This window comes from Erinaceus europaeus, chromosome 2 (assembly GCF_950295315.1).
Source record: "Erinaceus europaeus chromosome 2, mEriEur2.1, whole genome shotgun sequence".
In the NCBI taxonomy this organism is placed as follows: domain Eukaryota; kingdom Metazoa; phylum Chordata; class Mammalia; order Eulipotyphla; family Erinaceidae; genus Erinaceus; species Erinaceus europaeus.
In genome coordinates, this window is record NC_080163.1 from 86,774,601 (window position 1) to 86,846,689 (window position 72,089).

General features: G+C 40.7%; 1 protein-coding gene across 1 annotated transcript; it reads left to right on the top strand.

Annotated features, from left to right (window-relative positions):
• The first annotated feature begins 10,223 nt into the window (after positions 1-10,223).
• Positions 10,224-41,433, top strand: MTNR1A (melatonin receptor 1A). Its single transcript, XM_007517681.2, has 2 exons — positions 10,224-10,463; positions 39,847-41,433. The coding sequence occupies exons 1-2, from the start codon at positions 10,241-10,243 to the stop codon at positions 40,713-40,715; spliced, it is 1,092 nt and encodes a 363-aa protein (XP_007517743.1). The 5' UTR covers positions 10,224-10,240; the 3' UTR covers positions 40,716-41,433.
• Positions 41,434-72,089: the final 30,656 nt, after the last annotated feature.

Consider the following 72,089-nt stretch of genomic DNA (forward strand, 5'->3'; position numbering starts at 1 on the left):
TGATAGACTGTAGTCCACTGAGGATTCACTTCTTACTGTCCTTTGTCTTATAGGTTCCATCTATGTTGGACAGTCAGACTGTTAGCAAATTTTCAGCCATGGTCTTTGACTAAGGCAATGCATTTGTGTGGACAAAGATTGTGAGCTGTCAAGCAACACATTTAATAAAAATCAGACTGCTATGTCTAGGGCTTTCTCTCCACTCTGAAATTATAGTTTTGTGTGTGAAGTAACAGAAAATAAATCAAAATCAAACTCTCTGGTAGCAGAGAGATAGCATCCTGGGTAGGGCACACACCTTGCAAAGTAGGAAGCTCATATTTGAACTCTAGCACCATCTGGGGGCTATCATAGCGAAGCACTAGTCTTGTGGTCTCTGTCTTTCTATCTGAATGAAAAAAGCATTCAGTTTTCATTTTTTCAAACTTTCCCTTTACAGGTGCCTGGGGGCATTGAACCTGAGTCCTCACACATAGTAAAGTGTATGCTCTACTGGGTGAGCCCCTCTCGACCCCTTTATATGTAACTTTTATTTTTATTTTTTTATTTTTTTGCCTCCAGCGTTATTTCTGGGGCTCAGTGCCTGTACCATGAATCTACTGCTCCTGGAGGCCATTTTTTTCCCCCTTTTGTTGCCCTTGTTGTATAGCCTTATTGTGGTTATTATTGTTGATGTCGTTCGTTATTGGCTAGGACAGAGAGAAATGGAGAAAGGAGGGGAAGACAGAGAGGGGGAGAGAAAGACACCTGCGGACCTGCTTACTGGCCCATGAGGGGAGCCGGGGGCTCAACCGGGATCCTCACACGGATCCGTGCGCTTTGTGCCACGTGCGCTTAACCCGCTGCGCTACTGCCGGACCCCCATCCATAACTTTTTAAGGCATCTGCATATGCTATTTACTGGCATTCTTTCCTAAAGACACCTGAGTACATATACTTTTTTTTCATAATAAAATCTCCCACGTAAGCAGGAGTACTTCCCAGGTTACTAATACACTGACTTGCTGAAATTTCTCAGAAATGCACAATAAATATTTGATATTTTTAATTGCTTGTGGAATTTTGGGTACATTACAAGCCGGAAGAGGTCCTCCTGGAGATGCTTGATTCCTATTTAGATCAAATGGGCTGAAGTTCTTAACTTGGGTTTAAGGTCTTAATTCTGCCAGAGAGGAAGTCAGGGCTTATATTTAGTGTTACACTTGGAGGAAGAACCAAGCAAATCAAATTCTTGACAAAGCTCAAGTCCTTTAAGCACTGAGGAAATACTTAACGGTGCTTACCTATGGAGATTTTGTTTGTGTTTATTTGTTGGCACTCCACTTTATTTGAGTAGAGCAGGAACTACTCAAATTGATATTTTTAGTTCTAGCATCTTTTCCCTAAATGAAAAATAACAGGTGTTTCCATGTAGTCAGAGCTTGTGTTCACTAATGTTTGAGGGTGTAGCAGGTGCATTTATAAAGAAATTAATGAGGCATTTTCTCACCTTAACTTGCAAGGCAGATTTCTCTCTGCCACACTGCACAGAGGACGCTCCCTGTCCTTCTGCAACAACCTTATCTTTATCTGACGCATCTGAGAACAACATTCCTCTCTTTTTGAAATGGCAACATGTTCATCTTGTTTGCTTTGTCCAATTCCTTATGTGTTTTACACTTGGAATGTTCCCTCAACTTTTTCAGTTTTTGCAGCTCTTTACTTCATCCTTGCTACTAGAAATATTATAATATGCACACTGGAACTTGACTAGGGATTTACTATATCTTCCTCCTCCTTCTCTTCCTCCTCCTTCTTCTTATTCTCTTTCCCCTTCCTCTTCTTTTAAATAGACACAGGCAGAGAGGCAGAGAGAGAGAGACAGAGAGAAGGAGAAGGAGTCAGCACTGAAACTTGCTTCAATGCTGTGGAGGCTGGGGGCTAAACTTGAACCTTTTGCCATGGGTCTTGCACATGCAAATCAGTACACTATCCAAGTAAGCTATTTCATCAGTCCTACAATGTAATTTTTTTTTTCTTTATTCTTGACTTGCCTCCCAAAGACTCCCAAGGGACATAGAGCATGGAATTGGATAATCCTGGCTTTTATTCCCTGGAGTAAGCAGCTAGGGTTTCTCTTATCGAGAGAGAGAAGACTCTAATCAAATCAACCTCTCACTGACCAATTTCAATTCCAGGAGGATTGTTCATATACAGGAGCCTAACTTTCCCTTTAATTAAATTGATATTCAGCAGAATTATAAGGTCACTTATTTGATAACCCTTACCCAAGTGCCAATAATAGAGACATTATTAAACTGTTGGCCATGTGTTTTATGCACATGAACAAGAAAACTTGAACTATTCCTAAGACTCGTTCACCTATTCATTTTCTCTCTTAAGTAATATTTTGCTTGAGTAGTACAACATCGAACCCTGTGAATGGCATTAAATAATACTAAAAGATTACTTACTTCATGGTAAATTTAGCTCCTCAAGTTAGGATACATATATTTAATGAAAATATATGCACACTAAAGAAAGTTTGAATTACTGAATGGAGTTGTTTTACATCTTCCAGAGTACCTAATTTAATGTTCTTTTTTACAGCAGGCAAGCAAATAAAATCCACATTAACTAACCTAATTACATAATATAAAAATTCTTTCAGTTAAAAATATAGTTCCTCCTTCCTGCCATTGACTGAAGAAATAAATACAAGAAAAATGTCTCGTGACTTGAGGTTGACAAATGCATTAAAAATCCATTAGTCTGACAAATAGCACTTTTTCCCTGATAAATTATAAGTTTCCAAATATGATGAAAGACATAATTTCATATAAATTGTGTTATCTTAATGCCACCAGACAAAATGAATTCATTTCTCATTTTAGTCAACAAGTCATTGTGGGAGTCTATAGTATGCCAGTGGCTGTGCTTGGTTCTGGGGGTGTAATCAGGAATGAACCACAACTGAGCCTTTATATATGCTGTACTGGGATATGAACAGGAAAGCAGAGAGAAGCTGGCAGCATCAAAGGACAGGAGAGAGGGAGGACCAGTGACCTCTAGGAGCATACAGGAGGACTGTCATCATGACTTGGAGGGATGACCTAAGAGTAATTCTGCACAAGGTCATGGTAAGGAGAGCTTCACATAGAAGGAAGATATGGGAAAGCTGAGAAGGTGGTAATTTGATGGTTAAGGAATTAGGAAAAATATTCCTATGGGGTGGGGTGGGGGCGCTGGCAGACTGGGTAGAGTGGGTAGAGTTGGCCATTACCATGTTCTAGGACCCAGGTTCACACCTCCTGTCCCCATCAGCCGGGATGGGGTGGGGGAGGAGGTGAAACTTCATGAGTGATGAAGCAGTGCTGCAGTTATCTCTCTTTATCACTCTTTCCCTCTCAATTTCCCTCTCTCTCTACCCAAAACAAACAAAACAGAAAGAAAGCAAAGTGATCACCAGGAGCAGTAGGGTCATCCTACTGGTATCAAAACCCTGTGGTAATCCTGGTGGCAAGAGAGAGAGAGGGAGGGGAAGAGAGAAGAAAAAAAGAAAAAAGAAAAAAGGGAGTCAGGCCGGCGTAAGGATCCCGGTTCGAGCTGCCGGCTCCCCATCTGCAGGGGAGTCGCTTCACAAGGGTGAAGCAGGTCTGCAGGTGTCTTTCTCTCCCCCTCTCTGTCTTCCCCTCCTCTCTCCACTTCTCTCTGTCCTATCCAACAACAATAACATCAATAACCACAACAATGTTAAACAACAACGGCAACAAAAAAGGGAAAATAAATAAATATTAAAAGAGAAAATCTTTAAAAACAAACAAACAAAAAAACCTCCTGGGGTTTTTTTGAGAATGGATTGGACACCCTGGGCAATAGAAAGGCAGTTTAGAAGCAACAAGGCTGGAAAGGCCAGAGATGGGCTTTTATTACCTTTCCCTGTTATTTAATGTAGTTCATGAAGTTTCACCTCATATTAATAAAATAAATATAAAATATACCTAACAGAAGAAAATTAGGAATATTAGGAACGGTACAGTCTTCATGAAAAATTTTCCCAAGAGTAATGAACACCCTTGACCATTGAATGTACACATGCATTTGTTTACTGACTTTTAATAAAGGGACAATTGTACTTTGATTTATGACTGGGGGGAAAAAAACTTGGCTTTTGAATATATTGAAATGGAATAAGTGGAGACCAAAGAATTAGTTAGGAAGCTATGAAAGAAATTACTATAAAAGATAATAGAGGACTGAGTATAGTGAGGAACCCACCAAAGTGGAGGGAAAGAAATGAACTAAAATAGAAAGGATTTTGCCCCTTGGTACAAGAAGCAAAGAAGAATGCAAGGGCTAACCTATACACTTAGCATATTCTCACAAAGGAATTGTGAGAATATGAAACACTCAGAAACACTAGCTCTGAGCCCCAATGATAACCATGGTGGCAAAAAGAAAGACAGGAAGAGAGAAAGAGAGACAGAGAGAGAGAGAAAGAAAGAAAAAGATGAAAGAGATAAAGAAAGAGAAGAGTTTATATTTATAGCAAGCAAACCATAATAATGATGATGATGATAATGATAATAATAATAATGAGGAGGAGGAGGAAGCCAGAGCACTATTCCAGTCCATGCCACATCAGGGATTGAACTGGGAGCCTCAGGCATAGAAGTCCTGGCATCTCTCTGCCTGCTGAGCTATTTACATCACACACATACCTCTCCCTTCTCTCTTTCTCTCCCCCCCCCCCCTCTCTCTCTCCCTGAAAACTTGATCCAGCTGGAAAAGATGAGGCAGAAAGTTAGGTTAGAGAGCATGAGTATGACATAAGTCATCATTTCTTGCCCTGAAGATAAGTTTTCAAAGGAACCATGAATCAAGGAATAAAGCCACCCAGTAACAGTTTAGGATGACCTTGGTCCTACAGCCAATGGAGCTGGCTTCTGTCAACGATTTGAATAAACCTGGAAACAGACCCCATTCTTAGAACTTTCAAAAACAGAATACATTCTACCTGATCACTAATTTTGTGTGAGGGTTGCTGGAGGCTCTGCTCAATGGCTCTCCACCTGGCTTATAAAAAGCTGTGAGAAAATATATGAGCATTATTTTAAGCCGCTAAGTTAGTTTAATTAAGATAATTTGTTATGACAGCAATAGAAAGCAAATATAATTTCTTATGAAAAGTCAGATGTTAGATTATTCATTCCCCAGGAATGTTGCTTTTCTCCTACCATTTATTATCTTTGGCTTTGGGAATTTGTCTACAATGAATGGCTGTTTACTCTGCTTGGTTATTTCTCTTTCTCATGGTCTTCTGTATTAATGGCACCATATTTAAAACGATGTCTAGAGTCATGTGGTGGTGAATTACCAGAATGTCTAGGTTCAGCCCAGTGTACAGGTGGCATACAAGACCTTAACACATTTCTCCTTACTTTTTCTTTTACCAATACACTTTATACTGGTTTGGCTATTTGTCCAGTCTCTAAAATGAATGAGTGGCGCACAGGAGAGTTTCTTTCTATCCTGTAAATTTCCTTTGATCTTCAGATCTGATAACAGTTTAATGTTACTTTTTTAATCCATAAATCTCAAGTTACCAAAATTAATTCTTTTTCATTATAAAGAATCATTGTTTTAAAAATATTTATTTATTCCTGATATGTAAGAGTTCATAGCTATTCCACTCTAACTGCAAGTAAAAATGTATACAGACTGAAAAGGCAAGTAACTCTCGAGATCTACAAGATGGAGAGATGGGGGAAGGGTGAATAGATAGTGAGGCAGACACCCATGGGAAATCGGAATGGTAATCGATAAATTACTTGTGATATAGGGGATCCTGACTCAATTAAAAGCCCTTATATTGGTCATAGGGGGAATGACCCATAGAAGAGGACAGGGGAGAGTAGTTTTGTTTTTTTTAATTTATCTATTGGATAGAGATAGGAAAGGCAGAAGATAGGGAGAGAGAGAGAGCGAGAGAGAGAGAGAGAGAGAGAGACAGACAGTCCTGCCACACCACTTCACCACTTCGCTTCTGAAGCTTTGCCCCTGCAGGTGGGGACTGGAGTTTAAACCTGGGTCTTGCACACTGTAGTGTGTGAACTTGATCAGGTGGGCCACCCAGCCCCTTGGGAGAGAAGATTCTGATCTTATTAGAAGTTGTTTTTCAGTCAGTATTATACATTCCTTCATTGGTCTGGCCAATCAATGTCCAACAAGGTTATAGCCTCAGGGCTAGTCTGAGCCAGTTTGTTGCAATGTACAGTTTGGAAGCAATCTAATTTAAGGTGCCCGAGAACTTATTATTATAGAAAACTTCCAGCCTCCTGGTGGTATTCAGAAGCTATTTTATGAACATTAAGATGCATAGAGGAGTATGATAATTCATGCATATGCTACAGTGTTTTCCTCTATACCCTGAATTACCCAACCTCTCTAAGAGAAAAGCCCTGGGAGCCAAGCAGGAGCACAGTGGGTTAAGCACAAGTGCCATAAAGCGCAAGGACTGTGTAAGGATCCCGGTTCGAGACCCCATCTCCCCACCTGCAGGGGAGTTGCTTCACAGGTGGTGAAGCAGGTCTGCAGGTGTCTGTCTTTCTCTCCCCCTTCTGTCTTCCCCTTCTCTCTCCATTTCTCTCTGTCCTATCTAACAACGATGACATCAATAACTACAACAATAAAACAACAAGGGCAACAAAAGGGAATAAATAAATATTTAAACAAAGAAAGAGAAAAGCCCTTACTTCTCTGTGATTCATAGATACTTCCTTTTGGCATGAACCATTTTGTAATACACCAGAGGAGAGAAAATATTTAACCAAAACTTGTCCTCCTGAGGTTTTATCAGAGTCTAACTTACATGGGGTAATAAAGATGTCTACTAGAGTTGGCTCTAAACTTTCACATGTGAGAGGAAAATATTCAACTTCAATCCCCACTGGTTAGATGCAAGCTTGATATGCTTTTTCCTTCTCCCCACCCCCTATCCTACATATTTCCACTTCCAATCTGACACTTCCGCCTCAGGAGATAGAAAGGACAGGATTTTCTAATGAATAGAGATTAGATTGATTGCACTGCATCCCCGCTCATCAGTAAAGATTGAACTGCATCCCATGAGTCCCTGGTCGTCTGTCTCCTGCCCGCAAAGCTAGCCCTGCAAAATTCTATTCATTCAATTTACTCAACGCATCTTTTAAAACCCAAACTCCTTCCTTGAAGCCTCATTCTTTATGGACTCTTCTTTTTCACTTCTTCTTTAAAAAAAAAAAAAAAAAACCAAAAAACAACCTTTATTTATAAAATGGAAATACTGACAAGATCATAGCATAAGAGGGGTACATTTTCACACAGTGTCCACCACCAGAGCTCCGTATCCCATTCCCTCCCTTGAAAGCTTTCCTATTTATCCCTTTGGGAGCATACACCCAAGATCATAATGAGGTGCAGAAGTGGAAGGTCTCGCTTCTGTAATTGCTTCTCCACTGAACATGGACATTGGCAGGTCGATCCATACTCCCAGCCTGTTTCTTTCCCTAGTGGGGCAGGGCTCTGGAGAGGTGGGGTTTCAGGACACCTTGGTGGGGTCGTTTACCCAGGGAAGTCAGGTTAGCATCATGGTAGCATCTGGACCTGGTGGCTAAAAAAGCATTAAGATATAAGGCAGAACAAACTGTTAAATAATCAGGAACCTGAAGGCAAGAATATAGCAGCTGAGATTCGGGGTCTCCATTTTGGAAAAAACGAATAGGCTGATTTTAGGTATATCTCCCCAGACCTTTGGTCCATCTGCATGTTAACTGTTGGGCTCAGGCAAAAATTACTCAAGTCATGCCCCTTGGAATATACCTAAAATACACCTTTTTCACTTCTGTGTCTAACATATACAACCACAGCATCTGTGGCCATTTGAAGGGGAAGGAGACATTTGTTTGAGCATAGTGCCAAGTATGCAAAAAATTTCCTGAATAAGTAAATTAGTGAATGAAAGGGAATTAATGTTAATCTAGGATTTTACCCTTAGGGCATAGCTGTAAGAAAGATACAAAAGGGACAGTGGAAGTTGTAATAACATGGGCTACAGAAGGATTTATTCATTTCCTTGACACAGAGGTCATGCCAGTTACTGAACATTCCAGACTGCAGTTACCTTGGCACATGGAAACTCTTTTTGGAATGACTCCCAAAGTCCTGTGGTTGATACTTACCATATTATTGCAGATTTCCTGAATTCTTCCAATGTTCAAATGAAGTTCATTTCATATTTTCTCTCTCTCTCCTCCTATATATAGCTTTATCTCCAGGGCACCATGCTTGTGTAATTTCACTATTCCCAGTAGGCTACTATTATTATTATTATTAAAGTTTTAGATAGCAGGTGAAAGCAAGAGGTAGAGAGAGAGATAGGGAAGGAGAGAGAGAGAGAAAAAGAGAGACACTGCAACATTACTCCACCACTGGTAAAACTTCCCTAATGCAGACGTTCTCCTGTGGTGGCTGGGGGCTGGAATCCTGGTCTTCATGCTTGCAAAGTAGGTGCTCTACCAAGTGAGCCATCTTTCAGACTCCTGAGGCTATTTTTCAAGTTGAAGCTGAGTTTGTTCCAAACATGGGCATAGAGGTCTACAGGGTGAACTGGGGGCTGTGTGTGTGTGGGGCGGGGGACAGGGGTAGATCTGTCAGATCCTGAGCTGACTACAGAACCAAGGTCATAGATATTTTGAAACAATTCAGTCCTTGTCCGATTGAGCAAATAGAAGTGAACACACACACACACACACCACAACAAAAACTTGGAATGTAAAGGACAGCAGTTGCAAAATCTCAAAATAAAATGAATTTTGAGGGGGCAAGATGATCACAGTTATGGGTGGGCTTTGAACTTTACAGGGAGGAGAGATGGGAGCGACTGGGGCAATGGCTTCTGTTTTACACACAGTGTAATGCTTGGAAAGGGTCTTTTTTGTTTGTTTTGTTTTGATTTTTTTCCTGTTTACCTCTTAGCGTATATGAAGTGATGAGTCTGATATCTTTTTATGTCTTATTTATTTATTACTGTATAGAGACAGAGAGGAATTGAGAGGAGAGGGGGAGATAGAGAGACAGAGAGACACCTACAGTCCTGCTTCACCACTTATGAAACTTTCCCCCTGCAGGTGTGGACTGGGGGCACGAACCCAGATCCTTGCCCACTATAGTGTATGTGCTTAACCAGGTGCGCTACCACCTGGCCGCCGAGTTTATCATCTTTTGATCCCCATCAAATGGAAACTGGGGAAACTGAGGCACTTGGTGATTAACTTCCTTGCTTCAATCTGAGATAGGGCTCCCTGCCCACCCACCTGGTCTTGCTGGTGCGCTTTCCCTCTATGTAGAAAAGCTTCCAAGGGTGGTAGATAGCATAATGGTTATGCAAAGAGACCGTCATGCCTGAGGCTTCAATGTCTCAGGTTTAATCACTTGCACCACCATAAACCAGAGCTAATCAGTGCTCTGGTTAAAAAAATAAAGGGGGGAGGGGAAGGGAGAAGGGGAAGAAAGAAAAGGGGAAGGGGAAACAGGAGGAAGGGGGAGGAGGAGGAGGAAGGCTAAGGAGAAGGATGAGGAGGAGAGGAGGAAGAAGAAAAGGGAGGAAGGGGAGGAGAAGTGAGTAGAGAGGGAGGGAGGAAAGGGAGAGGGGAGGGGAGGGGAGAAGAAAAGTTAGAAGATAGGAGGAGAGGGAGAGGGAGAAGGGGGAGGAGGAGGAGGAGAAGGAGAAGAAGAGGAAGAAGAGAAAGAAGAAAAAGGAGGAGAAGATGGAGAAGAACAAGGAGAAGAACAAGAAGGAGAAGAAGACAGAGAAGAAGAAGATGATGATGATGATATCCTCGGAGAGGGAGGAGGAGGGGGAGGGGAGAAGGAGAAGAAGAAGGAGGAAGAGGAGGAGAAGAAGAAAAGAAAGGAAGAAGAGAGAGCTTCACCTGAGCTTACTGGTCACTTCGGGTTCAGGTGGCCAGGCCCCGACTGTCCGCACGGAGGCGCTGTGGGCTCGCGCTGAAGTGTCCGGCAACGAACCCGCGTCTCCAAGTTGCAGCTGCAGGCGCACAGTCCGGCCGCTGGGAGGCGGTCGGGGCGGCAGGGCGGCAGGGCGGCAGCGAAGGTGCAGCGGGGAAGGAGAGCAGGCGCCCGCGGGGGCATGAGGCGCCATAAAGAGCCTCGCGGCGGGACCGCGCTGCTGTGGGTCGGCGGGCGGGAAGGCGCCTGCGCTGCCATGTCCGGGCGGCCGTGGGGCGCCCCGGGCGCGACCTTGCGGGTCAATGGCAGCGCGCTCAATGCCTCGCAGCCCGCGGCCGGAGGGGAGGGCGCGCGGCCAAGACCCCCGTGGCTGACCTGCACGCTCGCCTTCATCCTCATCTTCACCATCGTGGTGGACATCCTCGGAAACATGCTGGTCATCTTGTCCGTGTATCGCAACAAGAAGCTGAGGAACGCAGGTAGGGGCTCCCGGAGCAGCCCCCAACTTCCACCCGACGGCAGGTTGCTCTCCTAAGAAAGCAAGTGGCTTTTCCTAAGAAAAATTCTATTCTTTTTCCAAAACGAACAGACAAACAAACAAACAAACAAACAAAAACTGGGACTTTTGATTTTTTTTTTTTCCTAAGAGGCTGAAGCCCATCAGTTATTTATGTTTTCTTTAGCCTTACCACTCAAAAAAAAAAAAAAAAAACAGACAAAACCACTAAGATGTCTTCATGCCTAAAAGGTAGAAAACTGACAGAATCAGGTTGTTTTTAGGGGCTGTCCTCACCGTGTAGTTTTGAATTTCTTAAATTAACTAGATTGACAGACCCTGGATACGTGTAGGAAGTTCTTTAAGCAGCTCTTTCAAATCAGACCATTGACTTGGATCAGTTGCTTGGTTTTATAGGTAACCTGTTTCTCCCAACTTTGTAAAAATGTGAGGAAATATATCAGCTGCCTACTCGAAAGCACAATTATTTTAGTTTTGTTGCCTAGAGTAGGTTTCAGGAGGGTGGATGTGTCTGTTAGGGCACACACATTACCACGTGTAGGGACCCTAGATAGAGCTCAAGCCCCTGGCCTCCACCTGTGACGGGGGTCTCAGATGCAGTGAAGCAGTGCTAAAAGTGTCTCTTTTCTCCCACTTCCTCTCAATTTCTGTTTCTATTTAAGAAAAGAGTAGGTTTCAGTTTTTAGCATCCAATCTAAAAAGGAGCCATAGGCTTCTGAACATGATGTAGAAAGTGACTATGATTCCTCCAAGTTAAAGGAGCTTACACACACAAAAAGAAATTGTAGTAAGAAGTATACTTGCATATGTTGTACTGCCAAAGGGAATTTTAGTGCTTGAGTAAAACTTGTTAAAATTGAGTTATCCAAGGAGAGTCTGCAGTGAAAATTGTTGCGTAAGACACTAGACAGGGGAGTGGGGCGGTAGCGCAGTGGGTTAAACACAGGTGGCGCAAAGCACAAGGACCGGTGTAATGACCACGGTTCGAGCCCCCAGCTCCCTACCTGGGGGGGGGGGGTCGTTTCACAAGTTGTGAAGCAGGTCTCCAGGTGTCGTTCTCTCTCTCTGTCTTCCCCTCCTCTCTCCATTTCTCTCTGTTCTATCCAACAACAATGTCATCAGTAACAACTATAATAATAACTACTACAATAAAAACCAAGGGCAACAAAAAGGAATAAACAAATATCTAAAAAAAAAAAAAGACACTAGGCAGATCTCTAAATAATGATTAGATACCTACTTCTTTATTTAGAGTTAAAAAGTTTGAAGTGAGGGACAAAAGAATGTTAGCTAAAAGCAGTGCTCTAATGATGTTATTGATAAGTGCTGTTATTTTCCTGTCTCTTTTTTTGGGAAATCCCCCCCCTTGTTTTGTTTTCATATTACTTGGTACAATGCATAGCTTAAAAATTAGTTAATAATTACCTGATAATACGAACTGAGTTTGAATTAATGCATTGAATAACCTTATTTGTAGATGAATGACTTAAATGAGAAGAGCTATGCCTTCACCCAGAGGTTCTTTCCCAGGGGAGTTGAGCGGTAGTGCAGCGGGTTAAGCGCATGTGGTGCCAAGCGCAAGGGCCTGCATAGAATCCTGGTTCAAGCCCCGGGCTCCCCTCCTGCAGGGGAGTCGCTTTACAGATGGTGAAGCAGGTCTACAGGTGTCTATCTTTCTCTCCCCCTTTCTGTCTTCCCCTCCTCTCTCCATTTTTCTCCTATCCAACAATGATGACATCAATAACAGCAATAACTACAACAATTAAACAAGGACAACAAATAGGAGTAAATACATAAATAAATAAATATTTTAAAAAGAGGTTCTTTCCCATCGGGTGATAAATGTAGCTTTCTATGGACCAAAGAGTCATGTTAACTTGATCTTCCAACCTGCCCTGTAGTGGGGGTGCCATTGTTATAAACTTTACAGCAGTTGTGAGGCAAGACTTTACCCACCAAGCTTCCTAACCCCCTAGAGTTTATTATCCCTTGTTGACATCAATAAGTGTAGCCTTTGGAAGTTTGTTATAAAAGACAACTTGTGAAAAGCATGCCTTCCACATTTCTTTGAATTTTGCTCATTTCCCAACTCACTGTTTGACAGGAAAATCTATAAAATATGACCACAGCTGACTGAGAAATCTGGTGATCATTTGAACTTGTGTGTTTTGATAACTGAGACTTTTATTCAGATGTGCCACTGTTCCCATTCAAACTAGTTGAGCCTTTCTAGAAATGGATGGTAATTTGAAATGATAAAGAAAGTCAATTTAAATATGTTTTAGTACACTTAATAAAGGTTCTTATGAGTGTGTGATCCTTCCATTTCAGCTAAATGTATTTTGGTTGGTTGTTTTCTTTCTTTCTTTCTTTTTTTTTTTTTTTTTTTTTTGCCTCCAGGGTTATCACTGGGGCTCCTTGGTGCCTACACTATGAATCCAGTACTCCTGGAGGCTATTTTTTCCATTTTTGTTGCCCTTGTAGTTTATCATTGCTGTTGTTATTATTATTGTTACTGCTGTCAGATAGGACAGAGAGAAATCAAGAGAGGAGGGGAAGACAGAGAGGAGGAGAGACAGATTGGCACCTGTAGACCTGCTTCACTGCTTTTGAAGTGACCCCCCTGTGGGTGGGGAGACAGGAACACAGGTCCTTGTCCTTTGCGCCGTGTGTGCTTAACCTGCTGCGCCACTGCCCAGCACCCATTTTGGTAGTTTCTAATAATGAAAAGATGGAAAGAAGAGGGTGGGAGAAATGAGATAACGAAATAGAATGCTAACGCATCTTAACCTTTGAACTAGTTTTATTTTTTATTTGGGGATGTCTGTTTTTTATTGGGGGGAGTTATGATGCCACCCTGTGCCCCTCAAAGGATAATAAAATTAAGCGATAATGATTTGCAGTACAGATATTGACACAATTTCTCATCAACTAAATGAGTCTGTGGTTATGAATAAGTGATAATCTCTCTGGATTGTCTTCACATCAGTAAAATGGAGATATGAAACAAGATATATAACGTTTGCTACAATTCTAAAGCCCTTTGATTTCATTTTTAAAATTTTTTAAATTATCTTTATTTCTTAGAAGCAGCCAGAACAATAAAGAAATACTAATAACAATAAAAGAAGCAGCCAGAAATCAAGAGGAATGGGGGATCAGAGAGAGAGAGAGATAGATACCTACAGCCCTGCTTCATCACTCAGGAAGCTTTCCCCCTGCAGATGAGGACTGGGAGCTTGAACCCGGGTCCTTGCACATTGTGACATGCGCTCAACTAGGTGCACCGCCACTCTGTCTTAAGCGCTTTGATTTCTATGACTATTAAAGTCCTTATGAGATTCAAAATTATAATGCTGAGAAACTGACTAGCAATGAAGATTGTGGATGCAATGAGATATGTAGAGGTAGAGATGGTCAGTATTGTAGTCCTAGGGAAATGTAGTCCCTGTGAAAGTGTGCTTTGCCTGCCCTAATTTACCTGGCTCACTTAGCACAAACTGTTAGAGAAAAAAAGTTTCTTTTTTAAAAAATTATTTTTATTATTAGGTAGAGACAGAAATTGAGAGGGGAGGGAGAGATAAGAGAGAAAAAGAGACAAGAGAGACACTCGCAGCCCTACTTCAACTTGTGAAGCTTCTCCCTTGCAGGTGGGGGCCAGGGACTTGAACCTGCTTCTTTGTGCATTGTAATGTGTGCACTTAACCAGGTACACCACCACTTGGCCCCGAAAAAATGTTCCATTTATTTATTTATTTTCCCTTTTGTTGCCCTTATTTTTATTGTTGTTGTAGTTATTATTGTTGTGATTGATGTCATTGTTGTTGATAGGACAGAAAGAAATGGAGAGGAGGGGAAGACAGAGAGGGGGGAGAAAGCTAGACACCTGCAGACCTGCTTCACCGCTTATAAAGTGACTCCCCTGCAGGTGGGGAGCCCAAACCGAGATTCTTAAGCCGGCCCTTGCTCTTCGCGCTAAGTGCACTTAACCCACTATGCTACCGCCTGACTCCTGAAAAAATGTTTCTTAATATTATTTGCTTTATTTCTCAAGGAATTTTCAGTTTTTAATTTTATTATCTTTATTCATTTATTAGATAGAGACAGAAATTGAGAGGAGGGGTAAGAGAGGCACCTACAGCACTGCTTCACCATGAATGAAGCTTCCCTGCAGCAGGTGGGGGCTTGAATTTGAGTCTTGTGCATTGTAAAATGTGTGCTCCACCAGGCGTGCCACCACCCAGCTCCTCTCAAGGAACATTTTTAAGTTTAATTTCTCATTTAGCATCCTCTTCTTGGATAAGGATGAAATAACTAACCATAAGGAAGCCTTTGGGTAGGACTCTTTCAGACTGAGATCAATATCTGGACAATCAGGTCCCTCTGTGAGTTTGTTCTCATGAATTTAGCAGGATGAGCTGGGGATGCTTGTAATGGTAGAGGTGATTGTGAGTGAGCAGCCATCCAAGATGAGCCAATATTTCATTCCTCTGGTTGGGTCAGAGTGAGAGACAAGTTTTTTTTTTTTGTTCTGTAGTGATCTCATCAAAATGTAACTACTCAAGAGGAATAATCTAAATAGATAGCAGTATGGCTGTTCAGCTTGGAACATGGACATGGTAAAGTGTGTGCTCTACTGGTGAGCTATTGCCTGCCCCCTCCCAGTGATGCTTTGGTATCTCTCTCCCTCTTTCTCTCACTCTCTAGTTCTCTTGCTCTAAGTGTATAGAATAAGTACATTGTGCTGTCAAGGCTTTTTCATGGTATCATGCACAAGGTCTTTGACTTATTTCCAGATACAATATTTTAAAAAATCATTTAATATTTTATACTATTCATGTCAAACCAGAATTGCATTCTTATTTTTTATTGAATTTATTAGTGTGCCTGAAATAATTCTCAATTTTTTATTATTTTTATTTATTGGATAGAGATGGCCAGAATTCAAGAGGGAGGGGTGATACAGAGGGAGAGAGACAGAGAGAGACCTGCAGCCCTGCTTCACCACTCGTAAAGTTTTCCCCCTGCAGGTGGGGACCAGGGGCTCGAACCCTGGTCCTTGTGATTGTAATACATGCGCTCAACCAGGTGAGCTACCACCCAGCCCAATTCTCAAGTTTAATAGGAGGGAGTTGTTAGTTTGAGCTGATTTTGTGGAGAAAATGGGAGAAAAATGTTTGACATTCTTGTTGAGAATGTCAAATGTGTTGTACTTATGTGTAGAGAGCAATTTAGAATGCTCTCTCATATTTAAAAAATATTTTTATTATAATGAGAAGGAGATGTGGAGAAAGAGATAGATGTATAGATAGATGGATAGATAGACAGACAGACTGACAGGCACCAGGCTACTGCTCAGCTCTGGCTTATGGTAATGCTGGGGATTGAACCCAGTTGTTCAAGCATGAACAACTTTTGCATAACTACTATGCTACCTTCTGAATCCCTCACATTATGCTTTATTTGTCCTTATATAACAAACTTCTCAGCTAGATTACAAAACTGAACCCCACATTCTTTTTCCAGCACACAAATGAATTGTGGTACAATGGAAGAAGCACAGGGGCAGATGTCAGAGAATCGAGTCTGAGTCTTGGATCTGCAAGATCTTTATTGGTAGTATGTTTTGAATGCATAACTCAAGCTCTCTAAGCCTCAGCTTCCCAAATGTGCACTTATCTCTCAGGGATGCTAGGAGGAGAATGTGAGCGTCTGTCCGTCCTCCTATCCATGCACGCAGGCATCCATTCACTTTCTTCTTCTAGCGTTTGCCCTTCTTCCGTAGCCAGTTAATGGCTTTGAAAGTGACTGGGATCCATGTGGATTCAGTTGGCTAGGAAGGATCGTCAGTTTCCCCAATGAATGGGTACTCACGGGATGCACCACGGGAAGGTCGATCCAATGCATCCCATCCATTCACTTATTTTGTTGAAATTACAAAAATACAATCCAGATAATGATATTATGTTATTATTTATGCATTGTATATGCATTAATTTAACTTTTTGTGAAAGATTTATCTATTGAGTGAGAGGGAGTTGTCAGAATTCTTCCCTGACACATTTGGTGCTTAAAATCAAATACAGCCTCACACATGCAACTTCTGTGGCTAGCCATAAAACCATCTTCCCAGTAACATGTTTTCAATTTTAAATGCTCAGTGCATTTTAAATTTATATTTACTTATTTATTTTGATTCATGTATTTTTTAAAACAAGGAGAATTGTATGAATTTATGAATTGTAGGAAGTGATCAGAACCTGAAGATTTTAGATTTAATTTTCTCCTGCAGAATTAATGCAAATTACACAAATTATCTGATGTTTCCACTTTTTTCCCTCTTGTACTCAGCATTATCATTCCAAAGGGCTAAGATTTTAATTTCAATATCTAATCTCAGAGATACTTGATTATTTCAGTATTCAAGATGTTCCCTAATTTTAAGTGAATCAACTCAGAAAAGTACAATAACTTTTTAGACAAGTGTACTGCTATTTAAAAAATTCAAACCTAATTTTGGTGTGTAGTCTTGGCATATAATTTTAAGCTAACAAAGCCAATAACTAAAATAATCTCTAATTTGATATATTTTCTGCTAGTACCTTTGGTATTTTCCTCTTAAATCTATGATGGAATCACTACTTCAAGGCAATTTTATTTATTCATTTTTTTAAATTTATTTATTATTTAAGAAAGGAGAAATTAACAAAACCATAGGGTAGGAGGGGTACAACTCCACACAATTCCCACCACCCAATCTCCATGTCCCATCCCCTCCCCTGATAGCTTTCCCATTCTCTATCCCTCTGGGAGCATGGACCCAGGGTTGTTGTGGGTTGCAGAAGGTGGAAGGTATGGCTTTTATAATTGCTTCCCCGCTGAACACAGGCGTTGACTGGTCGGTCCATACTCCCAGTCTGCCTCTCTCTTTCCCTAGTAGGGTGGGTCTCTGGGGAAGCGGAGCTCCAGGACACATTGGTGGGGTCTTCAGTCCAGGGAAGCCTGGCCGGCATCCTGATGGCATCTGGAACCTGGTGGCTGCAAAGAGAGTTAACATACAAAGCCAAACAAATTGTTGAGCAATATTTATTCATTTATTTTGCCTCCAGGGTTATTGCTGGGACTCTGTGCCTGTACTGCGAATCCACTGCTCCTGGCAGCCATCTTTTTTCCCTTGTTGCTGTTGTTGTTGGATAGGACAGAGAGAAACCCGAGAGAGGAGGGGAAGATGGAAAGATAGACACCTGCAGACTGGCTTCATCGCTTGTGAAGCGATCCCCCTGCAGGTGGGGGAGCCAGGGACTTGAACTGGGATTTCTGCATCTGTCCTTGTGCTTCTCACCATGTGTGCTTAACTCAGTGCACTATGGCCCAGCACCAAGGCTATTTCCACCCCTCCCCCAGTTCAGACAGTTTACTGATCCTTCTGCCTGCTTTATACTGAGCCCTTTTTTTTTTTTTTTAAGTTTTTGTTTCCCTCTCTGTGAAGTACATTACTATGGAACCCAAATTTATGAGAGCAGTCTTCAGAATCTCCTAGAAGCTGTAGGACAATGGTTTTAGATTCCTAAGTACAGGACTGAATTAGATTCCTTAGTACAGCCTCTGTAACTGAATTTGGATTTGATCTTTGGTTCCTTCAGCTATTCCTGTCATAAGAAAGCAACATTTTTTGTCACAAATTAATCATGGATAAAATAGAGTGTTTTTTTTTTTTTTTTGCTAGCTTTCAGAATTATTTTTCTCTTGGCAATTTTGAAAGTTAACCAAGGGTAAAATAGCTGCAGATTAAACTGCCTGCCTTTAGTTTTTCTGAACGTTTGATGCTTGTTTTTTTTTTTAAATACCTACTTTGAATAATATCTGCCTTGGAAAGCATTTTACATATCCATGGAGTCTCTAGCATTTTTTTTCCTGCTTATTAAAAAAAACTATAAAACTTGGAGGGTGTAGAATAAGATCCATATAAAAGGACTTGAATTTCCTTCTCATACCTATGTACTTTGACATCACTTATCTGAAAGGAAATCTAAAAAAAAATTAAAAGGAATAAATAAATAACTTATTCTCAAGATTTTCTAGATTCCCAAAGAAGTAAACATACCTCGTTTATAAAGATGTGTTTGATCAGACCTCACTAAAAACCTAAGTCTATTTCCTCCCTAATGCACGGCCAGAGTCTGTAAATGTAATAATGGCTTGAATACAACAAATGACATTCAGGGCTTTAACAAGTGGGGGAAATTTTAAGCTTTCGAACAAAGAAGGGACTATAAAGACTGGAAAAGGGCAAGAGACTGGCTCCTTTAATGATGGCCATTTTGGCCAATACCAGTCTACCTAATCACCTGGAGTCCTAGTGAGGGAATCCTTGGATTTCCCCTTAGATATTATGGGCTTTCCATCAGGAATATTATCATGAGCTTTTTGGGGGGCCATTCCAGGACCTTACCCTCACTCTAAATCAGCAATCATAAGGATTTCTCTACTCTCCAAAGGGAAGCTAGGTCATCCAACTCTACCACTCAAGGAAGACTAGTCCTGTAATGAGTGCAGCCTAAAATGTTCCCTGCTTTGACCAGGGACTGCAAGCTCAGGCCTAACTGGGACTCAGAGGTTATATAGGCTCCTGTGCTGAATATGAATATCTATTGGTCCCAGGTCAGATTCAGGTGGTAAACAGTTAATTGTATATATATTTCAAGTTTGGGAGGTACTCTCTGCCCTAACCCAGCTTTCAATTTCTATTCTCTACTCTGACAAGATCTTCCCAGATAATATTTCTAGTTCACCTCCATGTTAGCTGTCAAGCTCAAGCAAAGATTACTAAAGTCCTGGGCTCCTAGGAACATACCTAAAATAGACATCCTAGCTTCTTTCCTCCTTAGGATCCCTATTCTTGTACTATGTGTGCTTAACCCACTGTGCTACCACCCGCACACCCAGGATTGCTATTTTCATTCACTCTGTTCCTACTCTTTGGTTCCTGTTTATTAAACATTTTGCCCTGCTTTATATCTTACTGCCTTTCAGCCACCATGTTGCAGATGCTACTATGATTTGATCTTGAACTCTGTAGGCAGATGACCTTGCCAAAGTGTTCCAGAACCTCACCTCCTCTACCTTATTAGAGGAAAATAGACAGTCTGGCAGTACAGATAAGCCCACCAACATCCATTTCTAGTGGAGAATTAATTATAGAAGCCAGAACTCCTTCCTTCTCCTTCCTCCACCCCCCAATAATTTTGGGCCATACTCCCAGCAGGGAGAAATGTTAGCTGAAAATGATCATAGGGCTCTGAACTCCAATCCACCAGGATCCAGAATGTTTGTCACTAGATTAAATGCACATAGTACCAAGCACAAGGAGCCATGCAATGCTCTGGGTTTGACACTCCCAATCTGTGTGTGTGTGTGTGGGGGGGGGGGGGTGGTAACTTCACAAATGCTGAAGCAGGTCTGCAGGTATCTTTCTTTCTCTCTCCCTCTCTAAGTCCCTCTCCTCTCTCAAATTCTCTTGGCCCTATTCAATAAAATGGGAAAAAAATGTCCTCCAAGAGCAGTGGATTCACAGTGTTGGCATCAAGCCCTAGCAATAACTCTGAAGGCAAAGAAAAGGAAAGGAAAGGAAAGAAGTGAAGACAGAGTCATAGAAGGAAATAAAAATGGGCAAAACCAAAGCAAATAGTAAGCCCATATCTCTGACCTTGGGGGAACCGTAGCAGTTTCCACTGGAAAGAAGCACAGAACTCTGGCATCGGGGAATGGTGTGGAATTATATTCCTACTATTTTATAATTTTGTAATTTACAGTTAAGTCACTAAATACAAAAAGAAGAAACAATAAATGTTTGAGCATGTTCAGAACTCTGCACAGTATATCAGCTTCACTCACTCCCCTTCATAAAGGTGGTTTTCTTACCTCTCCAATGGGTTCACTTAATCATGTTGACCTGAAACCAGAGGACTATGTAAATCAGTAAAGCTCAGTGAAATTTAATCATGCTAAAGATGAACAATAGATTTCTGGATTTTTTCTGGTTGAGGTCTTCTGGGACTTATTCTTTTATAGAGCTATATGTTTTTTGGTGATCACATTAAAGGATTTAGTCTCAGAAAAAGGGACAGGTAATTTGAGTGCTTTCCTTGGTGAGCCACCACCTGGCCCCTGAAACATTATTTTGTAGAACATGGCTCTGTGGTCTGCTCCTTCTGAAGAGAGTAGTCTCTTGAACTAGATTTCTTAGAGTAAAATTCTGATTCTAATGGATGTGACTGAACAAGTTGCTTAACTTGTTTAGCTTCCTCACTTACTAACTTAAGACAGCTGAACACGTCAGCATTCAACAAATGTTAAAAGGGTTAGATGGAATGCTATATTGAAATCTCATTGTGACTAAACATGGCATCCTGGGAAGCAGAATAAATCTGTGTAATGGGTCTAGGTATGAAGGGCAAATCTATAATTTTATTTTTCAGGTAGAATACAGTATTTAACACTTTCAGGTTTTTAAATACTCTCTTATGACATCAAAACAGACTCAACATTTTGGATTTTTTTAGATGCTTACTAAGGGCTTAGAGATCACTCACCTGGTAGAGCAGATGCCTTAGTACTCATGAGGTCCTGGTTTCAAATCCTTGTCCTATATGGGAGCATCATGGATGGCACTGGGAGAGTTTCATGGATGATACAACAGTGCTGTGTCTTTCCTTTCTCTGCCTTTCACATTTCTCCTTTCAAAAAATCAAAAATAATAAAAAAATTGTTTGGGCAGATAGCTCTTGTTATGAAGATGTGGTACTCTGAATTCATTCCTCAGTGGTGCACAACAAAATTTTAAAATAAAATTTTCCCTCATTTTATCTTATTTTATTGCTTCTGTCATGCATTTTAAAGTTTATCCTCATCTTCTCTTTTGAAATCTGGCAACTACACTGATATTACTAAGTACCATTAATTTACTTAAGCCATATTTTTCACTTACTCAGTCTTAAGATTTAGAGAGAAGTATGTAAGGAAATAAAGATTACTATCCCAAATAAAGTTCATCTAGATTTGTGCTGGCCTATTAATGAGACCGAAGTGTTGTTCTTAAAAATATCATCCTGAAAGTGACTAAAGAGTCATCAGTAAAGTATTCCAGTCTCTTGCCCTTATTCAGCTTTTGTAGTCCTTACTTTGATAATGACCGTGGGTCCATACTCCTAGAGGGTTAAATAATAGGAAAGCTATCAGGGGAGGAGATGGGATATGGAGTTTTGGTAGTGGGAATTGTGTGGAATTGTATCTTATCCTATGATCTTATCAGTGTTTCCATGTTACAAATAGAAATTTAAAAATATATATCATCCTGTGGTCTGGGAGGTGACACAGTGGATAAAGCATTGAACTCTCAAGCAGGAGGTTCCAAGTTCAATCCTTGGCAGCACATGTACCAGAGTGATGTCTAGTTCTTTCTCTCTCTTATACTATGTTTCTCATTAATAAATAAAATATTTTAATAACATATCATCCTACAAATGTCACCGTAATTCTAAAAGATAAGCAACAGTATAGACAGTAATATTTTGTGTGCAAAGATGAAAGAATGAATTAATCTGACTGTAGAATAAGTAGTTACCTATTACAAATGTCTCCTTAGTCCACTCTCCTGACCTAGAAAAGGAGCAGATTTCTTTTTAAAAAAAAAACATTTATTTTTTATTTTTTTCTTTTGTTGCCCTTATTCTTTTTGTTGTTGTTGTTATTGTTGTTGTTATTGAAGTCAATGTCATCGCTGTTAGATAGGACAGAGAGAAATGGAGAGAAGAGGGGAAGATAGAGAGGGGAGAGAAAGACAGACACCTGCAGACCTGCTTCACCACCTGTGAAGCAATTCCGGGCCTGAACGGGAATCCTTATGCCGGTCCTTGAGCATTGCACCACGTGCACTTAACCTGCAGTACTACCGCTGGACTCCCAGGAGCAGGTTTCTAAGCAGAACTTCACATCTTTAAAAGCTGATTGAGGGCTGGGGTTGGCTCACTGGTAGAGCAAACAAATTACCAAGTGTGAGAATTTGGGTCCAAGCTCAGGAAGGAATCTTCAAAAGTAGTGCAGCAGTGTTGTGCCTCATTATGCCTCATTCTGTCTCCCTCTCCCTTTGTCTCTCACCCTTTATTTAGAGGAAAGAAAAGAAACAAGTGGCCACCCAAAGTAGTGAGGCAATGCACATACTGAGCTCCAGTTATAATCCTGGCTAGCAAAAACCAAAAATACTGAAAACTGGACTAGAGAAAGATTGTAAATGCCATATGACATTTATTGGTCCATGATGTTGGTATAATAACCATTCATTTTATACTGTATATGATGTCTTGGTCTTTGGCTTTTTAAAGATTTATTTATTTTTTATTTTACTAATTTAATTTTCAAAGTATTTTTTAAAAAATTAAATTTACTAATTTACTTTTTAATGAGAGAAAGAGAAACCAGAGCACCACACTATTCTAACATATAGATAGGCTGGGGATTAAACCTGGGTCTTTATGCCATCTCATTTATTGTATAAACCTGTAGTAATAGAGCACTTAGACACTTTATCAATCAACTGTCTTTACAGTATCAGGGAGTCACCTGTCAAGTGAGAATGGGGCAGGGAGCTGGGCATAGTGTGATGGATAAAAAGCTCAGAAGGCAGGTAGAGTCAAGAAGATGATGTGTGAAGAAGTTGTTGATTGACTCATGTATTACATAACTGGTATGTTGCATTCAGACATGGTGGCAGATGGGTAGGTAATACACAAGCAGGTCAGTGCAAGAACAGTGTGTTATATCTCAGAGACTTACAGAAGGAGGAGGAGGACTGAAAGAAGGGGCCAATAAGAATGTCATGGTTGGGAGTCAGGCAGTAGCGCAGCAGGTTAAATGCAGGTGGCACAAAGTACAAGGACTGGCATAAGGATCCCGGTTCAAGCCCCTGGCTCCCCACCTGCGGGGGGGGGGTCGCTTTACAAGTGGTGAAGCTGGTCTGCAAGTGTCTATATTTCTCTCCCCCTCTCTATCTTCCCTTCCTCTCTCCATTTCTCTCTGTCCTTCTTTTCCTAGCGTTTGCCCTTCTTCCGTAGCCAGTCAACAGCATCAGGTTGAGCCTGATGTCTGCTTATTGCTGGCTTTGAAAGTGACTGGGATCCATGTGGATTCAGTTGGCTAGGAAGGATCGTCAGTTTCCCCAATAAATGGGTACTCACGGGATGCACCACGAGAAGGTCGATCCAATGCATCCCATCTCTGTCCTATCCAACAATGACAACAACAATAATAACTACAAAAATAAAACAACAAGGGCCACAAAAGGGAATAAATAAATAAATAAATAAATATTAAAAGAAATAAAAGAATGTCATGGTTGAATGCAACACCAGGCATCAGTGTTTAAGCATTTAGGTTAAGCAGTTTTGTTGTGGATATTACAGAAAGGTGAATTAAAAAATGGGTAGGAAGTACATGGAAGTTGTGTTGAAGATAGTCTTGTTTGAAAACTTTGAAGGCTGAGGAAGCAGCTGAGAGCCAGAGGCTGGAACATGAAAGGAAGTTTATTCTTCTTAGAGAGAGATAGAGAGAGGGAGAAAAGAGAGACTGACTCAGCTGGTACTACTTGACTGGAAAAGGACCTTCTGTGAAGCTGAATGTGTGGTTTCCATCACAGCAGAGGAGAAACTAGGAATGAATAGTTATCCAAAGGCAACATCTCCCATCTATTCTTTGGAGTTCTCATGGTGGCCATTATTATGATGCTAATTTATTATTGAGATGTTGGGAAAAGTCACTTAACAAGTGGCATGGACAAAATTTAGATCAGGTGTGTTTTGTTTCTAAAATTTTGACTCACCCACACTTCCTCTACTCATCTGAAGAGAAAAGCTTCTCCAATATAGTGCTTTTTAAGTGTAAGGATATAACACACTGTGTGCCTTGATATGCACAACAGCATGCCAGATAGTATTCCTTAATCACCTCCAGCATCTCAGCTTTCCTTTCTCAAACCATTGATATTTAATATGCACATGAAATTTTAAAAAATATTTTTATTTATTGTTAAATAGAGACAGAAAAATTGAGAGGGCAGGGGAGATAAAGAGGGAGAGAGACAGAGAGACACCACAGCCCTGCTTCATCACTCATGAAGCTTTCCCCCTGTGGGTGGTGACCAGGGGTTTAAACCTGGGTCCTTGGGCACTGTAATGTGAATGCTTAACCAGGTTTGCCACCACCTGGTCCCCAATTTTTTTTTAACACTAACTAGATTTATAGATGGAATCCTCACTAAACTTAGATATGAATCTTTTTTTTTTAAAGATTCATTGTCTTGAACTACTATTTATTTATTTATTCCATTTTGTTGCCATTGTTGTTTTATTGTTGTAGTTATTATTGTTGCTATTGATGTCGCCATTGTTGGATAGCACAGAGAGAAATTGAGAGAGGAGGGGAAGACAGACAGGGGGAGAGAAAGACAGACACCTGCAGACCTGCTTCACTGCTTGTGAAGCGACTCCCCTGCAGGTGGGGAGCCGGGGGCTCAAACTGGATCCTTAGGCTGGTCCTTGTGCTTTGCACCACGTGTGCTTAACCTGATGCGCTACTGCCCGACTCCCCTTAGATATGAATCTATGTATTTGTTTGGTAAAAGAAATTTTAGGGCAACCATGTATAAATGTGGACAGATAGTTGTAGAGAAGATGGTTGGCCCATGTGTAAAACTTTAGGGGAACAGTGGTGGATTGCAATGGGGAGAGTGAAGATTCAGAACTCTGGTAGTGGGAATGGTGTGGATTCAAACCCCATTGACATGTAATTCTGTAATATAAAAATATAAAAAATTAAAAAATAAAGAAAAAGAAATTTTTAATTTTTTTCTAGGACTAGCTATTATAGCACATATATTCTGTTTGTTTTTTGTTTTTTTATTTTTTTAAATATTTATTTTGTTTATTCCCTTTTGTTGCCCTTGTTGTTTTATTGTTGTAGTTATTATTGTTGTTGTCGTTGTTGGATAGGACAGAGAGAAATGGAGAGAGGAGGGGAAGACAGAGAGGAGGAGAGAAAGATAGACACCTACAGACCTGCTTCACCGCCTGTGAAGCGACTCCCCTGCAGGTGGGGAGCCGGGGTTCTAACTGGGATCCTTATGCCGGTCCTTGTGCTTTGCGCCACCTGCGCTTTACCCGCTGCGCTACAGCCCGACTCCCTCAGCACATATATTCTGTACATACTGGTCTTTCCCGCTTTGATATGAAAGTGCAGGCATGGTCAGACTGATTATTTCAATTTTTGTGAGCAATAATTGAGTGGATCTCTATTGTTGTTTTCCACACCACTGAAGTTCAAACTAAAGTGAAAGAAGGAATGAATATTGGCTTACTGAGAAAAACAAAATCCTGACATTTAAAATATAAAAGAACAAAGCAGAGGTGCACTAATTTATCCAGCAAACTCTTTTTGTCCATCCATTCTGTTCCAAGTCTGTGCTTCCAGAACTTAAAGATTCATACCTTCACCTCTGGGTTTTAAGTAGTTCACAGCCTCAGTGGAAGCTGGACTTCTCTGCAAATATGTGGAGTCATGTGGACTTGATGATGGGAGACTTCAGTAGTAGGGGTGAAGGATCAATATGCCGTAATCGGAAGTATAGCCGGTAACTTTTATTTTATTTATTTGTTTACTTATTTTGGTTACCTGGTCTCCACTGGGGCTTCCTGCCTATATGGTTCCACCACTTAAGAGGACTTTTCTCTTTCTTTCTTTTCTTTCTTTCTTTCTTTCTTTCTTTCTTTCTTTCTTTCTTTCTTTCTTTCTTTCTTTCTTTCCTTTCTTTCTTTCTTTCTTTTCCCTCCCTCCCTCCCTCCCTCCCTCCCTCCCTTCCTTCCTTCCTTCCTTCCTTCCTTCCTTTCTTTCTTTTTGTTCCAGGATAGTCTGAGGGTGCTTCTTCCCGAGCTAGTGCTCTCTGGGTTGGAGAGAACTCAACTGGAGCCGATCTAGGCTCCGAGAGTTCCAGAGTGTATCTCCTGCGAAGTTAGTGCGGCACGAGTTCCTGATCCCTCTCCCACGCAGCAGCCTAGATCAGCTCCAGGAAATGTAGTCTTAGCCAGATTAGCACATTATAAATCTACCATAATCTACCCTTTGCCACTTGATATATATTATTTATATTTTTGGCCTCCTGGAAATATATATATATATATACAGTTTTTTTTTTAGCCATACTTAACTTGCAATAAAGGAACCACCAGAATTATGCTTACACTTTATATAACAAACAATGCCACCTTGCTTCAGCCATCCTCAGAACTAATTCATTCTGAGATAGGCAGTTTAGACAAGGCAAATGTTCAGTGTGTTAAATTCTTTTATTTATATCCATGCCATTTTCACTTACTGCTCAAGGTTTTATTCACTGGAGTGAATAATTATTCTACATTTTATGTTTGTCTGTGAGGCAGTTATTATTTATCTTTTTGATTTCTTATTAGTATAATGACCTCAATACGTTTTCCTTTTTCTTAATGGTCTCATTATCATTTTTCTGATTCAAATGTGCCTCCTTTCTTCCCCCTTCATTTCTCTTCTGTCCTTTTTTTCTGTTCCTCTCTCTCCCTATTGTTTTTTTTAGATTTTTCCCAGAGAGGCTCTAAGCCAGTGTCTAGTCACAGAGTATAATTTCTGACCCTTTTTAAAAAAAAATTTATGACAGTATGAACATTCTTTCCCATTCCATCTCCAACTTCAGTATCACGGTATTGAGGGGATATTAATTTACAGGATTCTTGTTGTCAGGAGGGTATATATGCATATAAACCTTCTTAAGTAAACTCCAAATAACTTTAAAAATTATTTTGGTTAGAGACAGAGAAGTCCATAGGGAAGGGGAAGATAGGGAGAGAAAGAGATGTTAAAAATTAAAAAATATATATTATCTTTATTTATTGGATTGAGACAGTCAGAAATCAAGATGGTAGAGGGAGATAGAAAGAGAGACACCTGCAGCCCTGCCTTACCACTTGCAAAGCTTTCACCTCTGCAGGTGGGGACCAGGGGCTCGCACCTGGGTCCTTATGCATCGTAACATGTGCGCTCAACCAGGTGCACCACCACCTGGCACCGCTTTACTGCTCTTGATGTTTCCCCCTGCAAGGTGTAGGAGGGCCATGGCCTTGAACCTGGGCATCTCATTGTAGTATGTGCTCTCTACCAAGAGTGTCACCACCTAACTCCTTGAGCAACTCCTTTGTTTAGATGAAGACAAAAAGTCAGAGAGAGTGAGAGAGACCAAGGTTTTATTCAATGCAGTGGGAGCCAGGCTTGCTTCTGGATTATACACATGACAAAGCAGCACACTATTCCAAGTGAGCTATTTTGCCAGCCTTACACTGAACAGCTCTGGCAAATAATGCTCCAGCAGTCTTGACACTTGCACTAAGTTTATGACTTTATCCAAATTAAGCCCACATTTCCTTATTTTCCTCATCTCTAAAATATAGAAAATATCCTGAATGAATGATTATTACTCTCAGTCTTAACATTCTGTGAATCTGTTGTTCTTTATACTAAGGACTGGAAAAAAAATTTACAGAGAAGTAATTGTTATCCATTATCAGAAATTATTTTAAATTTCAGAATTTATTATTATGATGGCTGATTACATACTACTCTTGGGTATCTGTAAAAATGAATAAACTGTATATATCTGTAATGACATAAAGCTAAGAATGAAACAGTTGGCCTTCTAGGAGAGATAAATGTGATTAATTAGTCTTATCTGGTAGATTTGTTTTTTTTTCCTCCAGGGCTATCCTGGAAGCCATCCCCCCCCCATTTTACTGGATAAGACAGAGAAATTGAGAGAGGAGGGGGAGATAGAGAAAGAGAAAGAAAGACAACTTCAGACCTGCTGCACCACTTGTGAAGCATTCTGCTGCAGGTGGTGAGCCGGGGGCTAGAACCTGAGTCCTTGCACATAGTACTATGTGCGCCACTGTCTGCTCCCAGTAGAATTCTTAAATGAATAACACAAATACCATTCTTCTTCCTCTCTTTACCACAGCACAGACACACACACACACACACAGACACACACAGACACACACACACACACACACACACGCACGCACGAACGCAAGCACACAGGCATGCCCCACCAATACAGCAGATGTGATAAAGCTTCCAGCCAAAGCATCTGACAGGCACATCTGAATGGAGTCTATGGCTTTTTTTTTTTCCTTCCCTCTCCAGACATTTGTGAACTGAGATTATGTCAAAGAATATGAAAGCAAGGGAGTCGGGCGGTAGCACAGCAGGATAAGCACACATGGCGCAAAGCACAAGGACGGGTGCAAGGATCCCGGTTCAAGCCCCCGGCTCCCCATCTGCAGGAGAGTCGATTCACAGGTGGTGAAGCAGGTCTGCAGATGTCTTTCTCTCCCCCTCTCTGTCTTTCCTCCTCTCTCCATTTCTCTCTGTCCTATCCAACAACAACGGTATCAATAACAACAACAATAAAAATAAATAAAATATATTGGAAAATTATTTTTAAAAAAGAATGTGAAAGCAATGGCTTAATGTAATTACTTAAATAGGAAAAAAAATTCTACAAAATGAATATAGCAGAGACTTACTCATGAAAGAAATCTATTACACTATATACAATTTCATTTTTAAGCACTTAAATCTTGAAACACAGGAGATGATACAGTGGATAAAGTGTTGGATTCTCAACCACAAAGTCTTGAGTCTGACCTCTGACCAGAGTATAACACTCTGGTTCTCACTTTCTTTTTCCTCCTTGCTTCTAATTAATTAATTAAAAATAAATCTCTGTTATATCACTTTACCATTATGATAATTTGTAAAAAATATAATGTTTGGGTGACAATTTAATTTGTATCTTAATTTCATATATGATGCATATTTTAAAGCATTAAACATTTTGAGTTAAAAGTTTATGAAAATATTCCTGTTTAGGTTAGCATGCCTGTTTGACATATGCATAACCTAGGTTTGAGTCCCAACACCATATGGGAACACCACAGCACTGGGGGCAGCTCTGATGTTTTAGTGTGTTGTTGTCTTTTTTGTGCCTCCCCTCACCCTCCAGCTGTCTGTCTACCAGCATGAAAAAGCACCCGAGGAATACTGAGACAATATCATAGAAATCCAACTTGCTCAGAATATTTTCTTTTTTTTTTAAACTTTATTTATTATTGGATAGAAACAGAGAGAAATTGAGGGGAAGGGAAGATAGAGATGGAGAGAGACAGAGAGACACCTGCAGCCCTGCCTCACCACTCGTGAAGCTTTCCCCCTGCAGGTGGGGGCCAGAGACTTGAACCTGGGTCCTTGTGCACTGTAGTGTGTGCACTTAACCAGGTGCGCCACCACCTGGCCCCCAGAATATTTTCTTTCTGATTAAAAAATGTGCTTTGCCAAAAAAATTGGAAAACATAGAAATACAGAAGAAAAATGAAATCAATGATACTTTTGTCAACCAGAGAATCTGACTTTAGTCTGATTTTCCATGTATTCTTGTTGTAGAGCCAGATGTTGTAGTGCGCGGGCCACAGAGAAGAGAGAGCGAGGGTCCGGAGTGAAGAGGAAACACAAATCTTTATTCGCGCTGGCACCTCAGAGTTGGGTGTTAGAGAAGCAGGTTGGGCCACGTGGAGGTAGAGAAAATGGCCGCCTCATGAAGTAACCTTTCCTGCATCTGAACACCAGAGTGGAGCGCCAGCAAGAGAGCGAGGTGCGGAAAACGAAGGGTTTTTATAGGAGTAGCTTTCGCGAGAATGGGAAGGGGGAGGAGTAACCATAGCACTCCAGGATAGGATGATAACTCTCGTGAGAATGGGAGGGGGGAGGAGCAATCAGAGCACTCCAGATATCGCGGGGATATAGACAATGTCCTGAGGGCACAACATGGCTGAACAGGCACTCCAAGAATGTCCCAACTCTCGCAGGAACTAGCAGTAGCCTGAGGGGACAACATGGCAGATGTGACTGCATTGGCACAATTTCCCAGCATCTCCCCCTTTCCTTTTATCTAATGCCCAGGGCAACAGTGTGTAAAGTCTATGAACTACTCAGGGTCAGTCTATGAAAAACCAGCAACGTGAAGGGAAGGAAGCTGCTGTAAAATTGTCTAAAGTGTCCAAAGGGTATACCAGCAAGTCCGATAGAAGTCTCAGTCCAAAGTAGGCGACTAGGGGGAGAAATGGCAGGGGATGAAATGCGGCATGAGGAAGGTCAGCCTCTGGAATTCTGCTTTTCTGTAGATTGTGAGCTGGAACCGCCAAAACGTGACAGGTCAAAGCAAAAGCAGGAAAGGCAGACAGGCAGTAAAAAGGTTCTGTCCTTGGAGTCTGCGAATCAGATTCTTCAGATCGCGTCAGGTGACATCTAGGGTTTCGGGGGGTGTGCCACTGTAGTCGTGCCATCTAGTGGGTGATGTCAGGGTGTGCAGGGGTCCAGATGTTTTTTTTCTGGGATTCCTGTGGAAGAAACATAAACAATCTGCTTCTCATGGTTAGCAGGGCATCTGATTTGAATGCTTTATAGAAAAAGAGGTTTGGTGACTTGACCAACTAAGTATTGGGGGATATATCTTTCCTATTCATTTATGATTATATTTTATATTATTTGTCATGGTAGCCGTTTATCTGGAAGGTCCTGGGTGATTCATGGGGAAAAAGACCTTATCTTTTAACAAAGACTCTAAGTTGTAGGGAAGCGGGAACTATCTTATCCCCCCCCCTTTTTTTTGTATCTTGCCTTTTGTTGCCCTAGTTGTTCTTGTTGTAATTATATTGTTGTTATTGCTGATATTGTGGTTGTTGGATAGAACAGAGAGAAATGGAGAGAGGAGGGAAAGACAGAAGGAGAGAAAGATACCTGTAGACCTGCTTCACCGCCTGTGAAGTGATTCCCCTGCAGGTGAGGAGCCAGGGGCTCAAACTGGGATCCTCAAGCCAGTTCTTGCACTTAGCGCCACCTGCGCTAAACCCGCTGTGCCACCGCCCGATTCCCAGGAACTATCTTTTAACATAAACTCTATGGCCATGCCAATAGCAACCTTGAGGGCACATGTGGCTCCCCACATGTCCCCCTGTCTTATATCATGTTTTGATGTTTGGCGGACTTTGTTTTGTGGCAGGGTGGACTGTGCCTGTCTTAGGTTGGGGATCAGCCTTCCTTCTTACCCGTCATTGGAACACCTGGTCATTTTTGCCCAGTAGTACCAGATGCCCTGTCTTAGGTTGACTGGATAGCACTAGTTTCCTCTTACCCGTCATTGGCTAGCCAGCCCTCTACATGGTGGACGTTCTGATGGAGGGGGGCAAATCCTCCACAGCAACTCAATATTCTGCCATGTCCATCCTATGATAGTGAGTTTGTATAGGTTGCATCTTTATGGCATCAATCTGTTGCCGCAAAAGGCCATGAGCTTGTTAAGAATTATAGGACTGTGGTCCGGGAGGTGGTGCAGTGACTAAATCCTTGGACTCTTAAGCATGAGGTCCTGAGTTCGATCCCTGGCAGCACATGTACCAGAGTGAGTCTGGTTCTTTCTCTCTTTCTCATTAATAAATAAATTTAAAATGTTGAAAAAAAAGAATTATAGGACCTATTGTGAGCAGAAGAAGTAAAACAAGCTAGGGTCCCACAACTAAGGGTATACAGGTAAGGAAGGGGGAATGTATCCATTGATATGAAGAGGTAGGATCATATCTCAAGTCTAAGGGAAGCAGTCAGTGGATGTGATGTCCAAGGGAACAGCCATTTGTCTTTGGGGGTAGTAAAGGATGTCCGTGGCATGGGTGATGTTATAAAGGGAAACATCTTTAAATTGTTGGCTGACAAAGGCAGGCCTATGGTGGCAAGACAAGATACACCAGTTAAGTTTACAAGAATATGTGAATGTTGGTAATTCACATAGGTTGGATATGGAGGAACTTCTTACAGTTTAATACCTTACCATATGAACAGATGATTCCTCATATGAAGGCTTGATAGCTGTAATCACTTACTTGTGAAAAACAATAAAACTTGTAACAAGTTAGAGGTTTACTATAATTGAATTTGGACTATAAGCAGACTCAGGTTACTTAGAGAGTTAATGCATGTTAGTAACAATGGTTTTAACATTTAGAGTACTTCTGAGCAGATGGGTCATACAAAAATTTTTGGTCATTCAGCACACTCACTCACAAAACACAACTGGCCATTCATAACATAAGACATTCAGGGAAGGGGTAGGAGAGAGGGCTCTGTGAGCCAACTTTTATAGGTTCTGCCATGTCATATTATGGATCCTGGGATGTATCCTGCATCTAGTCCTCTTGTGTTTCTTGTTCTTCAGGGATAACAGTGCCATCATGAGGGTATTGTCGGACATGGCGGGCAGGAACCCAGACAGGTTTAGAGTAATTATGAGGGAAAATACATGCAAAACCTCTTCCCATGTCAATAGAGGGTCAGGCCCTTTCCAAATTTTATCAAGTGGGTCTTTCCATTTGACCTTAATAGATGGGAGAGTAGATGGTGTTTGCCAGTGAAGAATAATAGGAGGTAAGTCCAAGTTATTGTAAATATTAAAGAGATTTAACATAGTTAAGGCTTTTGCTAGCTGGATATTGGGGGGATATATTCCTCCTTTATCTTTATTCAATTGAGCCTTAAGAGTTTGATGGGCCCTCTCGACAATGCCTTGTCCCTGTGGATTATAGGGAATGCCTGTGGTATGAGTAATGTTCCAGAGGGAACAAAAATCTTTAAATTGTTTGCTGGTAAATGCTGGTCCACGGTCGGTTTTCACTTGAAGAGGTAAGCCCATCACAACAAAACAGGAGAGCATGTGGCTTATAAGCTTTTTAGAGCTTTCTCCTGTCTGAGCTGTTGCCCACATAAATTTAGAAAAGGTATCAATTGAGACAAACATATTTTTGTTTGCCAAAGTTTGGTATGTAGGTGACATCAATTTGCCAAATAGCATTAGCTTTTAAGCCTCGGGGGTTAACACCAAGAGTCTGAATAGCAGGTGCTTTTATGAGACTTGCACAGGAAGAGCATGTAGCTAGGATATGTTTTAATTGTGGTAACGGAACATCAGGAAATCGAGCTCAAAGGCCTTTAAGATTAACATGGGTCAGAGAATGGAAATCAGCAGGATCAGAGACAGAGACTAGGAGAGCTCCTGTGGAGGCAAGGCGGTCAGCTGCAGCATTCCCTTCGGACAGGGAACCAGGAAGAGGGCTGTGGGAACGAAGGTGCTGAATATATAGTGGTTGGGTTCGAGAAGAGAGCATAGAGGCGATTTGAATCAAGAGAGGGGAAAGTGGGTTGTCATCAATTTTCACATAAGGACGAGCAAGCCATGGAAGTAAGTTAACAGTATACACACTGTCAGAAAAAAGGTTGAAGGATTCTGGTACAGCTTTTAATGCAAGGAAAATAGCATAAAGTTCTTTGTAGTGAGGGGAATTCTCAGGAAGCTCAGTAAAGAGAGGTTTAGGAGATTGTTTGTCTGGGTAATATATAAGGGCAGCAGCTCCCTTTTTTCCACCATCAGTGAAGACTGTAGGAGCAGAAGGAATGGGATCTCGAGAGAAAAGTTTAGGTGCTAGTAGAGGCAGAAGAGGTAAAGAAGCTATCAATTTATTGGAAGGAAAATGGTTATCTATTTGTCCTGGAAACCCTAGGAAGCTTATGGCAAAGCAGGAATGATGGCATATAAGCCACTCTGTATCTGTGAGAGAAAAGGGCAGAATAATTAAATCCGGTTCTTTCCCTAAGACCTGCACAGACCTATTTCTCCCTTGGCGAACCATGAATGCTAACACGCTATCTCAGTGAGGAGTCTTGGAGTTCCTCCTACTGGAGTGTGAAGCCACTCAAGAACCCCATGGTCTTGCCACAATGCCCCTACTACTGTGGGGGTGGAGTTGAAGATTAGAAGGTTTACCAGAGAGGAGGGAGAGAATCGAACAAGGTGCATGTCCTGGAGGGCCTGGTTAACCCTTTCCAGTGCCAAGGAGGCCTCGGGAGTTAACTTACATTTTGAGGAGGGCTGTTTGTTTCCTTTTAACAGGTCAAACAGTGGTTGGAGGCAGCTTGTAGGCAGATAGAGATACTGCCTAAGCCAATTTAAATTTCCTAGAAAACTTTGTAAAGAAGCAAGAGTAAGGTTAGAAGGGAAGGTAACATTAGGTTTTAAGGGACGAATTTGTGTTAGAGAAATCTCTGAACCTAGGAAGGATATTGGAGGGATTAGCTGTATCTTCTCAGGGGCTACATTAAGGCCGCTTTTCTTTAATGCAGGAATGAGAAAATCACGTAAGGCATAGAGATCTGTATCTGATTTTCCCCATATTAAAATATCATCTGTATAATGAAAAATATTAAGGCCCGTATGAATATATGGGACAAGGGCAGATTTAACAGCCTCCTGACAAATTATAGGACTGTTGGCCATACCCTGGGGCAGCACCACCCATTCAAATCTGTCAGCAGGGCTGGCGTTATTAATAGAAGGAACAGAGAAGGCAAAACGTTTACAATCTTGTGGATGCAAGGGAATAGAGAAAAAACAATCTTGTATATCAATAGCTATGATTGGAATTCCTGTGGGAATTGCAGAAGCAAGAGGCAAACCCCTTTGGGGGGAGCCCCAGACCTGCATGGTTTTATTTACTGCACGGAGATCTTGAAGGAGGCGCTATTTTCCCGAGCGCTTTTTAATCACAAAGACAGGAGTATTCCATGGGCTTTGAGAATGATGAATGTGTCCCAAGGACAACTGCTCTCGGACGAGCTCTTTTAAAATTTTTAGCTTATACCTAGGTAAAGGCCACTGTTCCACCCAGACAGGCTCATTAGAAAGCCAGCTTAAGCGGGGTGTTTGGCTACGAACAGTGGCATTTAGTATTGGGGGTGCTGAATAGACCTGGTATCGCGGGAATGAGTTTTACACTCTGCAGAGGCATCTGTGGATATCATAACATCAAGACATTCCAGAAGATCCCTTCCCAATAGGTTGGTGCTAATATTAGCTACCAAAGGGCGGAAGTGTCCGGTAGAACCTTCCGGGTCTTCCCACATGAGCGAGTCTTGTGTGCGAAATGATTGGGTCACCCCTCCTACTCCATGTATACTGGGTCCAGGGATGAGTTCCCAATCTTGGGGAACCTCTTCTTGCCTTAAAATCGTCTTTGCTGCCCCCGTGTCAATCAAAAATTTAAAAGGAATATTGCCAATCTTTACTGTCATAGAAGGGTTAACTTGTTCTAGAACAGGAGTGGTCCACAAAATCTCAGGCCCCGAATTTGTACCATTCAGGGGCGAACCATCTTTATGAAATTGGGACCAACAATCTCTCTTCCAATGAAACCCCTTATGACATCTTGGACAAACAGTACGTAGCCTCTGGCTCCCTGACTGAAAGCGGGGTTGCTCTGACTGGAGGCGTGGTTTCCCTGACTGGAGGCATGGTCGCAACTTATCAGGACATTGGTTACGCCAATGTCCTTGGGGACCGCACTGAAAGCAGGCTCTGTTTTGCTTACGTGGGGCAACTGCATAGACCTGTGTCATAGCGGATGCCCCATAATTGCCTGATGTAAGTTCCTGTGTCGATAAAATCCAATTATCTGGGTGTAGGTGTTTAAGATTAAGGCATGCCTGATGGAATTGTGGTATCATGCCTTCCCAGACAATAGAGCACAGGAGTAGTGAGCGGATGTCAGGATTATAAACCTTTCTAAGCTTGTCTTCACCCTTGAGATGAAGCTCGCTAATGATTCATCAGTGCCTTGGCGAATAGAGTTAATGGGAACTGACGAATCTACATTGGGTGGGATCACCCTTTCCCATGCTTGTGTTGCGCAGATGCGTACCTGTTCAAAATAACCTGTTGGAAACCTGGCTTCTGCCTGCTGAGCTCCAGATTCATAAGCTCCTTCTCCAAACAAAGCATCAGAATCCCATTCTACCTGTTTGTTACTATTTTCCTGCGACTGTCTAGAGCACTCATCGCGGAAGTATGCCTTCCACTGTAGGTAGAGGGGGTCTGGGAGTGCAGCACGAGCCAGATCTTTCCAATCTTGGGGCGTGTTAAGATGGTGGTAAAAACTCCTTAAAACGGACTTGGTCCATGGAGCGTGCATTCCGTCATCCCTGACTGCTTGTCTGAGTGTTTCGAAGTCTTTAGCGGAGTATGGCTGCCACGGCTGAGGGTTTTGTTTAGACGGGGCCACGTTTACCGGGAAGGTGTGGATTTGGTTCGATGACACTGGGGAGAGATCTACAGAAGTGGAAGGTGCCGTGGAAACTGCTGTAGTGGCCACACGGGAAACTGAACACGTATCTACGGGGATGGAGCTCTTGGGGTGGACTGCAAATGGTTTAAGGTCCTTAAGTGCTGAAAAAATATCCTTTAACTCTTGTATCTCAGTCACAAGGTCTCTTAATGATGACGTATCAGCAGGGGGTGGGGTCAGAGAAGCAGTAGGAACTGAACACGTGTCTGCAGATTGAGCCGAACACGTGTCTGTGGGGACAGCTGGGGGAGGGGTCAAAGGAGCGGCCAAACACGTGTCTGTGGGGACAGCTGGGGCAGGGGTCAAAGGAGCGGCCGAACACGTGTCTTCGGGGGCTGTGGGGGGAGGGGTCGTGGAAGCAGAAGCTGCCGCAGGAGAAACCGAACTCGTGTCTCCGGAGGCAGCGGTTTTGGGGCTGACTGCAGATTGCTTAGGGTGTTTAAGTCTTAAGCAAATATCCTTTAACTCCTGTATCTCAGCCTCAAGGTCACTTAACCTTTTGGCAGGAGATCTTGTACATATCCTGAAAATAGTAAATATAGCCATGAGAACCCACGGTGTAGCAAAAATTAAAGCGTCTCTGAGATCGAAAGCCTGTCCCAGGAGAGAAGGATAGAATGTCTGGGACACCTCCTCATAAAATGGAAAAAGTCCCATGGTGGAGGGAAACGCAGGGCCACAGAGGCGGGCGGATGCCACTTACCTGTGTCTGGGTGGGTGGCTTTTCTGGACCTCAGGCTGGGCGTGAGTGTGGGACACGTTGAGCGCCAGATGTTGTAGAGCCAGATGTTGTAGTGTGCGGGCCGCAAAGAAGAGAGAGCAAGGGTCCGGAGCGAAGAGGAAACACAAATCTTTATTCACGCTGGCACCTCAGAGTTGGGTGTTAGAGAAGCAGGTTGGGCCACGTGGAGGTAGAGAAAATGGCCGCCTCATGAAGTAACCTTTCCTGCGTCTGAACACCAGTGTGGAGCGCCAGCAAGAGAGCGAGGTGCGGAAAACGAAGGGTTTTTATAGGAGTAGCTTTCGCGAGAATGGGAAGGGGGAGGAGTAACTATAGCACTCCAGGATAGGATGATAACTCTTGTGAGAATGGGAGGGGGGAGGAGTAACCAGAGCACTCCAGATATCGCGGGGATATAGACAATGTCCTGAGGGCACAACATGGCTGAACAGGCACTCCAAGAATGTCCCAACTCTTCCGGGAACTAGCAGTAGCCTGAGGGGACAACATGGCAGATGTGACTGCATTGGCACAATTTCCCAGCATATTCTTATCATATTTATAATTTGTTTGCTGCTCTTTTAAATATGAGGTGTAACTGACATATAATTTATATTAATTTTAGATTTATAGCATAATGATTCAACATATATGTGTATTGCTGTTTTTAACTCTTGTTTCATGATATGGCCTAAGTATTTCCTGTATTATTAAAGTTTATCTTGTCATCCTTAACATTAAAATTTATAATTAAAAAAAGATATAAAGGAAGTGATATAGAATCTACTAAAGTGGTTCTTCTATGTGGCTGGGTAAATAGGCAAAAGCTTTGGATATTTCTATTTAATATGAATTTGAGGAACTGGTAGTATTTTAGAAGCCATAGAAAGGAGTCAATCAAAGCTGTAAGAAAAACAAAATGCAGAGACTAGAAAAGTGAAGAACACACTTGTAGCATATAACACCATATTTTCCTAGAGTTCTTTTTTATATTTAAAAATGCATCATTGTTAGAGTAATATAGAATATTATCACATGTATATATAGGGTCCAGTTTTTGTACTTTTAAGATCACTAAAAAAAAAAAATCCAGGAATTTTATCTTTTCCTCTAAAGTGAGAGATTGGCAGGATTCAAATGTATTTTGTATTCTTTTGGTAAATCCTTAGGAGAAGATCCAGTCATGATGTTCTGAAGAATCTCCAAACATGTTTCCACAAGAGATATACCAATTTATATTCCCACCAACAGTGTAACAGAGTTCCTTTTTCACTACATCCTTGCCAGTACTTGTTTCTGTCCTTAATGTATGAAATTCTCACAGGTGTGAGGTCTCCTTGTTGTCTAGACTTGATTTATCTGATAATCAGTGATTTTGAGCATTTTCTTATGTGTTCATTGACTATCTGGATGAACACTTTTGTAGTAAATAAGTTGTTCATATTCCCTCCCAATTTTTAAATGGGGTTGCTTTTGTTGCTTTTGTTGCTGAGTTTTGTAAGCTCTTGATATATTCTCATCATCTGATGTGTGGCATGTAAAAAGATTTTCCAGTTCAGTAGGGCATTTTGTTGTTTTGTGATGGTTTCTTTTGCCATGGAGAAATTTTTGAGTTTGATAAAATTTCAGTGGATTATTTCTGTTATAGTTTTCCTTGCTGTTGGATTGGAGGCTCCAAATATGTTTTCAAAGCAGATGGAGTGAAGTGTTCTGCTTGTTTTCTTCTATGTGTTTTACAGTTTCCAGTCTAATATCCAAGTCCATGATATGCTTTGAGAACCGTTTAGTTTTTAAAAGATTTATCTTTTTCATATTTAGAGAGAGAAAGAGAGAGACATCAGAGCACCACTGTGGCCACATGCAATACTGGGCATTGAACCTAGGGGCTCATCATGTCTTACTCCTTACCTGCTGAACCTCTTGCCCAGATGCCTGAACTCAAAATTGTTTAAAGCATTCAAACAGTTTGACAACAAGAGTTTGAACAAGAAATATGCTTTATTTGGGGGATATGGGAATATGTGAACAATGGAATTGATTTGCTGATGGCAAGAAATGGCTTCATTTTCTCATGAAAATAGCCTCCACTTTTTAAAACATGGCAGCAGCTGTGCTGTCAAGTCATTTGAGTTGTAGAAACAGCTGTGCTTTGTTTTTCAATAATTGTGAAAGAGAATAAATAATATTTAATGATGCACACATGAAATTTGTGTTGTTTTAGTGTAACACGTTGAAAATTGACAATAACCTCTACTTTATAAACCTTTCTTTTCTAGGAAACATATTTGTGGTAAGCCTAGCAGTTGCAGACCTGGTAGTGGCTGTTTATCCTTACCCGTTGGTGCTAACATCTATATTTAACAATGGATGGAACCTGGGATATCTGCACTGCCAAATTAGTGGCTTCCTGATGGGCTTGAGTGTCATTGGTTCAATATTCAACATTACTGGAATCGCTATTAACCGCTACTGCTACATCTGCCACAGTGCCAAATATGACCAGCTGTACAGCAACAAGAATTCCCTCTGCTACGTGTTCCTGATATGGTTGTTGACCCTTGTGGCAATTGTGCCCAATTTGCATATTGGATCCCTGCAATATGACCCAAGGATCTATTCATGTACATTTGCACAGTCTGTCAGTTCGGCATACACAATAGCTGTGGTGGTTTTCCACTTCATAATTCCTATGATCATAGTCATCTTCTGCTACCTAAGAATATGGATCCTGTTTCTTCAGGTCAGATGGAAGGTAAAACCTGAAAACAAACCCAAACTGAAACCACAGGACTTTAGGAACTTTGTCTCCATGTTTGCGGTTTTCGTACTTTTTGCCATTTGCTGGGCTCCGTTGAATTTTATTGGTCTTGCTGTGGCCTCAGATCCTACCAGCCTGGTACCCAGGATCCCAGAGTGGCTGTTTGTGGCCAGTTATTATATGGCATATTTCAACAGCTGTCTCAATGCAATTATATATGGACTTCTGAATCAGAATTTCAGGAAGGAATACAGAAGAATTATAGTCTCACTATGCACAGCTAAAATGGTCTTTGTAGACAGCTCTAATGATATAGAAGATAGGATTAAATGCAAACCCTCTCCATTAGTGACCAACAATAATCAAGTGAAAGTAGACTCTGTTTAAACAAAGTAAAGCATGTGGTAAATATACAATGGAATACTACTCAGCTGTAACAAATAATGAAATCTTGTTTGCTACAGACTGGCTGGATCTGGAAGGAATTATGTTAAATAGAATAAGACAGAAGGAGAACAAATACTGGCAACCTCACTCATAAGTGGAGTTGACACCTCCGATGGACTGCGGTCTGTCACTGCAGACCCTGGGACTCAGAGGGCAGGGGAGGGTTTGTCTTGGGGAGAGAGTACTGAGGATCCAGTGCTTTGTGGTAGAGGAGAATGATAGTTTGGTGAAGGGGAAGGTATGTTGACAGTTATCTTGGGGAAATGCAAAACTATAGCCTTGTGACAATAATCCTCCAAGTTAGTATTTCTTCATTAAAGTGATATTAAAAATGTCAAAGCATTAAGAGTAAGCTATCTGCACACTTGTGGACAAAAGATAACCCCTTGTTGTTGGGAATACAAATTGGCACAATCATTATGGAGAGCAATAGGGAGAATTCTCAAAAAAAAAATAAAAATTAGAAATCCTATATGATCTAGTGTCTCACTTCTTAGTATTTACTTCACATATCTATTGACTTGTTTAAAGTAATATATGCAACCCTTCCATGGTCCCATCATTATTACAGGGTTATTTACATTTGACAAGAGTTGAAAACAACTTAATTACCCACAAGTGGACAATTGGATCAAGAATATATAGTATATATACATAGTGACTACCACTCAACTATAAAAAGATGAAATCTTGCCATTGGTATTAAACTTGGTATACCTAGAGAGTATAACATTCATTGCAGTAAGTTAGATAGACACTGTATGATCTCATTCATACAAGCTATATAGAAAAGATGAACATATGGATGAACTAAATAAAACAAAAGTGAACTTTTAAGATATCAGACCAATAAATGGTTATCAGAAAGGAAAATGGAAGGGTGGTGGTTCACAAGGGGTTACCTGTGTGGTGAAGGGCAGATCTAAACTTTTCAGGGTAAATTTTAAAAATTATTATTAGTTATCTAATAATGATCAACAAGATAGCAAGACTGTGGGATAAGAGAGGTATAATCCCAAACAATTCCCACCACTAGAGTTCTGTATCTCATTCCCCTCCATTGGAAGCTTCCCTATTCTATATCCCTCTGGGAGTATGGACCAAAGATCTTTATGGGGAACAGAAGGTGGGAGGTCTGGCTTCTGTAATTGCTTCTTCACTGGACATGGGTGCTGATAGGTCGATCCATATCCCAAGCCTGTTTCTGTCTTTCCCTAGTGGGGCAGGCCTCTGGGGAAGTGGGGTTCCACAGGACACACTGGTGAGAACGTCTGCCCAAGTTAGTCAGGTTGGTGTCATGGTGTCATCTGCAACTTGGTGGCTGAAGTATTAACATATAAAGTAGAACAATTTGCTTAATAATAAAGACCCTAAAGGTAAGAATATAGCAGATGAGATTTGGGGTCTTCATCTAGGAAGCTAGGAAGTTTATATTAGCTATATTCCAAGGGGCCCATGACTTTACAAATTTTGCCTGACTTTGTCAGCTAACATGCAGGTAGGCTGAAAGTATTGTCTAGGAAGATGGTGTCAAAGTTGGGAATAGGACTGGAAAGCTGGGTCAGGGCAGAGAGTAGCCCCCAAATATGGGAAGATTATATAAATACCATTAACTGTAAACCATCAATCTGATCTAGGGTCCATGTCTATTCATATTTAGCACAGGAGTCTGTGTAACCTCTGCATCCCTGTCAGTATGAACTTGCATTCCATGCTCACAGCTAGGAACATTCAAGACTGCCCTCATTTCAGGAGCAGTCTTTCTCGAGTGGCAGATTATGCTGACCCGGCCTCTCTTAGGTGAGTGGGGCAGTTTCTATTATTGTTGTTCTACGTTGAGGGCAAGGTCCTATAAAGGCCCACAAGAGGATTTAAGATGTTGTTCCTGATAGAGATGACCAGGGATGGTGGAGAGAGGGATTAGTATGTACACATGGTAATACTTATTTTTTTATTTATAAAATGGAGATATTGACAAGACCATAGGATAAGAGGGGCACAACTACACACAATTCCCACCACTAGAATGTTCTATTCTATCTGCCTCCCTCTTGAAAGCTCTACTATTTTTTATCCCTCTGGGAGCATGGACCCAGGATCATTGTGGGGTGCAGAAGGTGGAAGGTCTGGCTTCTGTAATTGCTTCCCCACTGAACACGAACACAGGCGTTGGCAGGTCGATTCATACTCCCAGCCTCTCTCTCTTTTTCCCTAATAAAGGCAAGGATCTGGAGAGATGGGGCTCCAGGACACATGGTGGGGTTGTCTGCCCAAGGAAGTCAGGCTGGCATCATGGTAGCATCTGGAACCTGGTGGCTGAAAAGGAGTTAAGATAGAAAGCAGAATAAATTGTTAACTAATCATGAACCCAAAGGCAAGAATATTGCAGATGAAGATTTAGGGTCTCCATTTTGGAAAAAGCTTGTAGGTCTATTTTAGGTATATTCCCAGGGCCCATGACTTTACTAGTTTTTTGCCTGAGCCTGACAGCTAATATGCAGGTGGACCCAGGTTATTGTCTGGGGAGATGGTATCATAGTTGGAAGATAGAAAGCTGGATCAGGGAAGAGATTAGCTTCCAAATATAGTAAGAGTATATAAATATTGTTAACTGTAAACCCCATAGCTTTGATTTGGGACCCATATTCAGGACAGGAACCTGTGTGGCCTCTGCATCCCTGTAGGTCTGAGCTCACATTCTGTGGTCACAGCTAGGAACATTGTAGGCTGCACTAATTTCAGAACCCATCTTCCTTGAGTAGTAGAATATGTTATCCAACCTCCCTTCAGAGAATGGAACATTCCTTACCATTGTTGATCCACATTGAGGGCCAGGTCCATTGGGGTGTTCCTGATGGAGACGACCAGTGACCGTGGAGAGAGGTCTAGGCCCATCAACGCATGGTAATATTTAATGATGCACACTTATGCAAACTTATGCTGTTTTAGTGGCATTAAAATGATGTTACTAAAAAAGAAAAAAATGTTATTTTAATAAAAGAAATACACGCTCACTGTTAAAAGTCTTAATATTTCTTATGTTTGTTTCCCTCTAGAAACATGTCTAGATTAGCAGCATAGCTGAGAGAAAACTTATACTCTTTACAGATTGCCTTTATAATCTATGAACTAATGCACTAAAAGTCTTTTAGCAAGTTTCTAATTTTATTTGTCAAGAGACATGCAGGGCCAGGAAGATAACTCAGCATGTTAGAGTGCCAATTTGTATGCCTGAGGTCCCAGATGCCTTGGATTCAATCCTGTGGATGATCTTTGCCAGAGGTGGTCCCCTCTCATCATTTCATCCCATTCTCCTCTAAATAGATATATAAATAATTCTATATTGTTAGAAGTGAGATAAACAATCTTTTTGATATACTGCTGTATCCGGTTGGCTAGAATTTTGTTCAATATTTTCGCATCTATGTTCATCAGAATATTGGTCTAGTTTTCTTTTTTGGTTGTGTCCCTGTCTGCTTTTGGTATCAGGGTGATGTTGGCTTCATAGAAGCTGGCAGGGCGTATTCCAGTGTCTTCAATCTTCTGGAAGACTTTTAAAAGTAGAGGTATTAGTTCTTCTTTGAAAGTTTTGTAGAATTCATTTGTAAAACCATCTGGTCCAGGACTTTTATTTTTGGGAAGATTTTTGATAACTGTTTCAATTTCATTAGCTGTGATGGGCCTGTTCATGTTATCCACTTCCTCTTTACTTAGTTTTGGAAGTTGGTAGGTATCTAGGAAATCATTCATTTCTTCCAGGTTCTCTAGCTTGGTGGCATATAGTTGTTCATAGAAGCCTTGCATGATATGTTGAATTTCTGCAGTGTCTGTTGTGATATCTCCTCTTTCATTTACTATCCGATTTATTTGGGTCTTCTCCCTTTTTTGTTTTGTGAGTCTGGCTAAAGGCTTGTCAATTTTGTTTACTCTTTCAAAGAACCAACATTTACTTTCATTGATCTTTTGTATGGTTTTCCTATTCTCAATGTTATTTATTTCTGCCCTAACTTTAGTAATTTCTGTCCTTCTGGTTGCTTTAGGATTCCTTTGTTGTTCTTCTTCTAGGTCTTTAAGATGTGCAATCAGGCTGTTTATTTGTGCCTTTTCTTGTTTCCTAATGTGTGCTTGTCTAGCTATGAACTTCCCTCTTAGGACTGCTTTAGCTGTGTCCCAAATATTTTGATAGCTTGTGTCTTCATTTTCATTGAACTCTCGAAACATTTTGATTTCTTCCTTGATTTCCTCTTTGACCCAGAAGTTGTTAAGAAGTGTACTGTTGAGCTTCCACATTTTGGCACTGTTACTAATCTTTTGTTGATTGTTAAGTGTTAGTTTAATTCCACTGTGGTCTGAGAAGATGCTTGGGATGATTTCAGTGCTCTTGAATTGGCTGATGCTGTCTTTGTGGCCTAACATATGGTCTATCCTTGAGAATGATCCATGTGGATTTGAGTAAAATGTGTATTCCAGTTTCTTGGGATGAATGACTCTGAAAATGTCCAATAGTTCTAGTTTATCTATCTCTTCATTTAGCTCCCTTATGTCTTTACTGATTTTCTTCCTGGATGATCTGTCAAGTTGAGATAGTGGGGTGTTGAAGTCCCCTACTATGATTGTGTTACTATTAATATATTGCTGTAGCTCTTTCAGTAGAAGTTTGATGTATTTAGATGGCTTCTCATTGGGTGCATAGATATTAATAATTGTTAAGTTCTCTTGATTGACTGATCCTCTGAGCATTAAGTAGTGTCCATTCCTATCTTTTTAAATCTTATCTATTTTAGAGTCTATCATGTCAGATATGAGAATAGCTGTTCCTGCCCTTTTTTGTGGGCCATTGGCTTGTATGATAGTTTTCCATCCTTTCACTTTAAGTCTGTGTTTGTCTTGTTGCGTTAGGTGAGTTTCCTGTAGACAACATATTGTTGGGTTGTGTTTTCTGATCCATCTTCCTACTCTGTGTCTTTTAATAGGTGAATTCAGGCCATTGACATTTATTGATATCAAAGATTGAAGATATTTTAACGCCATTCTTGTAGAGTTTTAGAGTGTTTTGATATATGTCCTATTTGTGGTGGTCTGGTTGTTTATAGGAGACCTTTCAGAACTTCTTTCAGGGCAGGCTTGGTGATGGTTGCTTCCTTCAACTGTTGCTTGTCTGAGAAGGTTTTGATGCTTCCATCTAGTCTGAATGCCAGTCTAGCAGGATATAGTATTCTTGGCTGAAAGCCTTTCTCATTGAGCACTCGATAGATATCTTGCCATTCTATTTTGGCCTGTAGTGTTTGTATGGAGAAGTCTGCTGCTAATCTATGGGTTTTCCTCTGTAGGTGACTCTTTGTTTTTCTCTTGCAGCCTTGAGGATCCTTTCTTTATCCTTATTCCTTTCCAATCTAAGTATGACATGTCTTGGTGTCTTTAGGTCTGGGTTAATTCTGTTTGGGACCCTCTGGGCTTCTTGAATCTTTATGTCTTTGGTGTTGTCTAGACTAGAGAAATTTTCAGCTATTATGGCCTGGAGAATGCTTTCTTCCTCTCCTTCTCTTTCTTCCTCTGGTAAGCCAATAATGCATATATTGTTTCTTTTGAAGTCATCCCATAGGACTCTGTTGTTGTTTTCAGCATCTCTTAATCTCTTTTTGAGATCTCTTACTTCTTTTTTAGTTGTCTCTAATTCATCCTCAATCTTGCTAATTCTGTCTTCAGCCTCATAGATTCTATTCTCTCTGCCCTCTACTGCTTTCTGGAGTTCATCTGTTTTGTTGCCCTGCTCTGATACTGTTTTAGCTTGTTCAGCTAGTTGCCTTCTTAGCTCAGCGATTTCAGCTTTCAGCTCTCTAATAACCATGAGATAATTAGAATTTTCTTCCATATTCTCATTTGTTGTTCCTGCATTTCTGATTACAATTTTTTCAAATTCTTTACTCACTCCTGTTATTATTTCCTTAGCTAATGTTTGGATGTTGAACTCGTTGTTTTGTGCTTCACCCTCTGGAGGACTTTTAGCTGGACTCTTGTCCTGGTTCGAGTCTCCAATATTTTTTCTTGTTGTTTTAACCATTTTATATATTATGTTATGAGTTCCCTTTATCAGTACTTTTCAAATTATTGATCACTATTGCCTGGATTGACTTGTGTCTAAGTAATTTAATTAAAGGGTTTACCGTGGTGGAAGTTAACAGTTTTTTTCAATCCCTGAGTTGGAGCTCAGTGGTGTAGAAGCCTCTTTTTTTTTTCTTCCCTGTAGGCTATGGGAGCCTGAGGGCTTTTAAACTATCAATAGGCTTCTTAGCTTAATCACTGACTCCTGACCAAGAGATAACGCAGGGTGTGGCAGAGATAATCCAGTGGTTATGCAAAGAGACTTTCACAGCCCCTCAGCTATAACACCGAGGTATAGGTTCTCTCCTGAGTTTCCCGGTTAGATCTCTGTCCCCTGGTGTTCCTCCCTGTTGCTGCTCCAGATTCTGAGGGTAGTAGCAATGTTTATAAAAAAGATTCTTCATCATGACCAAGTGGGGTTTATCCCAGACATGCAAGGTTGGTTTAATATACATAAATCAATCAATGTGATCCACCACATCAACAAAAGCAAGACCAAAAACCACATGGTCATATCAATAGATGCAGAGAAAGCCTTTGACAAAATACAACATCCCTTTATGATCAAAACACTACAAAAAATGGGAATAGATGGAAAATTCCTGAAGATAGTGGAGTCTATATATAGCAAACCTACAGCCAACATCATACTCAATGGTGAAAAACTGGAAGCATTTCCCCTCAGATCAGGTACTAGACAGGGCTGCCCACTATCACCATTACTATTCAACATAGTGTTGGAAGTTCTTGCCCTAGCAATCAGGCAGGAGCAAGGAATTAAAGGCATACAAATTGGAAGAGAAGAAGTCAAACTCTCCTTATTTGCAGATGACATGATAGTATACATGGAAAAACCTAAGGAATCCAGCAAGAAGCTTTTGGAAATCATCAGGCAATACAGTAAGGTGTCAGGCTATAAAATTAACATTCAAAAGTCAGTGGCATTCCTCTATGCAAACACTAAGTTAGAAGAAATTGAAATCCAGAAATCAGTTCCTTTTTCTATAGCAACAAAAACAATAAAATATCTAGGAGTAAACCTAACCAAAGAAGTGAAAGACTTGTATACTGAAAATTATGAGTCACTACTCAAAGAAATTGAGAAAGACACAAAGAAGTGGAAAGATATTCCATGTTCATGGGTTGGAAGAATTAACATCATCAAAATGAATATATTACCCAGAGCCATCTACAAATTTAATGCTATCCCCATCAAGATCCCAAGCACATTTTTTAGGAGAGTAGAAAAAAATGCTACAAATGTTTATCTGGAACCAGAAAAGACCTAGAATTGCCAAAACAATCTTGAGAAAAAAGAACAGAACCGGAGGCATCACACTTCCAGATCTCAAACTGTATTATAGTGCCATTGTCATCAAAACTGCTTGGTACTGGAACATGAACAGACACACTGACCAGTGGAATAGAATTGAGAGCCCAGAAATGAGGCCCCACACGTATGGACATCTAATCTTTGACAAAGGGTCCCAGACTATTACATGGGGAAAGCAGAGTCTCTTCAACAAATGGTGTTGGAAACAATGGGTTGAAACATGCAGAAGAATGAAACTGAATCACTGTATTTCACCAAATACAAAAGTAAATTCCAAGTGGATCAAGGACTTGGATGTTAGACCAGAAACTATCAGATACTTAGAGGAAAATATTGGCAGAACTTTTTTCCGCATAAATTTTAAAGACATTTTCAATGAACGGAATCCAATTACAAGGAAGACTAAGGCAAGTATAAACCTATGGGACTACATCAAATTAAAAAAGCTTCTTCACAGCAAAAGAAACCACTACCCAAATCAAGAGACCCCTCACAGAATGGGAGAAGATCTTTACATGCCATACATCAGATAAGAGTTTAATAACCAACATATATAAAGAGCTTGCCAGACTCAACAACAAGACAACAAATAACCCCATCCAAAAATGGGGGGAGGACTTGGACAGAATATTCACCACAGAAGAGATCCAAAAGGCCGAGAAACACATGAAAAAATGCTCCAAGTCTCTGATTGTCAGAGAAATGCAAATCAAGACAACAATGAGATATCACTTCACTCCTGTGAGAATGTCATACATCAGAAAAGGTAACATCAGCAAATGCTGGAGAGGGTTTGGGGTCAAAGGAACCCTCCTGCACTGCTGGTGGGAATGTAACTTGGTCCAACCTCTGTGGAGAACAGTCTGGAGAACTCTCAGAGGGCTAGAAATGGACCTACCCTATGACCCTGCAATTCCCCTCCTGGGGATATAGCCTAAGGAACCCGACACATCCATCCAAAAAGATCTGTGTACACATATGTTCTTGGCGGCACAATTCGTAATAGCCAAAACCTGGAAGCAACCCAGGTGTCCAACAACAGATGAGTGGCTGAGCAAGTTATGGTATATATACACAATGGAATACTACTCAGCTATAAAAAATGGTGACTTCACCGTTTTCAGCCAATCTTCGATGGACTTTGAAAAAAATCATGTTGAGTTAAATAAGTCAGAAACTGAAGGATGAGTATGGGATGATCTCACTCTCAGGCCGAAGTTGAAAAACTAGATTAGAAAAGAAAACACAAGTCGAACCTGAAATGGAATTGGAGTATTACACCAAAGTAAAAGACTCTGGGGTGGGTGGGAGGGTGGGGAGAATACAGGTCCATGAAAGATGATGAATGACATATTGGGGGTTGTATTGTTAAATGGGAATCTGGGGAATGTTATGCATGTACAAACTATTGTATTTACTGTTGAATGTAAAACATTAATTCCCCAATAAAGAAATAAATTATTAAAAAAAAAAAGAAGTGAGATAATGTATATCGGTGGTTATATTTTACTTGGAGAATAGGACTGAGGGGGATTTATTTTGAATAAGTGTTCTGAATTTATTAAAGTGGACATATGTGAAGACTTTTCTTTCATTATAAATGAGTAGTGCAAATATAGTAATTACTTTTCCCTTCCCTTTTTGAAAATTTCTAGTAGAAAAGAAAATGATATGCCTTACTTATAAACAAGAAATGTGTTAAGAAAGGAAAAAGTGGGGTAACTTATTCATCATATAGAGTGAAAAGCTGAAAATAAACCAGTGAATAAACTCAGTAACAGCAACAATCACCACAAAGTTCTCAATTGGCAGTAATGGTTTGAATAGCTATAGTAAAAAATCATAAGTGTCTATTATTATTCCATATTAAAGGTTGTACATTTAATAAAAGGGCTAAACATGTGACTGCTCTTCTTCAAATGTCAATATCCATAATAAAACAGCAGTAGTTTTAAAATATTAGGTAACTTTTATCAGTGAATATCCTTATTATTCATGCCACTGACCAACTATTTTGAACTGATGTCTGTTAAATTATTAACTAAATTAGATATCTAGATTATCTTGACATACATATAAATAAGATTGCTTTTCTTTTATAGTTATTTCAAATTCATATTCTTCAGTAATTGATTTTAGTACTTGGCTGTACCAAAGTGTAAATCTAGGAGAGTAAAAGTTTGCATAGGATAAATATAGTTTAAAACTAGGACTCAGGAGTCGGATGGTAGTGCAGTGGGTTAAGCGCACGTGGCACCAAGTGCAAGGACCAGTGAAAGGATCCTGGTTTGAGCCCCCTTCTCCCCACCTGTGGGGGAATTGCTTCACAGGTGGTAAAGCAGGTCTATAGATGTCTTTCTTTCTCTCCTCCTCTCTGTCTTCCCCTCCTCTCTCCATTTCTCTCTGTCCTATCCAACAATGACAATAATAACTACAACAGCAAAAAACAAGGGCAACAAAAGGGAAAATAAATATTTAAAAATGTTAAAACAAACAAACAAACAAACAATACTGGGACTCTAGTTTATCCCCATATATAATAGCTACTTGAGGCTTGTAAGAGACTTGTTTAATAGGGATTTTGCAGGAAAAGACTTGTTTTCTTGTCCTAAGAGGTTCTGTAACAAAACCGTCACATATTAGAACAAATTGATTCACAACTACTGTATGTATAAAAAGACAAAAAAAATGATCTGGTTATCTTTGCTAATGTATCTATCTCTAGATAGTCAGAATCTCCTTGGGAAGTTCTAGGATCAATTACTTAATAAACTACCAAACTTTTAAGGAAAATTTAGGAATTCCTGATAATTATTTTTTAAGTGTATCTGGAAAACATCAAATATGTTTTTTTTGTTTGTTTGTTTTTTGGTCTCCAAGGTTATTGCTGGAGCTCAGTGCCTGCGCCATGAATCTACTGTTCCTGGAGGCTATTTTCCCTCCTTTTGTTGCTCTGGTTTGTTTTTTCTTATCATTGTGGTTATTATTATTGTTGTTGTTGTTGGATAGGACAGAGAGAAATGGAGAAGGGAGGGGAAGACAGAGAGGAGGAAAGAAAGATAGATACCTACAGACTTGCTTTACCGCCTGTGAAGGCCCCCCCCGCAAGTGGGAAGCTGGGGGCTCAAACCAGGATCCTTACGTTCGTCCTTGCACTTCATGTCAAGTGGGCTTAACCCGCTGTATTACCGCCCAGCCCCCCAAATATGTTTTTGATGGTGGTGGTGTGTAGATAATTTCTCTCAGGACCAGGTGGTGGTGCACCTGGTTAAGTACATACATTACAGTGTGCAAGGACCCGGGTTCAAGCTCCTGATCCCCACCTGCAAGGGGTTGGTCCCCAGAGTTGCAGGTGTCTCTCTCTTGTCTCTCTCTATCTCCTCTTTCTCTTTCAATTTCTCTGTCTCTATCCAATAATAAATAAATTAAATAAAAACTGAAAGTTCTCTCCAAAGCTTTGCCTATCAGATAATTTATATGCAAAAAGTTTAGTTCTGATAAGAACCAACATTAAATAATACAGATAATTTTTTTATTCTTTTCTATTTTTCACTTTGGGCTTTTATTACTGATTTATCTATCTCTTTTTAAAATCTCTTTATTGGGGGATTAATGATTTACAGTTGACAGTAAAATATAATAGTTTGTATATGCATAACATTTACAAGTTTTCTACATACCAATTCAACCCTCACTAGGTCCTCCTCTGTCTTTTTTTTATTTATAAAATGAAAATATCGACAAGACCATAGGACAAACAGAGTACAATTGCACACAATTCCCACCACCAGAACTCCATATCCCATCCCTTCCTTGAAAGCTTTCCTATTCTTATCCCTCCGGGAGTATGGGCCCAGGATCATTCTGGGGTGAAGAAGGTAGAAGGTCTGGCTTCTGTAGTTGCTTCTCTGCTGAACATGGACATTTGCAGGTTGATCCATACTCCCAGCCTATATAGAGATAATTTTTTATAGAGATAATTTTTAACTTTCCAAATTTCAGATAACTTAATTAAAAGAAAATCACATGTTAATTGAGCTGTATTAATTTGCTAGAGCTGCCATAACAAGATTTCAGAGTGCATGGTATATACAACAAAATTTAATTTCCTATAGTTCTGGAAGCTGGAAGTCTGAAGATAAAGTATAAGATGTTGAGGTCTCTCTCTTTATCCTTTAGATGTTCCCTTCTTTCTGTATCTTTATGTAAGTCTACCTAAATGTGTGCCTGTCTTCTAACATCCTTTGCTAAATTAGCATGACTATATAGTTCAGTGATATGGACAACAGCTGCTCATTCAAATGGCCTCATCATATCTCTTCAAAGACTCACCAAATTGAGTCACATTCAGAGATAGGGGCAACTAGAACTTCCACATAACAAATTAAGTCCATTGCAGGAACACTAAATTGAAAGATAAATGTCAAATCGGGCCTCTGATGCTTTTTTTTTGTTTTTGTTTTTTAAAAATTGTTTTTTTAAAATATTTATTTATTTTCCCTTTTGTTGCCCTTGTTGTTTTATTGTTGTAGTTATTATTGTTGTTATTGATGTCATTGTAGTTGGATAGAACAGTGAGAAATGGAGAGAGGAGGGGAAGACAGAGAGGGGGAGAGAAAGACAGACACCTGCAGACCAGCTTCACCGCCTGTGAAGCAACTCCCCTGTAGGTGGGGAGCCAGAGGCTGGAACCAGGATCCTTATGCGGGTCCTTGGGCTTTGTGCCAAATGTGCTTAACCCGCTGTGCTACTGCCCAACTCCTCTTCTGATGCTCTTATCTGAGCCTTTGATGCTCTTTTTAAAATATTTATTTATTTACTTATTTATTCCTTTTTGTTGTCCTTGTTGTTTTATTGTTGTAGTTATTATTGTGGTCATTGTTGGATAGGAGAGAGAGAAATGGAGAGAGGAGAAGACAGAGGGGGAAAGAAAGATAGACACCTGCTATGCTACTGCCTGACTCCTTTATTTATTTATTTATTCCTTTTTGTTGCCCTTATTTTATTGTTGTTATTGCTGTCATTATTAGATAGGACAGAGAGAAATGGAGAGAGGAGGGGAAGACAGAGAGGGGGAGAGAAAGACAGACACCTGCAGGCCTACTTCACCACTTTTGAGGTGACCCCCCTGCAAGTGGGGAGCCAGCAGCTCGAACCGGTATCCTTATGCTGGTTTTTGCACTTTGCGCCACCTGTGCTTAACCTGCTGAGCTACTGCCCGACTCCCTTTTTTTTTTTTCCTTTGCCTCCAGGGTTATCCATGGGGCTTGGTACCTGCACTTCTAATCCACTGCTCCTGGCAGCCTTTTTTTTTTTTTTAATTGGATAGAACAGAGAAATGGAGAGAGGAGGGGGAGGTAGAGAGGTAGAGAGAAAGATAGACACCTGCAGATGTGCTTCACTGCTTGTGAAGCATCCCCACTACAGGTGGAGAGGTGAGGGTTTGAACCCAGATGCTTGTAGGTCCTTGCATGTAGTACTATGTGCACTTAATCAGGTGTGCCACCACCCACCTCCCATCACCCAGGATTTAGTCTTTTAAATTCTCCCTGTGAGGGGAGTCGGGCGGTAGCGCAGCGGGTTAAGCGCAGGTGGCGCAGAGCACAAGGACCAGCGGAAGGATCCCGGTTCGAGCCCCCGGCTCCCCACCTGCAGGGGAGTCACTTCACAGGCGGTGAAGCAGGTCTGCAGGTGTCTGTCTTTCTCTCCCACTCTCTGTCTTCCCCTCCTCTCTCCATTTCTCTCTGTCCTATCCAACAACGATGACATCAATAATAACTACAACAATAAAAAAAAAAACAAGGGCAACAAAAAGAATAAATAAATTAAAAAAAAATTCTCCCTGTGAAAGATAATAGTTGTTTCTGAAAGTTCTGAAAGACAATCAACCAGCTTTGAATTTGTCTGAAACCATAATATTGAGTTGGTGGAAAAGTCACGATGTGTTTTTGGATAGAAAAACAAAAAAAATACATCATGATTTTTCTGACAACCCAATATATGGACACATACCATTTCACTTTCTAATATTTGAAAGACAAGATTATCTTAACTAGAACACAGAGATAAACGACTGACTTTGACACAGAGAACTCTAAATTGTGAACTTAATTTGCACAGACTCAGCAAAAATTCTTTGTTGTAGCACAAAACTTGGAAGAGAATGTCAACAAAGCACAATGGACCTCACAAGAGCTTAGACACAGGTCCACTGAGCCAATGATTGTTCTCCACTTTAGTAGGTTCTAATGAGTCTAGTTCATGGAGCCGTTAATTTGATTCACATTATGGGGGTGGTTTGAATTGAAGGCCTCAGTTTCTCATTACCTCCATTTCCTTGTCATGAATAATGTTTTCACAGGGTAGACACAATAGAACAAGCAAGCAAGTAGTAGTACCAGAAAGGAGAGAGCATGCCAGAAGAAAACCAGTCTTTTTCTTTTCTTTTTTTAATTTATGTTATTTATTTATGCTATTTATTTATTTATGAGAATGATAGGAAGAGAGAGAGAAAGAACCAGACATCACACCGGTGCATGTGCTGCGGGGGGGGGGGGGCTTTGCACCTAGGACCTCATGCTTGAGAGTTCAGTGCTTTATCCACTGCGTCACCTCCTGGATCATGGAAACCAGTCTTTTTCTTTTTTTTTTTATTAGAGATTTAATAATGATTGGCAAGACTGTTAGAGAAGAGGAGTACAATTCCATACAATTCCCACCACCAAAGTTTCTCATCTCCTCCCCTCCATTGGAAGCTTCCCTATTCTTTATCACTCTGGGAGTATGGACCAAAGATCTTTATGGGGAGCAGAAGGTAGAGCTCTGGCTTCTGTAACTGCTATTATTATTGTTATTATTATTATTATTTTTTACCAGAGCACTGCTCAGCTCTGATTTAGGGAAGTGCCAGAACCAAGCCTGGGATATGCCTGATGTCTCAGCATGAAAGTCTGTTGTGCAAACTATTATGCTGTCTCCCAGATTTGAGTGTTAAAGTTCTTCATAAGCTAATCTCTAAAGTGGCACAGCATCACTTTATTTATTTATTTATTTCCTTTTTGTTGCCCTTGTTGTTTTTATTGTTGTTGTAGTTATTATTGTTGTTGATGTCGACGTTGTTGGACAGGACAGACAGAAATGGAGAGAGGATGGGAAGACAGAGAGGGGGAGAGAAAGATAGACACCTGCAGACCTGCTTCACCGCCTGTGAAACGATTACCCTGCAGGTGGGGAGCCAGGGGCTTGAACTGGGATCCTCACGACGGTGCGCCATGTGCACTTAACCCACTGCACTACCCGACTCCCCACCATTTTTAAACTGACATTTAAATACAGGGAACCAAATTGCTATCAGAGCTTCCCTTTTAAAGTGAATGTATACACAAACCAGGTAGTCGTTTCTCCCTTCTCTCTGTATTTACTTTTGAATGAAATATTATGCAAGGAATAGAATTTCAACATGGGTTCTTAGTATAGAGGTCTGAAGCTATCACAGTGGGAAGGACAAGTGGAAGGACACAGAACATCTGAAGCTGGTCTTGCGCATAGCCCCACTCCACCCCAGCAAAGCTAATGAATATAAACAGTATCACGTCCTAGAGATTTATCAGTATTAGTCTTAAAAAACCACTAAGGTGAAGGTTTGGAGATTGCTACCTGATAGAGCATATACTTTGCCCTGTGTGAGGACTTGTAGTGGACCTCTCTGCCACCACTGAGGAATACCTTCACAGAGGATGTCTCACAAGCGGTGGAGCAGTGCTCAGGCATGTTTCCTTCTTTCTCTATCTCTCTTTTCCTAACTTTCTTCCCTTCTCTTCCTCTCAGCCTCTATCTTAACAAATAAAAAGGAATCTGCCAGGTGGAGCAACCATGTAGATGAGGAGCCCCAGCCATAACCCTGGGGACAGGAAGTAAATTAATTAGTCAAATTTAAAAAATCAAAAGGATGTAGGAATGTACAACATATACTAGTCAGGGATATGTTAAATTCACCAGTCAGGCCTTTTAAAAAATCATTAAGTTACTAGGAATAGCAACAGATTACTGAGTATTTTGCATACTATCCATTACAACAACTGTATAAGTGTTTTAGCAGTAGCCTCAGTCTTGTAAGCAACCAGTAATTAAATCAATGCAATATTTTCCTTTACTACTTTAAGGGTATTAGAAATACTAGTATACATTTGGAACATCTAAGGTCTTGCATCAGAGATTCTGTCACCACCAGTGATTTTAGGATCATTTGGAATGCTGCAGAGTATCACACCAATCTACTCTACTGGTGGCATTATTTTGATTGAAGCAGAAAAACAGGAAGCAACAAGCACATGGAATAATCTTGCAATATACATTATATCAGTGAGGATGTTAGTGGCTCAGCAGTCTGAGACATGCTTTGACATGCATACAATAACGGAAGACACATTTATATTTTACAACTCTCACTATTATGAAGAAAACACAGCTTTTATCCAGGGAAGTCTGGCCGGCATCCTGATGGCATTTGGAACCTGGTGACTGAAAAGAGAGTTAACATACAAAGCCAAACAAATTGTTGAGCAATCCTGGACCCAAAGCTTGGAAAAGTGGAGAGGAAGTATTAGGGAGGTACTCACTGCAAACTCTAGTGTACTTCTGCTTTCTTACTTTGGTGCCATACTCCAAACTCAGTCAATTTCTGCTTTGCGTTTCTACTTCTTTTTTTTTTTTTTTACATGCATAACAATCCCCAGATTCCCATTTAACAATACAACCCCCACTATTTAATTCATCATTTTTCATGGACCTGTATTCTCCCCACCCACCCACCCACCCCAGAGTCTTTTACTTTGGTGTAAAAGTAAAAGACTTCCCTGGATTGAAGACCCCACCAATGTGTCCTGGAGCTCAGCTTCCCTAGAGTCCCACCCTACTAGGGAAAGAGAGAGGCAGACTGGGAGTATGGACCGACCAGTCAACGCCCATGTTCAGCGGGGAAGCAATTACAGAAGCCAGACCTTCCACCTTCTGCAACCCTCAATGACCCTGGGTCCATGCTCCCAGAGGGATAGAGAATAGGAAAGCTATCAGGGGAGGGGGTGGGATATGGAGATTGGGTGGTGGGAATTGTGTGGAGTTGTACCCCTCTTACCCTATGGTTTTGTTAATTAATCCTTTCTTAAATAAAAAAAAAAAAAGAAAAAAAAAAAGAAATAGATGCACACCCGGTGGAGCACACATGTTACACAATGCAAAGGACCACGGTTCATGCCCCCAGTCCCTACCTGCAGGGGGGAAGCTTCACAAGTGCTGCAACAGCATCTCTCTCTCTGTGTCTCTCCTCTCTATCTTCCCCTTCCCTCTTCACTTCTCTCTGTCTCTATCCAATAAGTAAGTCGAATAAAATAGAAAATAACCTCTTAAAAAGAAATTAAATCAAAATCTTACCAAGAAGAATAAAAATAAAAGTGCACTGGAAACAGTAAAAAAAAAAAAAGAAAAAAAGAAAACACAGCTTTTGGCAGATCTCTTCAGATTCTAGAGGTAGCTTATTGTATGTTTGGGAATGCTGTTCTAATACACACATTTGCTGATAAAAACAAAACAAAACAACACAACACATCTTTTCAGCATTGCACTGTTTCCAGAACAACAAAAGACTCTCTTGTACAAGTGATTCTGCTACTAGTGCCATGCAGCTTAACAGTATGACATTATGACAGTAGAAGTACGTGTAGTGTAGTGTAGTGTAGTGTAGTGTAGTGTAGTGTAGTGTAGTGTAGTGTAGTCTAGTGTAGTGCCGAAGGAAAAAAACAACTGAGTTTGTAGGTTGTGGCATGCCGTAGTAAGGTCTAGAGGACATTTGTGCTTTCTGCAATATAGTGTTAAATGTTTATTTTATTTTATTGGAGGTACTAATGGTTTGCAGTAAGTACAACCATAGGTACATGTGCAAAATTTCTTAGTTTTCTGCAGAACACAATCACTCCCCAGCCAGCCCTCCTCCACCATCATACACCAGCACCTGAAAGCCCCACCTCACCTCCCCAGAGTCCTCTACTTTGGTGCAATAACACCAAACCCAGTCTCAGTTCTGCTTGTGTATCCCCTTTCTGTTCTTATTTATCAACTTAGGTCTATCAGTGGGATCATTCATTCTTACCTTTTCTGACTTATCTCACTTAATATGAGTCCTTCAAACTCCATCCAAAATGAGGTGAAGAAGGTGAATTCACAATTTTTTAAAAATATTTATTTAATTTATTTATTTCCTTCTGTTGCCCTTGTTTTATTGTTGTAGTTATTATTGTTGTTGTCGTTGTTGGATAGGACAGAGAGAAATGGAGAGAGGGAGGGGAAGACAGAGAGGAGGAGAGAAAGATAGACACCTGCAGACCTGCTTCACCGCCTGTGAAGCGACTCCCCGGGCGCCGAGTGTTTTTCCCCCTGCCTCCCGCAGGGGGAGGCAGGGAGGTAGGGAAGTCCGGGGATCAGATTCCCCGGGGCGCCGAGTGTCTTTCCCCCTGCCTCCCGCAGGGGGAGGTAGGGAAGGAGATAGGAGGTAGGCAGGGAAGGAGGTAGGCAGGGTAGGAGGTAGGCAGGGAAGGAGGTAGGTAGGGAAGGAGGTAGGGTATGGAGGTAGGTAGGGAAGGAGGTAGGAGGTAGGTAGGGAAGGAGGTAGGAGGTAGGTAGGGAAGGAGGTAGAGCCTCCCCTATAGGCCAGGGTTTGAACCGGGATCCATATGCTGGTCCTTGTGCTTTGCGCCACCTGCGCTTAGCCGGCTGCACTACAGCCCGACTCCCCAAATTCACAATTTTTAATAGCCCGAATAGTATTCCATTGTGTATATATACCACAATTTACTCAGCCACTCATTTGTTGTTGGATGCCTAGGCTGCTTCCAGGTTTTGGCTATTACAAATTATGCTGCTATGAACTTAAGTATACATAGATCTTTTTGGATGGGTGTGTTTGACCACTTAAGATATATCCGTGGTTGCCAGGTCGTAGGGTAGGTCCATTTCTAGCCTTCTAGAATTCTCCAGGCTGCTCTTCACAGGGATTGGATCAGTTTGCATTCCCACCATCATTGCCCCAGAAACCACTCCAGCATTTGTTGCTGCTACCCTTTCTGGTGGACGATATTCTCACAGGAGTGAATTGGTATCTCACTGTTGTCTTTATTTACATTTCTCTGACAGTCAATGACTTGGAGCATTTTTCATATGTCTGTTGGCCTTCTGGATCTCTTATTTGCTGAATATTCTGTTCATATTTTCTCCCCACTTTTAGATGAGACATTTTTTGTTTGATTTTGCTGAGTTTGTTGAGCTCTTTATGTATTTTGGTTATAAGCCTTGTGTCTATAATGTATGGCATATAAAGATATTCTATTCTGTGAGGGGTCTTTTTGTTTGTTTGGTGGTTTATTTTGTTGTGCAGAAGCTTTTAAATTTAATGTTGCCCTATTGTTTAAATATGAATTTTTTTTTAACAAATGAGCTCCAGGAAAGTTACTGGTCTTCAGTAAAGATGGAGTCCTTGACCAAAGATGATTCCTCCAAAACTGTTCATCAGGAGCTATGACTGCCTAAGTCATAATGTCAGCTGAACATAGCAGTATTTCATCATGTGACAACTATGATGTTAGCAGCTGACACTTCTCAACTGAGACCCTTTCTGTTCTGTGACATAGGTTATGAAAATCTGATTCACCCACAATCATGTTTTCCTCCTGAAGAGCAAATTTTGTCTGATAACTTCTAGGCAAGAGAAGCCTAAACCTCTATCCTTACTGAGACAACTCCGAAGGTCCTTCCCAGCTTCAAAGCTTAATGTGGGGTTGACTAAGAGGTTTGACTTCATTGCAATTTAATGTAATGCTCTATCTTACTTCTAATACCTACCTATATGTATTGATCCTGAGCACATTACTATAAGATTTCCTGCACTTTAAATTCTACCCTTTGGGAAGCTTAATTTCCAACATATGTGACCTTCCATTTTTGTATAGAGGTGTTATTTGATGACCCATTACCTCAATGATCCTTGTAGCATTATTAGAACAAATGAGTAATGACTCATTGTTAATGGTTTTGCTTCAGTTGAAATGCCCTTGAAGACACAACTGCTTAAGTATTCAAAATATATTTTATAATTTGATTGTTCCTTTGGAATAATTTAAAGAATATAGAATGACTCAGCCTATACACACAGTATGTACCTAATACTCTTCTTAATACAACATTTGAACTGACACTTTATCCTGAGAATTCAAAGTTTTCCTTGGATGGGAATATAAAGTAGTTTAGTCACTATGGGAAACAGTTTAGTGGTTCTCAAAATCTATAATTTGAATTACCATATGATCAAGTAATTCCACTTCTGGGTAAGTACCTAAAAATTGAAATTAAGGTCTTAAAGGTGTACTTGAGCCCTTGTTAATAGTCACAATAACCAAAAGACTATATCTTTGGTTGGCTTTTGAAGAAACCAAAATAATTACTGACAGAAGAGGCAGTAAATAAAATGTGGCTTATACATGTAATAGAATCTAATTCAACCTTGAAAATGAAGAAAATTCTGATTTATGGGGCTGGGCAGTGGCACACCTAGTTAAGTGCTCACGTTACGGTTCACAAGGACCCGGGTTCAAGCCTCCAGTCCTCACCTGCAGGGGGAAAGCTTCATGAGTGGTGAAGCAGGGCTGCAGGTGTCCCTCTCTCTCTATCTCCTACACCACTCTCAATTTTTCTCTAACTCTATCCAATGATGAAGGAACAGATAAATACAAATACATAAAAAAGGAAATTATGATTTTTGCTATAATGTAGGTGAATCATAGGAACATTATATAAGTGAAATAAGCCAGGAATATAAAGATAAAAGCAGTATGATCCCACTCATATGAAATGACTAGTATAGTCAAGTTCCGAGAGACTGAAAGTATAAAGGAAGTTGTTAGAGAATAAATGGAAGGATAGGGGCATTTTAAAATTAATGTATAATGGTAGTTGGGTGGTGGCACAGCAGGTTAAGTGCACATGGTGCAAAGCGCAAGGGCCAGCTTAAGGATCCCGGTTTGAACCCCCGACTCCCTTCACAGGCGGTGAAGCAGGTCTGCAGGTGTCTATCTTTCTCTCCCCCTCTGTCTTCCCCTCCTCTCTCCATTTCTCTCTGTCCTACCCAACAATGACGACATCAATAACAACAACAATAATAACCATAGCAATGTTAAACAACAAAGGCAACAAAAGGGAAAATAAATAAACAAATATAAAAAAGAACTTAAAAAATTAATATATAATTTCAGTTTTCTAGGATGTAAACAGTTCTAGATATTGGTTGCACAACTGTGTGAATGTACTTTAACTTTTTTGTTCTGTATCCTCAAAAACTGTTGAGAGTACATATACATATTTAATATATACATTAAAAAATTAAAACTATTTTTCCTTGGGAGATAAAACAAATTCTGTTGTAGATATGCATGCTTACAATACCAAACAAATTATAAAACAAAGAGAAGTGGTGTTTATTTCTGTGTTCTTCATTTAAAAAAAATATTCCAACTACCCATTGGCATATCAGATTTCAGGCTCAGGGGCAAAAAGAAAAAGGAAAAAAAAAACTAGAATCACCACAGGCCCTTTGGAATTTAACTAAAATATGCCTATGAGCTATCTACAAAATGGAGGACCCCCCAACTCTTCATCTGCACTATTCTAGCCCTTAGGTCCATGATTGGTTAACAATTTGCTTGGCTCTGTATGTTAACTCTCTTGTCAACCACCCAGTTACAGATGCTAGCATGATGCTGACCAGACTTTTCTGGACAGACAACCCCACCAATGTGTTCTGGAGCTCTGCTTCCCCAGAGGCCTTCCCCACTAGGGAAAGAGAAAGACAGGCTGGGCGTATGGATTGACCTGTCAAAGCCCATGTTCAGCGGGGAAGCAATTACAGAAGCCAGACATTCCGCATCCCACAATGACCTTGGGCCATACTCCCAGAGGGTTAAAGAATAGGTAATCTATTATGGGAGGGAATGGGATACAGAGTTCTGATGGTGGGAATTGTGCGAAGCTGTACCCCTCTTATCCTATGGTTTTGTCAATGTTTCCTTTTTATAAATAAAAAATTTAAAAAAAAGAATGGGGGGTTTCATAAAAAAATTCTAACTAAATTAGTTGTGGGTCTAATGTGTGTTTGAGGACAGATAGTTGACCCCCCTCCCCCGGAAGCTCGTCTATCAGACTCCCCTTGGCATGCCAGCCTTGTGGTCCAGGGAGATGTGGTCAGAGTACGTGGGGGAATTCCAACCTTCCTATCAGCCTTGCCGCATCACCCACCCCTCCTCCCTCTGGTGGGCTTAGCCTTCCTTAAATTTCTATTTTCCCCATTCCTTCATCACCATCCATACCTTCTCATTGCCTTGCTCTCTTTTCCCTTATAAGGAGATATTGGTCTCATTGGCCATCTTGGCTAATTCACAGCTACCCCTTTATAAACTTGTAATTGCGTTAATAAAAGGTCCCATCCTCCACCATGGTATCCTAAGGAGGTTTGTGTATCGCCCACCACCACAGTATGTAGGAAGACCCCTTAGCGAAATTGCTCCTGCCTCTGGTAGCCTGAGGTTCCCTGCTCTCCGTCTGTCTCCTGGTGGCCAACAGGCCAGATGGAGAAGTGGGAGCAGGGCTGGCTCATTCCCCCCAAAGAACCCAACAATTAATGGCTATTTTCTAAATAATGTGTTATTTGATTACTCAACATGAAAAACATTTTGGTACTAGAAATGCATTCTATCTAGAGATTATGTATTACTAGGTGTTGTGTCATATGGAAGATTAAAATAAAGTTCTCCTGTTTTAATAGTGTGATTTTGGCATTATGGCTGTCTTTTAGATAGAGGGTGAGAAAGAGAAACCTAATAAGGTAGGGAGAAAGAGTGAGGAGAGACATCACAGCTCCGCTCCATGGTCTGTGCAGCTTCTCTCATTGCAGGTGCTTCCATGCGGTGACCAGAGGCTTGAATCTGAGTCCTCACACATGGCACAAAGTGTCCTCTCTACTGAGTGCACCATCTTCTGCCTCCCTCCTGTCATTTATTCTCACAGAAACTTTATGAGTAGATACTACTTTTATCACCACTCTATAGGTCATGAAGTTTAGATTCATTAAGTTTGAATAGCTATCTTCAAGTCACAAAAGCATAATCACATACACACACACACACACAACCTAGAACTCTATATAACTTGCAGTATACTCAGGAAGTCTATTTTCTATGCACTATGAGAAAATGACCTATAGGCAGCCAGGTGACTGAGGGCACTGAGTGCCACACCTGTCTGGCCAGATAGGCAGGCCACGACCGCGGTGTGACAAAACAGTGCGGGTGACCTGGTTAGGGAACCGGACAGGGGCCTTACAAGCTCCTGTACGGAAGACCGTACCCAAGATAGGTGGTGGACAGAAGCCTGGATATTTGTGTGGACGGATCCCTGGGTCTCCCGGTTGGCGGAAAGGCCTTGGATGGCTAGGTGGACTTGGTTTCGCTTCTGAAAGCTTACTGTTGTTGTTTATCATGCTTTATGCAGGCCACCCAGGGAATGTCCAGGAGACTCCGGAGACGCTTACAGTGCAACCCCCCAAGTCTAGTCTGGACATTCCAGATGGGACCCCACTGGATGAAAAGCCCCTTACAACAGTAAATCCCAGCACTTCAAGCCCCAATGACTTGGCTATCCAGGTTGAGCAAGGACTGAGCACTATTCTCAGAAATATTACATTCAATCATACAGACAATGGTCCTTTAGCTTTCCCAGGAAACATGTTACATAGCAACCCTGAAATGCACCTGCATATTGTCTTAGGTAGATTACAGGAAAGGGAGCTTGGCATAAGGATCAGAGCAAGACGCCGTGTTCCCACTAGTGCCTCCCCTATTCTGGGTATTAAGGTCCAGTGCTTGGAAGGAGAAAGAATAGCCCTTTGGATAAATGAGAGCAGTGAAAGCATTTAGTTCTTACTGATAAATTGACTTTTGTCTGAAACCAAAGGGATGTGGTTAATAACCCATGAAAGAACAGTATGGCTGTGCTTTCGTTTTGATGGTAGTTGTATGCCTTCAGTTCCTCCTGTCTGTGTTACTTATAAAAAATGTACCCTGCGTACTTTGTGGTCAACTGACTTGGCCAGCTTTTGATTTATGCTTCTTTGTTATGCTATTATAAAAAGAATCTCTATATCAGTAAAAGATTGCAGCAGCATTGAAACTCATGTGTCTCAGTGTTGTCTGTCGCGCCGAATCCACCTCCCACCTATAAGTCTCATTCTCCCTGGATCGGCCTGCTGAGCCCCCAGTTGGGTGGTCGGCGGCAACTGAGCTTCTTTTTGGATAATTGATCAAATAATTAGTGGCATAAGTAATAAATATAAAATGAAGGTTAAAGAAGGTTACATTATTGAATGAGACAGGGCTTCAAGCTTGAGATCATTTCATAAATATATCCAATTAGCTAAATGAAAAGGATTCTAAATATAAATAACTAAGCAACTTAATAAATTAAGTAGTTACTCTGCTCCAGAATGTAGGTTATAGCTATTTCAATCAATTGCCATTTTACTGACCTATGAGTCCTTTCAATGTTATGTAATTCCACGATCTTCACTGATCTTACTCTCAGAAATCTCACAATCTGCTAAGGACAGCTGGATTTTAAATATACTATAATCCACAGAGATTTTAAGTAAATATTACTGTCTATTAAAGAATTAACAGGAGCTTGACTGCTGAAAAATGGGGAAAGGGCAGTGGTAAGACTTATTATCAAAATTTCTTATCCTCTCACTTAGCTGATCTAAGTGCCCCTTCTATTGCCACTACTCTCCAATATTGCTACTACTCTACAATATTGAGATAGATAAGGCCATGAGGCAGAAAAAAAAAAAGTGAAAGAGACCATAGCAGCAAAACATCATTTAATGTGCTAGGGGCTGGGCTTGGACCTAGATGCTGCACATGGCAAAGCAGCACACTACCCGAGTGAGCTATCTTGCCAGCTTCCTACAACATAAATTTTAAAAGTATTATTGACTTAGAGAGGTTACTCAGCAGGTGGATCTCACAACTTCCTTCCATTCTGTTCCTGTGTTTAACCCCCCAGCACCACACACACACACACACACACACACACAATTGGGTCAGGCAAGTAGCTCAGTGGTGTCTGCATGTGTGAGACCCTGGGTCTGATGCCCAGTAGCAATAAAAAAATATCTTTGTATTGCCATGATTTTGTTTTGAGTCCCCCGGCCTCAGTTCCTAACAGAAATAAGCAATATACCATAAAACAATAACAAAAAATTGAAACTTTATCTTAAAAAAAACACTTCCTCTAGATCTTGGAACCTCATGACTTCCTTTTTGTCATTTTCTTTCAATACCTCTGACAACATGATAAAGTATGAAGTAAGTGGACTGAGTAATTACTGGTGAGCTATGTTTTCCTACAAAACAACACATATCCAACTTATACCTATATATCACTGTGGACAAACACACAGTCTTTTGTAGTTCCTACATACTCTAGATAGAATTCTAGAAACCTTCCCCCTCACTATTTTCATTTCTAATTTACAGAGTTAGTAATACTTTAAATGTACAGAATTATGCAGAAGACAAGCTATCATTAAAGAGGACAATGATATAAAGAAGAAATTTGGAGCCAGCAAAGATCAATCACTTCTTCAAAAAACACTGATGTCTATTTCTTATTGTTGTGTACTGTCAGCACAACAAAGAACTGCAATGCACTACTGCAACACTCAAAACTTTCCATATATATATTTTAAAAGTATACAGATAATGACACAGAAGGGATCATATAAATGAAAGAGCCATATAAAACAGCAAGGTAAAATGCTACCTTAGGGCTGAGAATGAGAGCTGTTATTGTGTTGGATTTATTCATTATGTTGGATTTGTATCTATTACGTTGAAGTCTTAACCTCCAGGATCTCAGAATGGGACCACAGTCAGTTAGAAGATATGTTAAGAGCTAACTTTGTTGAAAGGGAGTTGTTATGGTATGATCTAAATCAATACGACTGGTGTCCTCAAGAAGAAGAGATAAAATCACAGCACAGACAGGAGATAGCAGTCATTTACAAACTATGGGGTGCTTACTCAGAATGAAATCAACTTTGTTGACCTTGTGATTTTGAGTCTTTAGAATTTGGGAAAATCAATTTTGTTGTTTAAGTTATTCAGTCTGTGTTACTTGTTGCAGCAGCCCTAGCAAATGAATACAAGTGTCAAATTAAGTGTTCCAGTCATTGTTATTTATGATAGAAAAGATTATTGTGAGTCTAAGTGATTAGAAAAACCTCCTATAGCAGGAAGATTTTGAAATAATCCACGAAAAATAAGACTGGAGAGAGTCCAGAAGACAGTGACAGCCTAATAAGACCCAATGTGATAGTAGGAAGTCTGGAATACTTTGCTCTAGGGACCAGACTTGGTGGAATGAATTAAATAAAGGTTAAAGGAGCCTGAGTACATTTCTCAAAAGTAAATGTTAAAGTATATCAACTTACAACCAAGTATGTTTTATTTATTTATATGAAAATCAGCTTATGCCATGCTCTAGCAAACAATATAGCAGTGTCTGCCTGGTTTTCTCTGGGACATATAACAAGCATATATTGTCTCAGAGTAATAAACAATTTTAACTTTTCAGATGTTTCTGCAAAACATTTCATTATAATATGCGGCTGCAGTGATTCCTGTAGCTAAAATTTCAAGAGGTACTTCTCTGGGTCCTTTGGAAAATAAAGGGAATTGATAATGAAATATCTAACTTAAAAAAAGCAAGTTAGTTTTTAAAAATTTTTATTTATGAAATGGAGATATTGACAAGACCATAGGATAAGAGGGGCACAACTACACACAATTCCCACCACTAGAATGTTCTATTCTATCCGCTTCCCTCTTGAAAGCTCTACTATTTTTTTTTATCCCTCTGGGAGCATGGACCCAGGATCATTGTGGGGTGCAGAGGGTGGAAGGTCTGGCTTCTGTAATTGCTTCCCCACTGAACACGAACACAGGCGTTGGCAGGTTGATTCATACTCCCAGCCTCTCTCTCTCTTTCCCTAATAAAGGCAGGGATCTGGAGAGATGGGGCTCCAGGACACATGGTGAGGTCGTCTGCCTAAGGAAGTTAGGCTAGCATCATGGTAGCATCTGGAACCTGGTGGCTGAAAAGGAGACAAGATAGAAAGCAGAATAAATTGTTAACTAATCATGAACCTAAGGGCAAGAATACTGCAGATGAAGATTAGGGTCTCCATTTTGTAAAAAGCTTGTAGGTCTATTTTAGGTATATTCCCAGGGCCCATGACTTTACTAGTTTTTTGCCTGAGCCTGACCGCTAATATGCAGGTGGACCCAGGTTATTGTCTGGGGAGATGGTGTCATAGTTGGAAAAAGAACTAGAAATATGGATCAGAGAAGAGAGTAACTCCCCAAAATGGGGAAAGTATATAAATAGTGTTAACTGCAAACCCCATAGATTTGATCTGGGGTCCATATTCAGCACAGGAGCCTATGTAACCTCTGCATCCCTGTAGGTCTGAGATCACATTCTGTGGTCACGGCTCGGAACATACCAAGTTGCACTAATTTCAGAACCCATCTTCCTCGGGTAGTAGGTAGACTACATTGTCCAACCTCCCTTCAGAGAATGGAACATCCCCTACCATTATTGCTCTACATTGAGGGCAAGGTCCTATAGGGGCCCACAAAGGGGTCCATTATGTTGTTCCTTCTTCTTCTTCTAGCGTTTGCCCTTCTTCTGTAGCCAGTCAACAGGTCAGGTTGAAAGCTGTCAGGAGCTGCTTGTTGCTGGCTTTGAAAGTGACTGGGATCCATGTGGATTCAGTCGGCTAGGAAGGATCGTCAGTTTCCCCAATGAATGGGTACTCATGGGATGCACCACGAGAAGGTCGATCCAATGCATCCCATGTTGTTCCTGATGAATATGACCAGTGACCATAGAGAGAGGGATCTGTTAGAGGTCTAGGTCCATCATGTCTGTGTGGGAATCTCAGGACTCCCTAACTAGGGCCCCAGGTGATGGGGTGGCCTGTTAGTGACTAACAAGTCATCATTAAAGTATGCCAGTCTCTTGCCCTTATTCAGCTTCTGTAGTCCTTACTTTGTTTGACAAGGTTAGCTTTGGAGTGATTGAGGGACATGTAATAGGAGGTAGGTGAGGAGGGTATCTAGATCTAAGTAGAAACAGTTTCATTAGGTACTTTAAGGTGTCTTTTTAGGTCTTTCTACTTGCTTGCTTCATTTATTGACTAACTGTAAACTACTGTGCACTTTTGCTTTAAGGTTTATGTTTTGCTCTAATTTATGGATACATGTACATCTGCCCTATCTCATAGGCCATAGTCTATATCTAGGTTTTGAGGTTTTGTTAAGAAGTGCGCCATCCAAACTGGAATTAAGGAGTCCTATGAGCTAGGAAAGGTCTCACCAGAGTAATGAAGCTGAAGGGTTGACATTCTATGCCTGAAGTCTCTGGACACAGTCCAAAGTGAAACATGCCGAGGTGATATTGGTTGCACTGCTGAGGTTGAGATCAGCAGACACAGTATCAGTTGATATGAATTGAGAGAAGCATGCAGGAAAGTGAGTCCCAACCTAGAGGTTTCAGGCCTGGGAGAAATATGGGCTTTATAGAGAAAGGGGAAGGTTCCTGCTGTTTAAGAAGGCAAGAGATAGTTATTGCTATAACCAGTTGTTTGGCAATTAGGTTAACTTTGAAAATCCCTTTGTTAGCATTTGCTGTATCATACCAGACCTCACCATAATTTATGTCCTTTTATGCTATTTATATATAGCTGCATCTTTTTAATTTTTTTTTTTTTTTTTTTTACCTCCAGGGCTATTGCTGGGCCTCGGTGCCTGCACTATGAATCCACTGCTCCTGGAGGCTATTTTTTTCCCTTTTGTTACCCTTGATGTCTATCACTGTTGTTGTTAATATTATTGTTGTCGTTGTTGTTGGATAGGACAGAGAGAAATGGAGAGAGGAGGGGAAGACAGAAAGGGGGAGAGAAAGATAGACACCTGCAGATCTGCTTCACTGCCTGTGAAGCGACTCCCCTGCAGGTGGGGAGCCCGAAGTTTGAACCAAGGTCCTTACGCGGTCCTTGCACTTTATGCCACACGTGCTTAACCCGGTGTGCTACCACACGGGCCCCATATAGCTGTATCTTATAAAGTAATGTCATCAGTTGTTTCTGTTCTCCCTGGTCTAAGCTTTTAGAAGATTTAATATTTTGAAGAACATGCCATTATTAGAAATGCATTAACAATTTAAGCCCACTTTTAAAATTCAATCTGATTACCAATTTGAAATTTTAAATGCTTAGATTGAGGGAAAATATACTCAGAGTTATGTTATATGCATCAAAAAGTTTAAGACATTTGATCCATTTTCCCCTTCTCATATTAATTAGTGATTTATGAGACTATACGTTAATAGGAGTGCATATTTACACCATTCCCACCACCAAAGGTCTGTGTCCCGTCCTCCCATCCCCCAGTGAAACTGAACATCTGCCCTCATCCTCCACCCAGAGAGTTTTAAGTTCTGGTGCCCTACTCCAAACTCTAAGGTTATTACTGCAGCTCCGTGCCTGCACCATGAATCCACTGCTTTTGGAGGCCATATATTTTTTTCCATTGTTGTTATTGTCATTATTATTGTTGTTGCTGTTGTTGGATAGGACAGAGAGAAATTGAGAGAGGAAGGGAAGGTAGAGAGAGGGAGAGAAAGATAGATACCTGCTTCACTGCTTGTGAATACCTGCGTCATTACTTGTGAAGTGACCCTCCCTCCCCCGCAGGGGCAGGGGCAGGGGCTCAAACCAGGTAGCTCAAACCTAGAGTGGGTCCTTGCAATTCACACTATGTTTGCTTAACCTGGTGCACTACCTCCCAGCCCCTGGCTATTTATTTATTTATTTATTTATTTATTTATTTATTTATTTATTTTCAAGAAAGCTCTCCAAATGGTAGTTTTTTTTTCTCATTAAAGGAGGAAGTAGCAGCAATGAAAATTCAATCAATCCAAATCAAAAAAGAAAGAAGCCAGGCAACATTCTTGTTCTCTTTTACTCTGAGTCCTGTGAACAAACCTTAGTGTCTGATAAATAAAATATGAGGGGATCCAAGACTCCAGAATTGTGTTTTAAAGTGCTAGTGCTGACAAGAAAGGCAACAAGGCAGGAGGATAGACATAAAAAACTGTCAAAGTTCACAGGAACCACATCTGGAAGGTATGCTGGCAGGCAGTGAAATGTATTAGTTACAAATTCAGGATTTATTTGGATATTAAGGAAGGAGAAATGTCCACCCTTGAAAACTAGATTCTATGCACATTTAAGGGAAACAGTACTACCAATATGCAAAGATTTTTCTGAGAACTAAATCAAAAGTATATCTTTAAAAGAATTGGAACATGGTGAAAGTGAAAAATGATTTGAAATGGAGTCACAATTTCAGTACTCAGTCTTATAGTTTCAGAATTAGAAGATTATAGAAATTTTTCTTTTTGTCTACTCTCTCATTCACTTATGGGCCATTTTTAAGTATCTAGATTGTAAAGATGAAGAGAAATGCAGGATCAAAGTAGTCCAAATACTGATACACCACAAAATTAACTAATACCCAAAATACCTCACCTCTTTTTTTTTCTGCCATCATTGAGGCTTTGCTATTCCAGAATGAATTGTGTATATATAGAGATAGCGGCAAGCAGAGAAAGAGAGAGAGAGAGAAAGAGAGAGAGAGAGAGAACACAGCATCAGGTCTTCCTCCTGTGCACTGGGGGCCGGGCTCACCCCTAGGTCATGCATACACATGGCAATGTAGAACACTAAACAAGTGACCAATTTTGCTGTTCCCTTACCTATCTTCTGACCATGGCTTTTTCATCCTATATAGTCATTCAAAATATCCCTTCCCCAATCAAGAGGCAGTTTGTATTTTCCCACTCTTGGCCAAAACTTTGTAACACTCTGGTAACCAAGAATATATCAGAAGATAGGACACAAATTTTTCTCAACTTGATTCTAAAAACCCAACCACCATGTTGAGAGAAATCCCAAACTAGTCCACGAGTAAAGACTGTTTGGAACAGTTTAAGCAGCAAGAAACAGAGGACTACAGCCACAATCATTATGAATCTCCAGACAGATTAGTTAACAAGCTCTCAGTCTGTATGTCTTCCATTTAAAACCACATACACTGTGAAACAAATTATCTGGGCTTTGCCCTGCTCAGATTTCTGATACAGTTGTCGGCATAGTAAAAGCTTGTATTGCATCACTATGTGCTGCTGATAATGAACTTGTTATATAACCATCATAACAGCATTAAGATGATGGACTAAACAGTTCTTTGCTCAAATTAGTGTTTTACAACCAGTATTGATGACTTAAGTTTTTTTAGAAATACAGTTTTGCTTAGTTCTCATATCATTTTGAAGATTGATATTTTGAAGATTTTAAAAATGGGGACATATTCATTGTGCTGCTTTGCCACGTGCATGACACAGGCTCAAGCCCAACCCTCACTGCACTGAAGGAGACTGTGGAGCTTGATCTCCTTCACTCCCTCTCTACCTCTGTCTCTACCTAAACAAAATAAAAGAAAACAGGAGGCATAGAAAGGTTGAATAATTATTTAAATTTGGTGCTATATTAATGCTGCTTTTTCTATTTATTAATCTGTTCTTTCTTTGTCCATTAATTCTGAAGCTCTTTGAGATAAATGCTGGCCTTTTAGATTGATATGATCACCGCGACTCTTAAA

What these genes read in the sequence shown, in the direction of transcription:
- MTNR1A (XM_007517681.2), top strand. Translation starts at nt 10,241, where the DNA reads ATGTCCGGGCGGCCGTGGGGCGCCCCGGGCGCGACCTTGCGGGTCAAT. An exon ending in CAAGAAGCTGAGGAACGCAG is followed by an intron (nt 10,464 to 39,846) that starts GTAGGGGCTCCC and finishes TTTCTTTTCTAG; the next exon opens with GAAACATATTTGTGGTAAGC.